Below are 72,089 nucleotides of genomic sequence, written 5' to 3'. Positions count from 1 at the left end.
AATCAAATTCCTGAAAGTGAAGTGGTCGCACCATTCCGACCGGGAAGCCACCTGGGAATGCGAGGACCATCTCCGTTCCGAATATCTGGAGTTCTTTCAGTCCTAGATCTCGGGACGAGATCCTCTCGTAGTGGTGGAGTGTTGTAACACCCCGCATGTAACTTGCCATATTTGTAACTCCGACTCTTGCCATTTCCGGCTATGTGTTATGATATTCCCTCCGTTGTCGGGTTATGTCTTTCGTTTTGTCTTTTGTCATGTCATGCATTTCATATCATGTCATCATGTGCGTTGCATTTGCATACGTGTTCGTCTCAGGCATCCGAGTATTTTCCCCGTTGTCCGTTTTCCAATCTGGCGCTCCTATCTCCTCCGGTGCACCCCTCTTGTTTCCTTTCGTGTGCGGGTGTCAAACTTTCTCGGAATGGACCGAGGCTTGTCAAGTGGCCTTAATATACCACCCGGAGACTACCAGTCAAGTTTCGTTCCATTTGGAGGTCGTTTGGTACTCCAACGGTTAACCGGGTGTAAGGGCATATTTATCCCTTAGATGTTTTGGTGATTGATGACAATGCTTTTGCAGACTAATCGTGTGCCTTGAGTGTTTTTCAGAGATTCATTCTTTTGGCACGAGACGATTTTCTCCCCTCGGAGCTCAAAGCGAAGACAGTGTAGCCCTTTCGGATTAGTTTGGTGGACTAGTTTCATAGGGATCACCGTACTATCAAGAGGGGGTCCGTTTTGGAAAGGCTAGGGCGGAATCATCACGTACACTTCCTTTGCCCCTCCCTCCGAGCCTTTCCGTTTCGATGATGGGCTTGGTTCTCCTCTCTTTGTGCCCTCTCTGGTCCCAGCGGTAGTACCGCGGGCCAGAGCGGTAGTACCGCTTGGATGCTACAAGCGGTAGTACCGCTCTGGAGCGGTAGTACCGCCCAGAGCAGTAGTACCGCTAGTAGCCCCATGTGTGTACTATCTCTGGTCCCAGCGGTAGTACCGCGGGACCGAGCGGTAGTACCGCTTGGGTGCCACAAGCGGTAGTACCGCTCTGGGCGCGGTAGTACCGCTCCAGAGCAGTAGTACCGCTAGTGGCCCCAAGCCGTAGTACCGCGGTGGTCTCGTGCTAGTACCGCCTCGATTCGAGGGCTCCTATTTCGTGTCGGGTTTTACGGTACTGGCCGCGGCTGTGGAGGGCCGTAGTACCGCTCCTGTGCGGTAGTACCGCCCTCCCTCAGCGGTAGTACCGCTGTGGGCCAAGCGGTAGTACCGCGCTTTGGAGCGGTAGTACCGCTTATGGTGGCAAGCGGTAGTACCGCTGGCACAGCGGTACTACCGCTCTCTTCGGGGCAGAAGGGGAGGGGGTAACGGTTGGTTTGTTCCCCCCACTATATAAAGGGGTCTTCTTCCCCAAAGTTGATTTACCTCTTCCCCCAAAAGCTCCATTGTTGCTTCAAGCTCCATTTTCGCCCGATCTCTCTCCCTAGCCAATCAAACTTGTTGATTTGCTCGGGATTGGTTGAGAAGGCCACGATCTACACTTCCACCAAGAGAAATTTGATTCACCCCACTTATCCCTAGCGGATCTTGTTACTCTTGGGTGTTTGAGCACCCTAGACGGTTGAGGTCACCGCGGAGCCAAAGTCCATTGTGGTGAAGCTTTGTGGTGTCGTTGGGAGCCTCCAATTAAGTTGTGGAGATTGCCCCAACCTTGTGTGTAAAGGTCCGGTCGCCGCCTTCAAGGGCACCAATAGTGGAATCACGGCATCCCGCATTGTGTGAGGGCGTGAGGAGAATACGGTGGCCCTTGTGGCTTCTTGGGGAGCATTGTGCCTCCACACCGCTCCAACGGAGACGTACTTCCCCTCAAAAGGAAGGAACTTCGGTAACACATCCTCGTCTCCACCGGCTCCACTCTTGGTTATCTCGTTCCTTTACTTTCGCTAGTTTACTTGTGCTATATCTCTTACTTGCTTGCATGCTTGTTGTCGTTGCATCATATAGGTTGCTCACTTAGTTGCATATCTAGACAACCTATTTTGATGCAAAGTTTAATTTGGTAAAGAAAAGCTAAAAATTGTTAGTTGCCTATTCACCCCCCCTCTAGTCAACTATATCGATCCTTTCAATTGGTATCAGAGCCTCGTCTCTTTGCTAAGGACTTCACCGTCCAAAGAGTATGGTTGACGTCGTAGACGGTGCGGAGGAGCACTCCGGTGAGAATCCAGTCTCGTCTACGGGATATGGGGGAACCGCGGTCTCTCGTGAGGAATTCAATGTGGCGTTGGACACATTGAAAACCTCCATGACGACCAAGGTCGAAAGCATGTTGAATAAATTCATAGAAGGGCTTAAACATACCACCGCACCGTTGAAAGTGGGTGATCCCGCTAACAAGGTGACGGATGCTACCTCCGACAAGGGGGAAGCTTCGAGCGAGAAGGCTCCTTGTTCTAGTGATAAAAATGGGACCGGCATCTTTGCTCATGTGGAACCTCCACCCGTCTATGGTGGACCGCTCCCGTCCACTCATTTGAATCATGCCGGCCCGGCCCCTAAGATTGAGAAGAATGTAGATTTTGATTCTTGGGTCTGTCGTTTTAAGCGTCATTTAAATCATGTGAACACTAACCTTTGGAGAATCATTGAAGAAGGCTTTTATCCGCATGACCGAAGTAACTTCACTCCTAGAGAAGTTGTGGATCATCAATTCAATGAGAATGCTCTCTTCATCATCCAAGAAGCCATCCCACCCGAAGATCTTCCTCATCTCCGGCCTTACACCGTGGCCAAAGATGCGTGGCTCCAAGTTGTTTCCCTTTATCGGGGAAGCGCAAGCATTCAACGCTCCAACTATGAAGTGGTGCAAGATGAAGCCGACGAGTTTGCAATGAAAGAAGATGAAGAACCTCGTGAGCTTTTTCGGAGAGTAACCAAACTCGCGGTCTCGCTCCGAGATCATGGAAGTAAGGACACGGATGACAATTGGATCAAGCGCAAGTTCCTCATGGCAATGATGCCCTACCACAAAGCCATGTCCTCCGTAATTCGTCAAAGGCCAGACTTTCACACCTTGTCCTCAAGTGAAGTGTTGGATGAGTTTGTGGCTATGAGCATCTTGGACAAGACCGCCGACAATGCGGTTCTTCGCTCTCAAAGAGTTCAGAAGCCCAACCTCGCTCTAAAGGCCAAGGTTAGTATGGAGGAAGAGGATGAAGAGGAAGAAGAGGAGGGCAACCTCGAAGATACTAAGTATACCTATCATGAACACATGGCTCTTGCTTCAAGGCAATTTTGGAGCAAGAAGAACACGAGGCCAAACTTCAACAAAAGCAACTCAAGTGGCGCAAAGGGCAAGCAACGGATGAGAACTTGCTTCAATTGTGGCAATGTGAGCCACTTTGTTGCGGAGTGCCCTTACGAGAAGAGGGAAGACAATGGTGGCAAGCTCATTAGAAAAGACAAGGCCAAGTCGTTCCCCAACAAGAGCAACTTCACCAAGAAGACTCCTCCCAAGGCGTTGGTGGTTCAAGAAGAGTACAATGAGGATGATGACGATGATGAAGATAGTGAGTCGGTTGCCATGGCCTCCGTTGCCATTGCGAAGACTCCACGGGTGTCTCTCTTCGACTCACCCAATGAGAACATCACCGCCAAGTGCCTCATGGCTAAAGCCACCAATAAGGTAACCTCCAACATCAAAACTACCATCATTAATCATCCTTCTTCGACGGATAGCATTGATGAACATGAGGGGACAAATGTGGAGGAAAATGAGTTTGAGATCTTTATGGGTAAACTCAAGGGTAAATCCAAGAAGCACTTCGTTGCTCTCTTGGAACAACTTGGTGAAGCCAATGACATGATCGAGGCTCACGAAGATACCATCTCTAAGATGGAGGGGCATAGTCGTGACTATGCCGATGAGATTTCGGATCTTTCCAATGCTCTTGACGAAGAGCGTGGTCTTCGTTTGGCTCTTGAGGAGTCATACAACGATGATCATGCTAAGTTAAAGAAAGATCTTGATCATGCTCTTGTTGTGTCTCGTGTGCTAAACTCCGAGAAGGCAAAACTTGGGGTTGATCTTGCTAGACTCAAAGAGGAGTTTGGCATTCTCGACAAGGCTCACAAAGTCTTGAAGGGTGTTCATGCTAGCCTCAAGGAGTCTCATGATCAACTCCAAGTGAAGCTAACGAAGGAGAAAGCCACCTTTCCTCATATGGTGTTAATTGATAATGCAAATGCTACTAACCCGTGTTGTGAGCATGTGCATCTTGTTGAGGAGAATGCTAAGTTGAAGGAGCAACTTGAGAAAGGCCTTGTGTCATGCATACAAGGTGAGAAGAACCTCAACGACCTTTTGAGAAACCAAAAGGAAGTTGTGGCCAAGGAGGGGATTGGGTTCACACCCAAGCCCAAGAACAAGAAGAAGAATGACAAGACCAAACGACCTCCTCCTCTCAAGCAAACTTTTGTGAAGAAGGGAGAAGGTGCTTCCAAGGAGAAGAAGAACAATGCGAAGGGTGGCGGCGTCAAGAAGAGCAATGCCACTCCTTCCAACAAAGCCGGCGACTTTAATCCTTCTTATGTGTTATGCCGTGCTAGTGATGGGCATGTTCATGCCAAATTCGTTGGTTCCCCTCATGAGTACATTGAATGGTCTATTTGGGTTCCTAAGACCCTTGTTGCTAACATCAAAGGACCCATTACAAAATGGGTACCTAAAACCAAGCATTGATCTCTTGTAGGTGTTTGCTTCCGGTGGGGGATCATGGTTGCTCGATAGTGGAGCTACAAATCATATGACCGGAAGCAAGGACTTGGTGGTGGACGTGCACAAGATTCCATCTATGCCCACCAATGTCGAGTGGGGTGATGCCTCGTCTTCTAAGGTATTGGGACTCGACAAAGTTGTCATTTGTCATGATCTCACGGTCGAGAAAGTAATGCTAGTTGAGTCCCTTGCATACAATTTACTTTCCGTTCGTCAACTTGCTATCATGGGCTTTGCCACTTTCTTTGATATTGATACCGTGGCCCTCTTGTGGAGCAAGACTCTTAAGATAGCCTTTGTTGGGCATGTCGAGAACGGTCTCTATGTGATTAACTTTTCGGAGCAACCCACTAAGACCGCGACATGCCTAATGGCTAAAGTTGACGTGGGATGGCTTTGGCATCGTCGTTTATCCCATGTCAATATGAGATCTTTGCAAAGTCTTCTCAAGGGGGACCATGTCCATGGACTAACGAACGTTAGTTTTGCCAAAGATCGTGCTTGCAGTGCTTGTATCGAAGGAAAGCTTCATGAGAAGGCTCACCCTCCCACGACTCTTATTTACTCGAAGAGGCCATTGGAGCTCCTTCATTTGGATCTCTTTGGGCCTCCATCCTTTGATAGTCTTGGGGGTAGAAAGTATTGCTTGGTAATCGTGGATGACTATTCTAGATACACGTGGGTGTATTTCTTCAAGAGGAAGAGTGAGACCCAACAAACCGTCATTGACTTTGCAAATGAAGCCCAACGTCAACACAATGCAAAGATCTTGACAATAAGAAGTGACAACGGCACCGAGTTCAAGAACTACACCTTGGATGAGTTTCTCAGTGATGAGGGGATCAAGCATCAATATTCCGCACCTTACACCCCTCAACAAAATGGTGTTGCGGAGAGGAAGAACCGGACGTTGATGGATGCGGCAAGGACCATGATGGCGGAGTTCAAGTCTCCATAAAACTTTTGGGCCGAAGCCATCAACACCGCGTGTCATGCTTCAAATCGGCTCTATCTTCGCAAAGGCTTGAACAAGACTCCATATGAGATCCTCACCGGTAACAAGCCCAACCTCAAGTACTTTCGGGTGTTCGGGTGTAAGTGTTTCATTCTCAAGAAAAGTGTTCGTTTGTCTAAATTTGAGACTAGAGCTCATGAGGGCATATTTGTTGGTTATGCTACAAACTCCCATGCTTACCGTGTTCTCAATAAGTCCACGGGACTTATTGAGGAGACGTGTAACGTGGAGTTTGATGAAAATAACGGCTCCCAAGTGGAGCAAAGTGGTACTTGTGATGTAGGTGATGAAATTCCTCCCCAAGCCATAAGAAGAATGGGTATTGGATATATCCTACCCATTGAGGAACCCCTTGTGGCCGAAGGAGAAGGACAATGCTCCACTCAAGTGGAGCCATCACCAACCCAAGACCCACACGCTTCCGAAGAACAAAGTGAAGGCCCTCAACCTCATGAACAAGATCAAGGGCAAGATCAACCTCAAGATGGTGGTGATCCACCAAATGATGCCCAAGGTCAAGTTCTTCCCCTCGAGCTAGTTCAAGATCAAGAACAAGCTCAAGACGACGCTCAAGATGATCAAGTAACCCCTCCTCACTTCACTTCCGAGGAGGAATTGGAGCGTCGTGCCGCTAAGATCGCTTCCAAGCTCACCACCAAAGGTCATCTCTTGGAGAATGTGGTTGGAAGCCTAAGAAAGGGGGTAAGCACTCGTAGACAATTAGCAAACTATTGTGAACATCATGCGTTTGTTTCTTGTGTCGAACCCCAAAAGGTTTATGAAGCGCTTGAGGACCCGGATTGGCTCAACACCATGCATGAAGAACTCAACAACTTTGAACATAATCAAGTGTGGAAGTTAGTGCCGGGCCAACCGGGAATCATAATGTCATTGGAACCAAGTGGATATTCAAGAACAAGCAAGACGCTCATGGAATCATTGTTCGCAACAAGGCTTGTTTGGTGGCACAAGGCTACTCCCAAGTCGAGGGTATCGACTACGGTGAAACCTTTGCCCCCGTTGCTCGCCTTGAATCTATTCGTTTGTTGATTGCTTATGCTTCTCATCATAATTTCACTTTGCAACAAATGGATGTGAAGAGTGCTTTTCTTAATGGTCCCATAAATGAGTTGGTATATGTCAAACAACCCCCGGGGTTCGAAGATCCCTATTTCCCCGATCATGTGTATCAACTCCACAAGGCGCTCTATGGCCTTAAGCAAGCCCCACGTGCGTGGTATGAGCATCTTACGGAGTTGTTACAAGATCGTGGATTCGAAATCGGGAAAATCGACCCCACTCTTTTTACTAAGAAGGTCAAAGGGGAGTTGTTTGTGTGCCAACTATATGTTGATGATATTATTTTTGGTTCCCCTAACAAAGCTTTCAATGAAGAATTTGCCGCTCTCATGACCTCAAAGTTCAAGATGTCTATGATGGGAGAGTTGAAGTTCTTTCTCGGATTTGAAATCAAACAAAGAAGAGAAGGAACCTTCATCAACCAAGCCAAATACACTCAAGACATGCTAAAGAGATTCAAGCTAAGTGATGTCAAGCCGGCTTCCACTCCAATGCCCACCAAGTGCCAACTTGACATTGATCCCAATGGTAAAGCGGTGGATCAAAAGGTATATCGCTCTATGATTGGATCCTTGCTTTACCTTTGTGCATCTAGACCGGATATCATGTTGAGTGTGGGAATAGGTGCACGGTTTCAAGCCGCACCTAAGGAAAGCCACTTTGTGGCGGTCAAGCGAATCTTTCGATATTTGGCTCATACCCCAAACTTTGGCCTATGGTACCCAAGAGGAGCAAACTTCAAGCTTGTAGGCTATTCGGACTCCGATTGGGCGGGAGACAAAGTGGATAGGAAGTCCACTTCCGGAGGGTGCCAATTTCTTGGTTGCTCTTTGGTAAGTTGGTCTTCTAAAAAGCAAAGTTGTGTGTCTCTCTCATCCACCGAAGCGGAGTATGTGGCGGCCGGAAGTTGTTGTCCACAACTCTTATGGATGAGGCAAACTTTAAAGGATTACGGTGTCATTTGTGACAAAGTGCCTCTTTGGTGTGACAATGAAAGTGCTATCAAGATTTCTCTCAACCCGGTGCAACACTTCAAGACAAAGCATATTGAGATTCGGTATCACTTCATCCGGGATCATATTAGGCGAGGGGAGATCGAGCTCAACTATGTCAACACTCATGATAACCTTGCAGATATTTTCACGAAGCCATTGGATGAAGCAAGATTTCGCGAGTTAAGGCATGAGCTAAATATCATTGATTCGAGCAATGTGGTTTGAACCTTTGCACACCCCTCACATTCATTGTGCTTTCTGGTCTAGGTGTAGGCATGGACGTAGGGGGAGTGTTGTTCTCTCAATGAACTTTCCCTCCCCCCACGATGCATAAACTGATCTCACTCTTTCACATTAGCCATTTTTGATGGTACTTGTGCTTCAAAGACGAGCGTTGGTCATGGGCCCAAGGATAATTCTTCGCGGTGCCATACCAAGTGACTCAAACATAGGTGGCCTCGGCCACCGCCCTCTCGTATAGAGGCATGTGTTTCTTGTTCTCTTGTTAGTGGTCTTGTTGGTCTTCTTGCCGGTGTTTTCCGTCTTTCGTTTTGCACCATATGTGTTGAGTCTGGTTTGAGTTGCGCTGGGCGGTACTACCATTGTGCATGAGCGGTACTATCGCTGGAGCGGTACTACCGCTCCAAGGAGCGGTACTACCGCTTATACGGCTAAGCGGTACTACCGCCCCTCACCACGGTACTACCGCTGAGGGGCAGGGCCAGGGGGTTAAGTCGTGGGCAGGGGTGGTTTCCTCCACCCCATACCCATTTGCTTCGTCCCCTGGTTCCTCTTCCTCTCTCTCGAGCGCCATCTCGCCGCGGGAAGGCTCCGGCGGCCCTCCGTCTCCGGACCGTTCCTCTCCATTTCCTTCGGTGGAGTCGATCCCCACCTCGTCCTCTTGCCATGGATGCCGGTATTGCCCCCGTTCCTCTTCTCTTCTTGTCTAGTTTTCAGATCTCGCGTTTTAGGGGCAATAGTAGTTGCATCTCTAGATTTTTGCCCAAATCTAGGCTTGAGTAGGTTGGAGAAGGCAACTAGACTCTTTGGATTGATGTTTGGTAGGTTTATTTTTGAATTTGGCATCCCCGGTAGTGCCGGATCTGACCACGGCAGTAGGGATCCGCCGTGCCCCGTCTCGGGCGGTACTACCGCCCATCTGGCACGGTACTACCGCTGGAGCGGTACTACCGCTTATGTGGATAAGTGGTACTACCGCTGAGCAGGCACGGTACTACCGCTGGATGCCTAGTTCCATTGTTTCCTACCACATGTTGATCCATCTTTGTTGTGTTTGTTTGGTTTTGATCGTTCCTTCTGGTTGTTTCTTGTGTCCGTGTGTTTGGTTCCAGGTGATGAACATCCTGAGCAGCAAGTCTGCCGTGTCAACCCCGGGCGTTCAACGTCGAAGTGGTACCGCTCATCTGAGACTGCAGGTGGGTCTTCCAGTGCTCCACAGCCGGCAGGGGGTGCTTCCTCAAGTACTAATCCTCCTCGCAAGAAGAATATTGCCAGCCGACCGAAGCCAAGTGGCAAGAAAGGGACTGAGATGTCTAACAAGGAATTCTGGGACAGGCGGCGGCTCAACCCCTATGAGGAAGAACAAGAACCCAATCTTGTCAACCGCCCGTTCTGGAACCGGTTTCAGTATGCCACATACTTTGATGTGATCAAGGCTAAGAAGAATCTCTTTGTCAGTGTTCACTCCATCAACACGGATGCTATGGAGAAGGATCTTGAGTACTTTGGTGATGCCCTACAGATGTGCTCTCAGTTGAACATTCTCAGGATCATGCAGTTCAACAAGGACTTTGATGCAGATTTGCTGGCATAGTTCTTTGCCACTGTTCACCTAGGAACTGACGCAGACAGGACTCTGACTTGGATGACAAATGGAAAGGTGCTAGCTGTCAAGTGGCAGGCCTTCATGGGGCTGCTTGAGGTGGAAGATCAAGGGCTCGAGACTCCAATGGGTTTTCGTCCTCACCAAAATGTCACCTCCACTCACAAGCAAGCCCTATGGCCCTACTGTACTCGGAAGGTCCACCCTGACACCAGGAAGGAAACCTATGAGTTGTCTACCTATCTGGACATCCTTCACCGCATCTTCCGCGAGACTCTCTTCCCTCGTATTGGGAATCTGGACATGGTACACTCTTACCTTGTGGACATGCTTCTCTTCTGCCAGCGTGAGAAGGACGCCAACACCGGCGAGTCTCTGGACATCTCTCATGTCATGTGGTCTGAGCTTCTGGTGGCTGTTTCTGAGCGCAAGTGGCCAATTTATGGTCCGTTCATCATGTTGCTTATTGAGAGGGCCTGGAGACGTACCTATCCTGAGGAGCAGCTGGAAACTGGAGAGTTGGTCTCTCATGAGATCAAGCGTCTGAGGAAGAAGGATAATTGGGGTAGATCTGGAGCTCCATCTTCTGCTGCTGCCATGGAGACCGAGGACGAGGCTGATGCCGGTGATGATGATGAGGAGTATTTGCCTCCTGGGACAGAGCCTTCTGCAGCAGAGCCCTCTTGGGCAAAGAAGCTCAAACGCAAGATGAAGAAGCTGTTCTGCATGGAGTCTCATGGTCAGTACATGACTCATGTGGCTGAGAAGAAGGCAAGAGGACGTCACAAGGAGCTGATGCGTCAGATGGGTGCGACAGTCACCGGCGGCTTAGAGGGTCAGATTACTGAGGAGGAGTGGATCCAGCAGCACTGTCCGTGGACCGACTCAGAGGCCGAGCAGTTTCCGGGCGAGGACGGCAGTCCCGATGATCATGCAGAGTCCTGATGTTCGAGATCCTCAGCATGCTCTCACCTGGAGCCATAGGCTAGCTCTTTGCCCCTTTTGGTGTCTCGATGCCAAAGGGGGAGAGAGTTTAGGGATTTGCGTCATTGTGTTGCGTCTGTGTCTTTGCCTTTGTGTTTTTCGTTATGTGCTACTTTGTGCTTTGCTTGGACCTTGTGCTTTGCTGGGTTTTATGTTCAGTGAGACTTTAGTTCGAGTCATATGGTGTGAGACATATGCTACCCTATCATTATCATATCTTTATCTTTGTCTCTAGTCATTTGATATCTCATGAGTTATATGCTTCATTATGTTATATATCCTGCTATCTTGTTTCTCGCTTAGGTTGTTGGTCTCTAAAATACAGGGGGTGTGTTGATCCTAGTATGTGTGTCGTGCAGTTCAAAGCACTTATCTTGATGGCACACATCTAGGGGGAGCCCGTCTATATTTTAGAGACTTGGGGTTTGCTTATGTCCTTTGTTCTTTCCCAGTTGTGCAAATCCCGTATTGTCGTCAATCCACCAAAAAGGGGGAGATTGTAAGGGCATATTTATCCCTAAGATGTTTTGGTGATTGATGACAATGCTTTTGCGGACTAATCGTGTGCGTTGGGTGTTTTTCAGAGATTCATTCTTTTGGCACGAGACGATTTTCTTCCCTCGGAGCTCAAAGCGAAGACGGTGTAGCCCTTTCGGATTAGTTTGGTGGAGTAGTTTCATAGGGATCACCGTACTATCAAGAGGGGGTCCGTTTTGGAAAGGCTAGGGCGGAATCATCACGTACACTTCCTTTGCCCCTCCCTCCGAGCCTTTCCGTTTCGATGATGGGCTTGGTTCTCCTCTCTTTGTGCCCTCTCTGGTCCCAGCGGTAGTACCGCGGGCCAGAGCGGTAGTACCGCTTGGGTGCTACAAGCGGTAGTACCGCTCTGGAGCGGTAGTACCGCCCAGAGCAGTAGTACCGCTAGTAGCCCCATGTGTGTACTATCTCTGGTCCCAGCGGTAGTACCGCGGGACCGAGCGGTAGTACCGCTTGGGTGCCACAAGCGGTAGTACCGCTCTGGGCGCGGTAGTACCGCTCCAGAGCAGTAGTACCGCTAGTGGCCCCAAGCCGTAGTACCGCGGTGGTCTCGTGCTTGTACCGCCTCGATTCGAGGGCTCCTATTTCGTGTCGGGTTTTACGGTACTGGCCGCGGCTGTGGAGGGCCATAGTACCGCTCCTGTGCGGTAGTACCGCCCTCCCTCAGCGGTAGTACCACTGTGGGCCAAGCGGTAGTACCGCGCTTTGGAGCGGTAGTACCGCTTATGGTGGCAAGCGGTAGTACCGCTGGCACAGCGGTACTACCGCTCTCTTCGGGGCAGAAGGGGAGGCGGTAACGGTTGGTTTGTTCCCCCCACTATATAAAGGGGTCTTCTTCCCCAAAGTTGATTTACCTCTTCCCCCAAAAGCTCCATTGTTGCTTCAAGCTCCATTTTCACCCGATCTCTCTCCCTAGCCAATCAAACTTGTTGATTTGCTCGGGATTGGTTGAGAAGGCCACGATCTACACTTCCACCAAGAGAAATTTGATTCCCCCCACTTATCCCTAGCGGATCTTGTTACTCTTGGGTGTTTGAGCACCCTAGACAGTTGAGGTCACCGCGGAGCCAAAGTCCATTGTGGTGAAGCTTTGTGGTGTCGTTGGGAGCCTCCAATTAAGTTGTGGAGATTGCCCCAACCTTGTGTGTAAAGGTCCGGTCGCTGCCTTCAAGGGCACCAATAGTGGAATCATGGCATCTCGCATTGTGTGAGGGCGTGAGGAGAATACGGTGGCCCTTGTGGCTTCTTGGGGAGCATTGTGCCTCCACACCGCTCCAACGGAGACGTACTTCCCCTCAAAAGGAAGGAACTTCGGTAACACATCCTCGTCTCCACCGGCTCCACTCTTGGTTATCTCGTTCCTTTACTTTCGCTAGTTTACTTGTGCTATATCTCTTACTTGCTTGCATGCTTGTTGTCGTTGCATCATATAGGTTGCTCACTTAGTTGCATATCTAGACAACCTATTTTGATGCAAAGTTTAATTTGGTAAAGAAAAGCTAAAAATTGTTAGTTGCCTATTCACCCCCCCTCTAGTCAACTATATCGATCCTTTCAATTGGTATCAGAGCCTCGTCTCTTTGCTAAGGACTTCACCGTCCAAAGAGTATGGTTGACGTCGTAGACGGTGCGGAGGAGCACTCCGGTGAGAATCCAGTCTCGTCTACGGGATATGGGGGAACCGCGGTCTCTCGTGAGGAATTCAATGTGGCGTTGGACACATTGAAAACCTCCATGACGACCAAGGTCGAAAGCATGTTGAATAAATTCTTAGAAGGGCTTAAACTTACCACCGCACCGTTGAAAGTGGGTGATCCCGCTAACAAGGTGACGGATGCTACCTCCGACAAGGGGGAAGCTTTGAGCGAGAAGGCTCCTTGTTCTAGTGATAAAAATGGGACCGACATCTTTGCTCATGTGGAACCTCCACCAGTCTATGGTGGACCGCTCCCGTCCACTCATTTGAATCATGCCGGCCCGGCCCCTAAGATTGAGAAGAATGTAGATTTTGATTCTTGGGTCTATCGTTTTAAGCGTCATTTAAATCATGTGAACACTAACCTTTGGAGAATCATTGAAGAAGGCTTTTATCCGCATGACCGAAGTAACTTCACTCCTAGAGAAGTTGTGGATCATCAATTCAATGAGAATGCTCTCTTCATCATCCAAGAAGCCATCCCACCCGAAGGTCTTCCTCATCTCCGGCCTTACACCGTGGCCAAAGATGCGTGGCTCCAAGTTGTTTCCCTTTACCGGGGAAGCGCAAGCATTCAACGCTCCAACTATGAAGTGGTGCAAGATGAAGCCGACGAGTTTGCAATGAAAGAAGATGAAGAACCTCGTGAGCTTTTTCGGAGAGTAACCAAACTCACGGTCTCGCTCCGAGATCATGGAAGTAAGGACACGGATGACAATTGGATCAATCGCAAGTTCCTCAAGGCAATGATGCCCTACCACAAAGCCATGTCCTCCGTAATTCGTCAAAGGCCGGACTTTCACACCTTGTCCTCAAGTGAAGTGTTGGATGAGTTTGTGGCTATGAGCATCTTGGACAAGACCGCCGATAATGCGGTTCTTCGCTCTCAAAGAGTTAAGAAGCCCAACCTCGCTCTAAAGGCCAAGGTTAGTATGGAGGAAGAGGATGAAGAGGAAGAAGAGGAGGGCAACCTCGAAGATACGAAGTATGCCTATCATGAACACATGGCTCTTGCTTCAAGGCAATTTTGGAGCAAGAAGAACACGAGGCCAAACTTCAACAAAAGCAACTCAAGTGGCGCAAAGGGCAAGCAACGGATGAGGACTTGCTTCAATTGTGGCAATGTGAGCCACTTTGTTGCGGAGTGCCCTTACGAGAAGAGGGAAGACAATGGTGGCAAGCTCATTAGAAAAGACAAGGCCAAGCGTTCCCCAACAAGAGCAACTTCACCAAGAAGACTCCTCCCAAGGCGTTGGTGGTTCAAGAAGAGTACAATGAGGATGATGACGATGATGAAGATAGTGAGTCGGTTGCCATGGCCTCCGTTGCCATTGCGAAGACTCCACGGGTGTCTCTCTTCGACTCACCAAATGAGAACATCACCGCCAAGTGCCTCATGGCTAAAGCCACCAATAAGGTAACCTCCAACATCAAAACTACCATCATTAATCATCCTTCTTCGACGGATAGCATTGATGAACATGAGGGGACAAATGTGGAGGAAAATGAGTTTGAGATCTTTATGGGTAAACTCAAGGGTAAATCCAAGAAGCACTTCGTTGCTCTCTTGGAACAACTTGGTGAAGCCAATGACATGATCGAGGCTCACGAAGATACCATCTCTAAGATGGAGGGGCATAGTCGTGACTATGCCGATGAGATTTCGGATCTTTCCAATGCTCTTGACGAAGAGCGTGGTCTTCGTTTGGCTCTTGAGGAGTCATACAACGATGATCATGCTAAGTTAAAGAAAGATCTTGATCATGCTCTTGTTGTGTCTCATGTGCTAAACTCCGAGAAGGCAAAACTTGGGGTTGATCTTGCTAGACTCAAAGAGGAGTCTGGCATTCTCGACAAGGCTCACAAAGTCTTGAAGGGTGTTCATGCTAGCCTCAAGGAGTCTCATGATCAACTCCAAGTGAAGCTAACAAAGGAGAAAGCCACCTTTCCTCATATGGTGTTAATTGAAAATGCAAATGCTACTAACCCGTGTTGTGAGCATGTAAATCTTGTTGAGGAGAATGCTAAGTTGAAGGAGCAACTTGAGATAGGCCTTGTGTCATGCATACAAGGTGAGTAGAACCTCTACGACCTTTTGAGAAACCAAAAGGAAGTTGTGGCCAAGGAGGGCATTGGGTTCGCACCCAAGCCCAAGAACAAGAAGAAGATTGACAAGACCAAACGACCTCCTCCTCTCAAGCAAACTTTTGTGAAGGAGGGAGAGGGTGCTTCCAAGGAGAAGAAGAACAATGCGAAGGGTGGCGGCGTCAAGAAGAGCAATGCCACTCCTTCCAACAAAGCCGGCGACTTTAATCCTTCTTATGTGTTATGCCGTGCTAGTGATGGGCATGTTTATGCCAAATTCGTTGGTTCTCCTCATGAGTACATTGAATGGTCTATTTGGGTTCCTCAGACCCTTGTTGCTAACATCAAAGGACCCATTACAAAATGGGTACCTAAAACCAAGCATTGATCTCTTGTAGGTGTTTGCTTCTGGTGGGGGACCTTAATATACCACCCGGAGACTACCGGTCAAGTTTCGTTCCATTTGGAGGTCGTTTGGTACTCCAACGGTTAACCGGGCATCCGCAATGTCCATTTGAGTGTCCAGCAAAAACCCCCTCAAAACCAGCCCAAAACCCACCAAACTCTCTTCCTTTCTCCAGGTCGTTCGATCACGATCGTGTGGGCGAAAACCGCACCTCATTTGGAGTCTCCTAGCTCCCTCTACCTATTTATATGCAAGATGACCACCCCTCGAAATCACTTCTATCTTTGCTGTGCTAGTTGTCCGCTCTATTGCCATGCTCCGCTACCTATCACTTGCTATATCATGTCACCCATTTTGCCATGTCAGCCCCTAACCATCCTTTCCTAGCAAACCGTTGTTTGGCTAAGTTACCGCTTTTGCTCAGCCCCTCTTATAGCGTTGCTAGTTGCAGGTGTAGTTGAAGTTTGTTCCTTGTTGGAACATGGATATGTTGGGATATCACAATATCTCTTATTTAATTAATGCATCTATATATATTTGGTAAAGGGTGGAAGGCTCGGCCTTATGCCAGGTGTTTTGTTCCACTCTTGCCGCCCTAGTTACTGTAAACCGGGATTATGTTCCTTGAGTTTGCGTTCCTTACGCGGTCGGGTGATTTATGGGACCCCCTTGACAGTTCGCCTTGAATAAAACTCCTCCAGCAAGGCCCAACTTTGGTTTTACCATTTGCCACCTAAGCCTTTCCCCCCGGGTTTTCGCGAGCCCGAGGGTCATCTTATTTTAACCCCCCCGGGCCAGTGCTCCTTCGAGTGTTGGTCCGAACTGAGTAGACTGCGGGGCCCCCTCCTGGAAACTCGAGGTCTGGTTTTACTCGTAGGATGTCTCATCCGGTGTGCCCTGAGAACGAGATATGTGCAGCTCCTATCGGGATTTGTCGGCACATTCGGGTGGCTTTGCTGGTCTTGTTTTACCATTGTCGAAATGTCTTGTAAACCGGGATTCCGAGACTGATCGGGTCTTTCCGGGAGAAGGTTTATCCTTCGTTGACCGTGAGAGCTTATAATGGGCTAAGTTGGGACACCCCTGCAGGGTATTATCTTTCGAAAGCCGTGCCCGCGGTTATGAGGCAGATGGGAATTTGTTAATGTCCGGTTGTAGAGAACTTGTCACTTGACCCAATTAAAATACATCAACTGCGTGTGTAGCGGTGATGGTCTCTTCTCGGCGGAGTCCGGGAAGTGAACACGGTCTGAGTTATTTATGACGTAAGCAGGTGTTCAGGATCACTTCTTGGTCATTGCTAGATGGCGACCGTTCCGTTGCTTCTCTTCTCGCTCTCATTTGCGCAAGTTAGCCACCATATATGCTTTTGCCGCTGCAGCTCCACCTTATTACACCTCCCTTTCCTATAAGCTTAAATAGTCTTGATCTCGCGGGTGTGAGATTGCTGTGTCCTCGTGACTCACAGATTCTACCAAAACAGTTGCAGGTGCCGACGATGCCAGTGCAGATGATGGGGTCGATCTCAAGTGGGAGTTCGACGAGGAACGTGGTCGTTACTATGTGTCTTTTCCTGATGATCAGTAGTGGAGCCCAGTTGGGACGATCGGGGATCTAGCATTTGGGGTTGTCTTATTTTCATCTGGATTTTGACCGTAGTCGGTCTATATGATTGTATTTTAGATGATGTATGATTTATATTCATGTATTGTGTGAAGTGGCGATTGTAAGCCAACTCTTTATCCCATTCTTGTTCATTACATGGGATTGTGTGAAGATGACCCTTCTTGCGACAAAACCACTATGCGGTTATGCCTCTAAGTCGTGCCTCGACACGTGGGAGATATAGCCGCATCGTGGGCGTTACAAGTTGGTAATCAGAGCCATCCCCGACTTAGGAGCCCCCTGCTTGATCGAATCGCTGGCGTTGTTGAGTCTAGAATAAAAATGTTTTGAGTCTTAGGATTATATATATCGGAGAGTAGGATTCTTTTTACTCCTCAGTCCCTTCGTCGCTCTGGTGAGGTCTCCTGATGTAGAAGTTTTGACTATTCTCTCCTCAAATTTCACTAATTTTTTTTAGGATCACGCAGGTATCTTGGAATCGTTCTGATGGTTTTGTGACGAGAACATTGTTCTTGGTGCCTCCTGTCATTTAGGGGTTGTGGCAGTGTCCCGGGGAGTTGAGCTCCGAGGTGTTGTCGTCACAATTTTATCGTTGCAGTTCTGGAATACCTGAGTTTCGCCGACATCGAAATCTCTTTTATGCAGTTGTTGGTGAGATCACCTTGACGCCACCCAGTACTGGGGCGGGAGTTCGGGAGTACTGCCATAACTTGTATAACAGATGTTTTTCGAAGGTTGAGGTAAACGATTTCCGAAGGTTTCTTGGTTATGTGTTGACGGATGGATACAGCTGGATCTAGGGATTGCTAGTTTGGGTGATCTATTTTGTGTCCCCTGTATCCCCTACACCAGATTGCATAACCAGAAAGTTTCGGGAGTTTATAAGTGGGAATTCAAGTAGCCTTAGGATATCTTTCCGACAGACGCATGATATGAGATTGGGGTTCGACGTCTAGTGGTCCGCCTGTATACGGTTGATTTAAAGTGGTCTCGTAGTGTCTTAAAGAGTCCATGGCTATGCCGACTCGGGGACGCTTCGTATGTCATGTGCACAGCCTTGTACATGATGGTGCTCTACGATTGAGCCCGTGTGGGCCCCACCACGAAAACTTCGGACGAAATATCTATCATATGTTTGTTCCGGCTTATTCTGCAAGCCAATACTTTGTTTTATTTTGTATTGTGGTATTCGAGTTGCTTCGAATTCATATGTTGATTACATATCTTTTCTATGTGGCTTCTCAACTTATGGAAGTGTGATGATTTACTACGGAATTCATTCGTTCATCCTCGTTCGAATGTTTATTGTGAAGACTATATGTTGCAATTTCTATCCGTTGATTCTACTTATCTATTTGTCTATCAAGATGCTAACGGATGTCACCCTCTTCAGGATGACTCCGCCAACGCGTCAGAATCCGGATCGCAATGAAGGGAGTCAAGCGAACCCTCCGCCACCACCTCCACCTCCGGAGGCATGGCAAGCTATCATGGCAGCCACCAACGCCAATGCTCAGATGATTCTGCAACTCTTGCAAGAACGTACTCAAGGGCAAGGCAATCAAGGCAATCAAGGTCAAGGCAACAATCAGTTTCACTTTGCCACTCTCAACCAGTTCCTCGCAAATCAGCCCAACTCTTTCAGCTACTGTGCCGAGGCCACGGATGCCGATGATTGGCTCATGGACATCAACAAGCATTTTGAATGTAGCAATGTCAGGCCTGAGGACTATGTCAAGTTCGCTTCTTTCCAGCTCAAGGACCAAGCTGCTGATTGGTTTCAACAATACAAAGATTCCAGAGGAGGTCGTGTGATCACTTGGATTGAATTCTGTCGGGACTTCAAAGCGCACCACATTCCACAAAGTGTTGTTGAGAGCAAGCGTGAGGAGTTCCGCAATCTCAAGCAAGGCAACATGTCTGTGTATCAATACAACATTCAGTTTCAGAAACTTGCTCGCTTCGCTAAACAAGACGTTCCTGATGAAAAGAGCATGATCTATCACTTCAGAGGTGGCCTTAAAGAGGATCTGCAGTTAGCTCTCGTTCTTGTTGAGCCTACTCAGTTTGATCAATTCTACAATATGGCACTGAAGCAAGAGGCTGCTCAGCTCAAGTGTGAGGCTTCTAAGAAAAGAGTCAGAGATGCAGTTCAGTCTTCTTCTTCCTCACTTGTGACTGCTAAGCAACAGAAGTTCTGGTTGCCTCCTCCTCCGTTTCGTCAGCCTTATCAGCAGAAGTACAAAGGTGGCCATGGTTCTTCCAACTCTTCCAACTCTGGCTATCAGAACAAGTCTCAGAATCAAGCTCCAAAGTCCAATGCTCCTTATCACCGTCCACTCTCAGAGGTGACTTGCAACAAATGTCAGCAGAAAGGTCACTATGCTAACAAGTGCTTCAACCAAAGGCGTCTTCCTCCTCCTCCTGTCAGATCTTCCAGCAATGAAGTGGTCAAGCATAATCCTAAGTCTGCTAAGGTGAACATGATGAATGCAGCTCAAGCGGAGGAATCTACTGATGTGATAATGGGTAATCTTCCTGTTAATGATATTCCTGCTAAAGTTCTTTTTGATACTGGTGCATCGCATTCTTTATTGTCATACCCATTTGCATCGAAGCACAATGTTGACACAGAGATTTTATCCAAAGTTATGCAAGTTGTTTCTCCGGGAAAGCTTTTGTCTTCTAGTTTGGTTGCTCCCGATGTTTCCATCAAGATGGGCGACTATGAATTTCAGTCTTCTCCAATTGTTCTTGGTGACTCGGATATTGATCTTATTCTCGGGATGGACTGGCTTTCTAAGCACAAGGCTCAACTTGATTGTGCTGCCAGGGAAATTCAATTGACACACTCTTCTGAGGATGTGATTATTTTTGCCGCTCATGATGAAACCATTCGGTTTTTCTCTCTCAATGGGACGGGCGAATTGAATGCCATCTCTCAAATTCCAGTCGTTTGTGAGTATCAAGATGTCTTTCCAGAAGAGCTTCCGGGTATGCCTCCGCATCGGCCAGTTGAGTTCGTTATCGAACTAGAGCCTGGCACTGAACCCGTTTGCAAGCGTCCTTACAAGCTTGGACCCAACGAGCTGAAGGAATTGAAGAAACAGCTCGATGAACAAGAACGTCTGGGTTTGATCAAACCGAGTTCTTCTCCATGGTGTTGTGGTGTTCTTTTTGTCAAGAAGAAGGATGGCACGGACCGACTTTGTGTCGACTACCGTCCATTGAACAAGAAGACAATCAAGAACAAGTATCCACTTCCCAACATCAATGAGCTATTTGAGCAACTCAAAGGGGCTAAAGTATTCTCGAAGCTTGACCTTCGTATGGGTTATCATCAGATTCGCATTCGTGAAGAAGATATTCCCAAGACAGCATTCAGAACAAGCTTTGGTTCTTATGAATATATTGTCGTGTCTTTCGGCCTTGTCAATGCTCCTCCAGTGTTCTCTCGGATGATGAATTACATCTTCAACCCCTATACCAATGAATTCGTTCTGGTGTATCTCGATGATATCTTGGTCTTCTCCAAGAATAAGCAGGATCATGCCAAACATTTGCGATTGGTGCTCGACAAGCTCAGAGAGTATCAATTCTATGCGAAGTTCTCCAAATGTGAGTTTTGGATCGATGAAGTTCTTTTCCTTGGTCACATCATCTCTGCCAAGGGCATCGCTGTTAACCCCGAGAAGGTGTCCGCAATTGTGAATTGGGAACCTCCTCAAAATGTCAAGCAGCTCCACAGTTTTCTGGGTCTTGCAAGCTATTGCCGAAGATTCGTTGAGAATTTCTCCAAGATCGCAAAGCCTCTTTCCAACCTCCTTCAGAAGCATGTGAAATATGTCTGGTCTCCTGAGTGTGACGTTGCTTTCAACACTCTCAAAGAGAAACTTGTCACAGCTCCTGTCTTGACTCCTCCTGATGAATCCAAGCCATTTGAAGTTTTCTGTGATGCTTCTCTCCAAGGTCTCGGTGATGTGTTAATGCAAGAGAAGAAAGTTGTGGCCTATACCTCTCGTCAGTTGAAGCCCAACGAGAAGAACTACCCCACTCACGATCTTGAGTTGGCGGCAGTTGTCCATGCATTAATAACGGGGAGACATCTCTTGTTGGGAAGACAAGTGGACATTTTCACCGATCACAAGAGTCTCAAGTATATCTTCACTCAGCCCAACCTCAACCTCAGGCAGACTCGATGGGTCGAAATGATCCAAGAGTACAATCCGAGTATCGAATATACTCCAGGCAAGGCAAATGTCATTGCAGATGCCTTAAGCAGGAAGGCTTATTGCAACAGCTTAATTCTCAAGCCTTTCCAACCGGATCTTTGTGAAGCTTTCCGCAAGCTGAATCTCCAAGTTGTTCCACAAGGCTTTCTTGCCAACCTCATAGTATCTCCTATTTTGGAAGATCAAATTCGTGAGGCACAACTCCTTGATGCCATGGTGAAGAAGGTGAAACGTGGTATCGACAAGGGTCTTTCCAAATACAAGTGCTATCGCATTGATGACAGAGACACTTTATTCTTCGAGGACCGGATTGTGGTTCCTAAAGGTGATCTAAGAAAAGTCATAATGAACGAGGCGCACAATTCTCTCCTGTCCATTCATCTTGGAAGTACGAAGATGTATCATGACCTCAAGCAGTCGTATTGGTGGAATCGAATGAAGCAAGAAATTGCTCAATTCGTGAATGCATGTGATGTCTGTCGAAGAGTGAAAGCAGAACACCAACGACCAGCTGGTCTCCTCCAACCTCTTGCTATCCCAGAATGGCAGTTTGATCATATCGAAATGGACTTCGTGACTGGATTTCCCAAGTCCAAGCGCGGAAATGATGCTATCTTCGTTGTCATTGACAAGCTTTCTAAAGTGGCTCATTTCCTTCCAATCAAAGAATCCATCGCAGCAGCTCAGCTGGCAGAGCTTTACACCTCCAGAATTGTCTCCTTGCACGGCATTCCACAATTGATTTCTTCTGATCGTGGAAGCATCTTCACCTCTAAGTTCTAGGACTCCTTCCAGAAGGCCATGGGCACTAACATTCGCTTCAGCACAGCTTTCCATCCTCAAACTAGTGGCCAAGTCAAGCGAGTCAATCAAATTCTTGAAGATATGCTCAGGGCTTGTGTCATTTCCTTTGGCATGAATTGGGAAGATTGTCTTCCATATGCTGAATTCTCCTACAACAACAGCTTCCAAGCGAGTTCGGGCAAGGCCCAATTCGAGATTCTCTATGGCAGAAAGTGCCATACTCCTCTCAATTGGTTAGAGACTGGTGAACGCCAACTTCTTGGCAATGACTTAATCACTAAAGCTCAAGAAATGTGTGAAGTCATCTGTGATAATCTCAAAGCCGCGCAATCGCGTCAGAAGAGTTACTATGATAGTAAGCATCATGATTTGGCTTTCGAGATCAGAGACCATGTCTACCTCCGCGTCTCTCCAATGAAAGGCACTCGTCGCTTCGGTATCAAAGGGAAGCTTGCCCCTAGATACGTGGGTCCTTTCAAGATCATTGGCAAAAGAGGCGACCTCGCCTATCAACTTGAGCTTCCTTCCAACTTCGCGAACGTGCACGGCGTGTTCCACGTGTCACAGCTCCGCAAGTGCTTCAAGACGCCTGAGCACACTATCAACTTCGAAGAGATTGACCTCCAAGAAGATTTGTCTTATCATGAGCACCCCGTTGCTATTCTTGAAGAAACTGAGCGCAAGACTCGCAACAAGTCAATCAAATTCCTGAAAGTGAAGTGGTCGCACCATTCCGACCGGGAAGCCACCTGGGAACGCGAGGACCATCTCCGTTCCGAATATCCGGAGTTCTTTCAGTCCTAGATCTCGGGACGAGATCCTCTCGTAGTGGTGGACTGTTGTAACACCCCGCATGTAACTTGCCATATTTGTAACTCCGACTCTTGCCATTTACGGCTATGTGTTATGATATTCCCTCCGTTGTCGGGTTTTGTCTTTTGTCATGTCATGCATTTCATATCATGTCATCATGTGCATTGCATTTGCATACGTGTTCGTCTCAGGCATCCGAGTATTTTCCCCGTTGTCCGTTTTCCAATCTGGCGCTCCTATCTCCTCCGGTGCACCCCTCTTGTTTCCTTTCGTGTGCGGGTGTCAAACTTTCTCAGAATGGACCGAGGCTTGTCAAGTGGCCTTAATATACCACCCGGAGACTACCGGTCAAGTTTCGTTCCATTTGGAGGTCGTTTGGTACTCCAACGGTTAACCGGGCATCCGCAATGTCCATTTGAGTGTCCAGCAAAAACCCCCTCAAAACCAGCCCAAAACCCACCAAACTCTCTTCCTTGCTCTAGGTCGTTCGATCACGATCGTGTGGGCGAAAACCGCACCTCATTTGGAGCCTCCTAGCTCCCTCTACCTATTTATATGCAAGATGACCACCCCTCGAAATCACTTCTATCTTTGCTTTGCTAGTTGTCCGCTCTATTGCCATGCTCCGCTACCTATCACTTGCTATATCATGTCACCAATTTTGCCATGTCAGCCCCTAACCATCCTTTCCTAGCAAACCGTTGTTTGGCTAAGTTACCGCTTTTGCTCAGCCCCTCTTATAGCGTTGCTAGTTGCAGGTGTAGTTGAAGTTTGTTCCATGTTGGAACATGGATATGTTGGGATATCACAATATCTCTTATTTAATTAATGCATCTATATATATTTGGTAAAGGGTGGAAGGCTCGGCCTTATGCCAGGTGTTTTGTTCCACTCTTGCCGCCCTAGTTACTGTAAACCGGGATTATGTTCCTTGAGTTTGCGTTCCTTACGCGGTCGGGTGATTTATGGGACCCCCTTGATAGTTCGCCTTGAATAAAACTCCTCTAGCAAGGCCCAACTTTGGTTTTACCATTTGCCACCTAAGCCTTTTCCCCCGGGTTTTCGCGAGCCCGAGGGTCATCTTATTTTAACCCCCCCCCCCCCGGGCCAGTGCTCCTTCGAGTGTTGGTCCGAACTTAGTAGACTGCGGGGCCCCCTCCTGGAAACTCGAGGTCTGGTTTTACTCGTAGGATATCTCATCCGGTGTGCCCTGAGAACGAGATATGTGCAGCTCCTATCGGGATTTGTCGGCACATTCGGGTGGCTTTGCTGGTCTTGTTTTAGCATTGTCGAAATGTCTTGTAAACCGGGATTCCGAGACTGATCGGGTCTTTCCGGGAGAAGGTTTATCCTTCTTTGACCGTGAGAGCTTATGATGGGCTAAGTTGGGACACCCCTGCAGGGTATTATCTTTCGAAAGCCGTGCCCGCGGTTATGAGGCAGATGGGAATTTGTTAATGTCCGGTTGTAGAGAACTTGTCACTTGACCCAATTAAAATACATCAACTGCGTGTGTAGCGGTGATGGTCTCTTCTCGGCGGAGTCCGGGAAGTGAACACGGTCTGAGTTATTTATGACGTAAGCAGGTGTTCAGGATCACTTCTTGGTCATTGCTAGATGGCGACCGTTCCGTTGCTTCTCTTCTCGCTCTCATTTGCGCAAGTTAGCCACCATATATGCTTTTGCCGCTGCAGCTCCACCTTATTACACCTCCCTTTCCTATAAGCTTAAATAGTCTTGATCTCGCGGGTGTGAGATTGCTGTGTCCTCGTGACTCACAGATTCTACCAAAACAGTTGCAGGTGCCGACGATGCCAGTGCAGATGATGGGGTCGATCTCAAGTGGGAGTTCGACGAGGAACGTGGTCGTTACTATGTGTCTTTTCCTGATGATCAGTAGTGGAGCCCAGTTGGGACGATCGGGGATCTAGCATTTGGGGTTGTCTTATTTTCATCTGGATTTTGACCGTAGTCGGTCTATATGATTGTATTTTGGATGATGTATGATTTATATTCATGTATTGTGTGAAGTGGCGATTGTAAGCCAACTCTTTATCCCATTCTTGTTCATTACATGGGATTGTGTGAAGATGACCCTTCTTGCGACAAAACCACTATGCGGTTATGCCTCTAAGTCGTGCCTCGACACGTGGGAGATATAGCCACATCGTGGGCGTTACAACAGGTCATGCAAAGGAAAGGGGTTCAACTACCGCAACATGTAACAGTTGAATTGTTGTTGTCCTAATGCAGTAAAAGAGAGCAGGAGCGAGAGAGTGGGATTGTATCAGATCGAACAAGGGGGTTTTCCTTGCCTGGCACTTCTGAAGATAGTATAGCTCTTCATCGGTGTCATCGAACTCATCGTCGGAACACGTCTATCGAGAGGGAACAACCACCGGCAACAGAGAAGGAACACAATCAATGCAATGCACAATATGATGCATGATCATGACATGTCAATATGCTGTGATTTGAGCAATGCAACTAGCAACAGGTTAAATGGAGTTGGTTTGAATCCAAGATTCAAATTCAAACTCCATATGTGGATATTCAAATGCCATTTATATGATTGGTCCTAAACAGCAGCTATAAGTTCTTCTAACATGCATGAAGATGGTACAAATGGATAGATTGGGTTTTTCTGATAATTTTTCATATATAAATTATTTCATTTGGAGTTATGGTTGACTTTCTATGATTTTCAGAAGTTTTAAACATTTTCTGGAATTTCCTGGATTATTTTTAATCTAGAAAATTGTTAACTACGTCAGCATGACGTCGGTGTGACGTCAGCAAGTCAATAGACGGTGACCAGGTCAAACTAACCAGTGGAGCCAGCATGTTAGTGTCACAACTAGTTAACCGAGTTAATTAGTGCTAAGGTAAATACTAACCTAAGTTAATTAGGGCCTGGGACCGGCTGTCAGTGAACCATGCGCTAAATAACTGCTTCATTAGTGGCTAATGATGATGCCACATCATCATCACTGGAGTCAGGCCGGCGAGGACCAAACCGACGGCGGATGACCACCATGCGCTTGACATAGTGCACCAAATCGCATGCGGTTTGTGGCATTGGGTTGCTGGTGTTGTGCTCTACCAACTCATGGTGGAGATGGACCAAGAGGTTTCCGGAATAGTCGACAGCGACGAGGTTTGGCGGTGGCCGGAGTTTGGAAAACGAGGGGAGCGACGCTACAAGGCATGGCAGGACGAGAGGCTGGGTGTTCCGGCCTTCTAGAAGCGTTCTACGCATGATGACACAATCGAACGCGAGCCTCAGTGGCTAAAATGACGGCGACATCATGGCCGGTGGCGAGGAGCTTTCGGCTCCGGTGAGAACGAGAGCTACATGGCGCAAACGAGGCGGGGAAGAGAGGGGTTCGGAGCGCGAGCTCACAGCGGTCATGTAGAGAAGCTCAGTGGGCTTGGGGAAGGGCTGGAGCGGTCTGGGCAGCGACGGCGATCTCCGGTGTCATAGGAGGAAGAAGGCGAGGTAGCCGGCGATGTAGGGTGTCCGGCGTTGCGTGGTTCATCGTAGAGGACGGGGGGCGTCGAGGCGAAGCTCTTGGGCATGTTGAGGGGACGAGGGGAAGTCGGTGGCTACGACAATGATGACGCTGCGGTCATGGTGGTCTCGGCCATGGCGGGGATCGAACGAGGAGGAGTGAGGGGGAGGCGTGGGGGACGTCTGCTCGATCCAAACGTCTCCCGCGAGTTTGTCCAGCTCGCCAGCACGGCAGGGAGGCAGGGAGGTGGCGTGGCATGCGGGCGCACACCGCGCTGTCTCGCCTCTGCCAGTGGGCAGAGGTTGATGACGACTGGCAAAGGGGAGGTGGGCTCGGCCGCCAGCGCTGGGCCAAGTGGGTGCCAGGTAAGCCACATGTAACCTCTCTCTCCCTCTCTCCTTTTATTTATGTTTTCTATTATCTGTCTGTCAGGACCCCGATTCCAAGTCACATCGATCCAGCCGGTAACACCTCATATCACTTTGCGGCCTCACGCACGGTATTCCCACGGGTGTCGCCTTACCATGGCCCGGGATCGTTTGCGCCTTTTGGCTCACATATATCATAGTGTCGCTAGCATCCATATGATAGAGAACCCGGGCCGACATGACTAGTCGTGAACCCAAAGTGGCACTAACTTACGGGGACAGGCATCCATGAGTCAACATCGAGCATGTTGGTCAGCAGCGTGCGAATCCGGGCTGTAGCACTGGGCTAACAGGACTCCGGTGAACCGGGCTGTAGCAGGCTTGGCAGGACTCCGGATGTCACCGCGTGACATTTCCCCGAAGGGACAGACACAGGAACGAAGTGAATCACATGCCGGCCAGTCAAGTGTTCCGGAGCAGTAGTGTTGGGCTAGCAGGACACCGGTGAACCGGGCTGTAGCGGACTACTATGGCTCACGGAAGCACAAGACTACATTTTCCCATAAGAGAGGCTACCAAGGATAAACAACTAGGTTGTCGGATCCCACACATACCAATCATTTCAATCACACACACAATATGCTCGATATGTGTAAATACAACATGGCATCACAACAAAACTCGACGACTCAAAGTACTTATTCATTAGGCTCCGAGGAGCGAGATATTACAAACATGGGTCTGAGGACCCAACATTCAGAGCATACAAGTCAAAGCACACGCGGAAGCTTAACATGTCTGAGTACAAACATCTACAAATGAAAAAGGCTGAGGAGTCTGACTATCTACCAGATCCTGCCGAGGGCACAAGATCGTAGCTGAGGTATCAAGCTAAATGTCGAAGTCCACGCGGAACTACTAGCGAGACTGAAGTCTCTCTGCAAAACATAAATTAAGCAAACATGACTATAAATGTACCCAGCAAGACTTACATCAGAACTAGCTACATATGCATCGGTATCAACAAAGTGGGTGGTGGGGTTTAACTGCAGCAAGCCAGCTTTGACTCAGTGGCTATCCTATACTATTACTACAAGTAACTCTTTTGAGGTGGCGCACACGAGTCCACATATTCACCATATCAATACACCACTATGGATCCGCTCCCGTCTCCCTACGAGAAGGCCATCCATAGCACTCACGCTTATCTTGCGAGTTTTAGAGTATCCACTTTCACTTGTCTATGAACTGTATAGGCAACCCAGAAGTCCTTTACCGCGGACCCGGCTATTCGAATAGATCATTTATAACACTGCAGGGGTGTACTTCTTCACACACGCTCTCGCCACTTACCACCATGTACACGTCGTGTATCTCGGCAACCTTCAAGCGGAAGCCTGGCGAGGGAGTCGGCCACGACCTGACTAACCACACAAGTCTCTAGTCCAGGTTTATCTATGCTAGCAGGCCTATACGGCCCATCTTCATCAACAAGGCATTCAAGACCCTCGCGAGGGGCCAAGCCTCGCGAGGCGAACGACGCAAGACCTCCTCAGGGGCAGCCTGTCCAGGCAGGCTCACGAGGAGCGGAGATATCAAGGCGGGGCAAACCTCGCGAGGCCCTCGTGACGTGAGCCATGAAGATCGACACCAAGCAGGCGCGAGGCGGCTGCCAGCACGCGCAGCGTCCTTGTTTCCCCTTTGGTGCTATTGAAGCAGGCGCAGGCGCGGAGTACCGAGGCATCAGGCAAAGGTTTCCATATTGGTGCAACGAGACCAAGACCAGCAGGCCAGCAGGACGGAGGTCACCATGGAGCCCAAGACGGCGTCATCGCCAGAGCCTTTTGCAGGCGAAGACCACTTTTGTCAGGATAGCTTGTACTAGCTGTCCCCTTTTCAAATTGCCTGCCGTTGTTGGCTCCCTTCCCGCTCAATATTTGGGGAGAGGACCAGGGCCTATATAAGTAGAACTAGCTACCATAGTAGGGGCGTCTCATCTTGATCTGAGCTAGCCTCAGGCCAATCCTTAGCCACACACCGAACACACCGAACACCTAAACCTCAGGAGGCTGTTCTTCCCCCTGTACTGTTCATCATCAGCCCAAGAGGCAATTCACCACCACACACTGGAGTAGGGTATTACACCACAACGGTGGCACGAACCAGTATAAATCTCATGTCTTTTCGTGTTGCAAGTTCATCGAGTTCGTCCGCGAGATCTTAGCGAGCTAGGGCGTAGATCGGAAGGAGGGAAAGGACTTTGTGTGCACCCCAGAGTTTGACCCTTAAGGGTTTTGCCGGAACCCCACATCCGACATTTGGCACGCCAGGTAGGGGTGCGCCGTAGCTTCTCTCCGGTCGATCCGCGCTTCGCCCTCATGGCGGGCACCCCGCCATCGACTCCGACGGCCAGCTTCGACGATGGGGCCAAGGGCTCCGAGCCCTGGCCCCCGCCTTGCGGCGGGTGCGGTGGCCGACCAAGTCCAGGCCAGAGATGCCGCCGTGCTACGACGGAGCGGCGGACCCGACGGATTTCCTGATAGCATACGAGGAGGCCGTCCTCGAGGCCGGGTTCGACGACAAGGTCATGGCCAACTGGCTCCCCATGGCCCTTGCCGGCGAGCCGCGCGCCTGGCTGCTCAATCTCCCTGGATCCACGGTGGCATCCTGGGAGGAACTCCGCGACCTCTTCACCGCTCGCCACGCGGTACCGGCGCACCACGTAGTGCCGGCCCTGTTGGGCGGCTCCCGAGCACCGCCTTCAGATCGCCATGTCAAGTCGTTCTTCCGCCAGATTGGTGCTGCTTCCAAGCGCCCGGGGGCTCCGCCGGGTTGGGCTGCGCTAGAGGCCGACCTCACCTTCGGCTCAGAAGACCACCCCGACTCCACCACCGGCTCGGGCATGCTCCCAATGCACTGCACGCCCACCATCTGTCACGCGGCCGTCACCAAGACCTCATCGATGGCGGCGCTGGCCTCAACGTGCTCTCCGTGGAAGCTTTCGGCCTCCTTCACGTGCTGCCCGATCGGCTCAGCCTCAGCAAGCCTTTCTCAGGGGTTGGTGGCGGCGCTGCCCACTCTCTGGGGCAGATCCGCCTCCCCGTCACCTTCGGCATGCGCGACAACTACCGCACCGAGTTTGTCAACTTCGACGTCGCCCACATCGGCCTCCCGTACAACGCCATCCTCGGGTACCCATCTCTGGCCCAGTTCATGGCAGCGACTCATCGGGCCTACAACCTCATGAAGATGCCTAGAAGCAAAGGAGTCCTCACCGTCAAGGGGGACACCAAGGAGGCCATGACGGCACTCAAGCTCGCATTCAAGACCGCAGCGACGGCGCAGCCCACCGACGCCGGGACTCCCCAGGCCAAGGAGGCCGCGCCTACCAAGAAGAAGCAGTTGTTAACCCAAGACAAGGCAGAAACCAAGCAAGTGCCGGTCGACGAGGACGGGTCCTTAGGAGCCACCTTCACCATAGGTGCCAGCCTCAATTCCATCCAAGAGGAGGCGTTGGTGAAGTTCTTGTGCGCAAACAAGGATATATTCGCGTGGGAGCCCAATCAGCTGGTGGGGGTTCCGAGAGAGGTGATTCAGCATCACTTAAGGGTGTGCCCCAACGCGCGCCCTGTCAAGCAACGGGCGAGACGGCAATCCATGGAGAAGCAAGCCTTCATCGTCCAAGAGACCCGCAAGTTGGAGGCCGCGGGTACAATTCGCGAGGTTCGATACAACACATGGCTGGTGAACCCCCTCATAGTGCCGAAGAAAGGCGGGAAGGAACGAATGTGCGTCGACTTCACCAACCTCAACAAGGCGTGCCCGCAAGACCCGTTCCCTCTCCCACGCATCGACCAGATCGTCGACTCCACCGCAGAGTGCGACTTGCTGTGCTTCTGGGATGCGTTCTCAGGGTATCACCAGATCAAGATGGCGGTGGAAGATGTAGAGAAGACACCTGCATGCCCTTCGGGATCCGTGTGGGGTGTACTGCTACACCTGACCTCGTGTGGGGTGTACTGCTACACCTGCATGCCCTTCGGGCTCCGCAACGCGGGCGCGATGTTCCAGCGGCTGATGCACATCGCCTTAGGGAGACAGCTCGGGAGAAACACAAAGGCCTACGTCGATGACATCATGGTAAAATCTCGGGAGGCGAGGACCCTGATCCAAGACCTGGAAGAAACCTTCGAGAGCCTGCGCCAGGTGAACTTGCGGCTTAACCCGGAGAAGTGTGTGTTCGGTGTCCCTTCCGGCAAATTGCTGGGATTCCTCGTGTCCCACAGAGGGATCGAGGCGAACCCAAAGAAGATCAAGGCCATTGAGGACATGAGCCCACCACAGACCCTCAGAGAAATGCAGAAGCTGGCCGGTCGCGTGACTGCGTTGGGACGCTTCTTCTCCAAGTTAGGAGAGCGCGCCTTGCCCTTCTTCAAACTGATGAAGAAGAAAGGCCCATTTGAGTGGACCCCGGAAATACCTGACTAGTCCACTGGTGATGGTGGCACCACGGCCTCTCGAGCCCCTGGTGCTCTACCTGTCCGCTACCCCGTACTCTGCCAGCGCAGCGCTGGTGGTGGTTCGGGATGAGCATCAAACCAAGGGTGCGCTACGCCAAGCTACAGCAGAAATGACGCAAGATCAGGAAGGCACCACGGTGGTCACAGTGGCGTCAACAGAAGACCAAGCTCGGCAAGACAATGCCACGGAGACCCCTGCAAGCAACTAGGCACCAGGAGTTTCACCACCTCAGGAGACGTCCGGGCCCCTGCAAGACACAAGCCTCACCAACGCGCCAGCCCTTGTCGAGCACCCGGTGTATTTTGTCAGCACGTTGTTGCGGGACGCAAGGGCGCGATATCCCATGCCTCAGAAGCTCCTGCTCGCGCTCTTGGTGGCCTCGCGCAAGCTGCGGCACTACTTCCAGGGCCACCCCATCAAGGTCATCTCAGCCTACCCGCTGGAGAGAGTGCTCAGGAGCCCGAACTCTGCTGGAAGGGTCGCTGAATGGAACATCGAGCTGCAAGCATTCCAGTTGGAGTTCAGCACTACCCGGGTCATCAAGGGAGCCGCGCTTGCTGATTTTGTGGCAGAACAGATGCCCCAGCACTTGAAGTAGGCGAAGACCGGTCCACCTCGCCGGGAAGCGAGGCGCCGGACGGCTGGGTCATGTATTTTGACGGCGCCTTCACGCATCAGGCCACGGGGGCTGGGGCGGTACTCATCTCGCCCACTCAGGACCAGCTCTACTACGCCGTGCAGCTCTGCTTTCAGCAAGGCGAGAAGGTCTCCAACAACATCGCAGAATATGAGGGCCTCATAGCTGGCCTGAAGGTCGCAACAACTTTGGGGTGAGGCGCCTTGTTGTTGGGGTCGACTCGCAGCTCCTCGTCAACTTCTCCAACAAAGTGTACGAGCCGAAGGACGAGCACATGGAGGCTTACCTCGCAGAAGTGCGTAAGATGGAAAAACAGTTCATGGGCCTGGAGGTGCAGCATGTGCCCCGGGGCACCAACAAGGAAGCCGATGACATCGCCAGAAGGGCATCCAAGCGGCAGCCCCAGGAGCCTGGCGTCTTCGAGGAGCGGCTCTTCAAGCCATCAGCGACACCAGCACTTTCAAGTAGTTCAGCCTCGGGAGGAGCTCCCACAACCACCTGCCACGGGAGCCCCAACCTGTGGCCCGAGCTCGGGAGCTCATCTGCTCTTGGCGCTCGAGCCCCAGGAGGAATGCTAGACCAAGGAATTCAAGGAGTACCTGATGCAAGGGACGCTGCCGGAGAGGGAAGAGGATGCAGAGCGTGTGGCCCGGCAAGCCACGACATTTCTAGTGACCAAGGAAAGGAGTTGCTGGTTGACATACACGGTGGGGACTGCGGACACCACTCGTCGTCACGAACTCTCGCCGGCAAGGTGTTCCGCAGTGGATTCTACTGGCCCATAGCGCTTAACGACGTAGCCGAGTTGGTGAAGTCCTTTGAAGCTTGCCAGTTCCACGCCAAGAAGATACATCAACTAGCACAGGGCCTCCAGACCATACCACTCACGTGGCCGTTCGTAGTCTACGGACTGGATATCTTGGGCCCCTTCCCACGGGCGCCAGGGCGCTACCGCTACCTGTACGTCGCCGTCGATAAGTTCACCAAGTGGGCAGAAGTGGAAGCTGTTCGCACCATCCCAGTCGGGTCCACGGTCAAGTTCATCAGGGGCATCGTGAGCCGCTTCGGAGTCCCCAACCGCATCATCACCAATAACGGTTCGCAGTTCACCAGTAACCTCTTCAAAACCTAGTGTGCTAACCTTGGAACGCAGATTTGCTACGCTTCGGAGCGCACCCCAGTAGCAATGGTCAGGCCGAACGCGCCAACGCGGAGGTCCTGAGGGGCCTCAAGACTACGACCTTCAAGAAGAAGCTCGAGGCCTGTGGCAGGGGCTGGCACGACGAGCTCTAGTTCGTGTTGTGGTCCATCCGCACCACCGCCACCAAGCCAACGGGCAAGACTCCATTCTTCCTTGTCTACGGAGCTGAAGTGGTCCTTCCTCACGAGGTCAAGCATCGCTCCACATGGGTCCTAGCGTTCGATGAAATGCAAAAGGACGCCATGCGGGGGATGGACCTCGTGCTAGGGGAGGAACGTCATCGCGAAGATGTACTGAGGGCGGCAAGGTACCAGCAAGCGCTGCGGTGATACCATTGCCGCAACATCCGCTACAAGACGCTCAAGACGGGTGACCTCGTCCTGAGGCGGGTCCTCTCAAGGGAAGGGTTGCATAAGCTTTCACCCATGTGGGAGGGCCCGTTCAAGGTCGTCCACATCTCCAGGCCTGGCGCCGTGCGCCTGGAGACCCAGGACGGGATACCCATCCAGAACACTTGGAACATCCAAGACCTCCGGAAGTTCTACCCATGAAGCAAGGCCCAGAGCCTGTGAAGAAGGCCCGGTGCCTGTGAAGAATCACTGCCCGTGACACTCTCACGTAATAATGAGTGGGGCTGTACACGCCCCAGAGTCTCAGGAGCGCCAGCCTCAGGCCCTGGGGCTCCCTCCCACGCCTAGTGGCCGCACATAGCTCCGCGCTGTTGAGAAGACTTGAAGACTAGATTAGGTGCCGGACGCGGCTTTTTCATTTGCTTTTCATAGTTAGCTCGTTTTTCCTTAATCGAAGTTTGCTTCTGGTGTTCCTTGCTGGTTCGATTCCCTCGCTTCTTACCGCATTTTCCGACTCTGGTTCGCTCATGTTCTCTCTCTTGCATACCTCGCGAGGGGGGCCAGGCAGGTGCCATCGCGAGCGTTTTTCTTCTCTCTACCTTCTTGCGAGCCACCCTCGTTCGAACCCGAAAGCTGGCGCATCTCTCCTAATCCGTGCCCCACGAGTACCGCAATGCAAAGCGCTGGGTCAAGGCTTGGGTGAATGATGAATCTCCTGGCAAACTCCCTAACGTATTTTTGCAGTTCTTGAGCAATCGCAGGCCGTGAGGTCAAGATGGACAAGGGAAAGCAAACGCCTCATGAGGAGGAGGGCGCCTCGGGTGCACCAGGCTAACTTATCTTCGCGCAAAATAGCAACACATCACTGAAACAACAATCGTAGCTTAATATGTCGGCGTTCTGGGAACGGGGGTCCCCAGACATGCCTGCCTGCGGCCCACGATGTGGCTAAGTCAGCGGGCCGTACGGCCCATCTGCATCAACAAGGCGCCCAAGACCCTCGCGAGGGTTCCAAGCCTCGCGAGGGGGACGACGCAAGACCACCTCAGGAGCGACACCTCTAGGCGGGCTCACGAGGAGCGGAGGTATCAAGGCGGGGCAAACCTCACGAGTCTCTCGTGCCGTGAGCCATGACGATTGGCACCAGGCGGGCGCCAGCACGCGCGGCGTCCTTGTTTCCTCTTTGGTGCTAAGGAAGCGGGCGCAGGCGAGGAGTACCAAGGCATCAGGCAAAGGTTGCCATATCGGTGCAACAAGACCAAGACCAGAAGGATGGCAGGACGGAGGTCATCGTGGAGCCCAAGACGGCATCACCACCAGAGCCTTTCGTAGGCGAAGACCACTTTTGTCAGGATAGCTTGTACTAGCTATCCCCCTTCGAATTTGCCCGTCGTTGTTGGCTCCCTTCCCGCTAAATATTTGGGGAGAGGACCAGGTTCTATATAAGTAGAGCTAGCCACCACAGTAGGGGAGGGTTCTGATACACAGAGGCATCTCACCCACACCAGTTCGTCAAGCCACAAGAACACCTCAACCTCAGGAGGCTGTTCTTCCCCTTGTACTGTTCATCATCAGCCCAAGAGGCAATCCACCACCACCACACTTGAGTAGGGTATTACACCACAACGGTGGCCCGAACCAGTATAAATCTCGTGTCTTTCTGTGTTGCGAGTTCGTCGAGTTCGTCCGCGAGATCTTATCGAGCTAGGGCGAGGATCGGTAGGAGGCAAAGACTTCGCGCGCACCCAGAGTTTGAACCTTAAGGGTTTGCCGGAACCCCACAACCGACATAATAGTTAATAAGTTATAGGTTTGATACACGCCCCTCCGGGCCCATGCTGGTTTCATTTCGACGCAAGAAGGAAAAGGGGAACATAACAAAAGCGGCGCTCGCCCCAGTAGCAGCCGACTGAGGCAGGACCTTGGCGACGTCCAGGCGGGCGCCAACACATGAAGCGTCCTTGTTTCCCCTTTGGTGCTAGGGAAGCAGGCGTAGGTTCAGAGTACCGAGGCATCAGACAAAGGTTGCCATATTGGTGCAACAAGACCAAGACCAGCGGGCCAGCAGGATAGAGGTCACCATGGAGCCGAAGACGGCGTCATCGCGAGAGCCTTTTGCAGGCGAAGACCACTTTTGTTTGGATAGCTTGTACTAGCTGTCCCCTTTCAAATTGCCCGCCGTTGTTGGCTCCCTTCCCGCTCAATATTTGGGGCGAGGACCAGGGCCTATATAAGTAGAACTAGCCACCACAGTAGGGGCATCTCATCTTGATCTGAGCTAGCCTCGGGCCAATCCTTAGCCACACACCGAACACAAGAACACCTCAACCTCAGGAGGCTGTTCTTCCCCCTGTACTGTTCATCATCAGCCCAAGAGGCAATCAACCACCACACACAGGAGTAGGGTATTACACCACAATGGTGGCCCGAACCAGTATAAATCTCGTGTCTTTCTGTGTTGCGAGTTCGTCGAGTACGTCCGCGAGATCTAGAGAGTTAGGGCGTGGATCGGTAGGAGGGAAAGAACTTCGAGCGCACCCCAGAGTTCGAACCTTTATGGTTTTGCTGGAACCCCACATCCGACAGACCCCCTCACCGAGCGACGCCCCGCCGGAAGCCCCAAACGTCCTCACCGAGCTCGTCTTCAACCTCCCGACGGCGAGATCGACTTCGCCGCCCCGCCAACTCCAATCCTTCCCCGAGCCCGCTTCGACGCCCTCTGCACTCCTCGTGAGCCCCTTTTCCTTTCCCCTCTTCTCTCGTGCTTGCGCTTGTCCCCTAGCTCCATTTCCCACCGTGGCCTACGCCATGGCCACAGCCGCGCAAGCTCACAACGGAGCGCGTCACCGTGCTCAGGAAGCCCCAGGAGCCTAACGCACACACTCAATGTTGGAGTAAACCACGTTAGGTGCGTGCGTGTGTGGCATGGTGGTGTGAGTTAGTTAGCCGGCGTTGTGAATGGATAACTCACCGAGTTAGTTAGCTACATCCAGGTCGTGTGGCCGTTCGTGGAGCTGCACAATCGCTGGATGACCATGCATGTAGGACTTGATTAGTTGGTTCGTGGGTTAGCCGGCCGTGCTAGTGGTGGCCGGGTTTGTGTACATGGGCAACGGAAACTTGGGTGCTACGCTGCTGTGAGACTACAAATCCACATGCACAAGTGTGTGTTTGTAAAAGAGTTTGGTGTTCTTGGAATAGCAACGGGGCTGTGTGTGCACCCGGGTGATACTCCAGTGTATTGTGCTCCTCCATCTTCCACCTTCGTTTGTCAGAGAGAGAGAGAGAGTGTGTGAGGGAGGTGCAGAGAAAGATGCAAGAGGAAGGCCACGGCAACAACAAGAGCTGGTTCATCTTGGGGTCGTTCTCCTTGCCGGTGGCGTGCCGGCAGTGGCGGAGTTCGCCGGGCGCTGCGTGATGCTCCGGGCCGTGTGTTGGTCTATGGAGGTTTGTGGCGCGGCGAGGAGGCCGCGGTGGCACGGTGGGGAGGCTGCGAAGGACCTGCGTGGTGGCGGCTTCAACGACACAGAGCGGCATGGCGACATGGAGGTGCTGCACTGCGGTCGAGGCTGCAGTGGTGCAGGGCAATAAGCCGTGGCGGTGAGCCGGGCGCGACCGGTGCGTGTTATGGGTGCGCACTGGACGCGTCGAGTGCGTCGGTACCGCGGGCGCGCGTACGAGCGTGCGGTTGACGTTGGGAGGAGGCGTATGTCACTGTTGTGCTCAAGTCCTGCTCGAGTTTGGCTACATCCTTCCGGCGTTTGTCGCTGGCGGCATCCATGGCGGACGCGGAGGTGGCACGCGGTGAGCGTCTGGTGCGGTCGGGCTCGTCGGGCGCGTCGGGTGCACGCGGGACGTGCGGGACGCACTGGTGCGGTCGGGCTGGTTGGGCGTGTCGGGTGCCACGGGATGTGCGGGGCGCAGAGGGACATTAGGCGTGTGTAGCTGGCGGAGAAGCAGCTCGGTGTATGTCGCCGGGGTCGTGACGGAGCATGGTGCGACCGGCATTAGTGCACCAGGTAGGGTCTGTGCTGGTGCGACCGGCGTCGATGTGCCGGGTCGGGTCCGTCGACTAGGTCACAGCCGTGACGATGACAATGACAGGAGCTGCAACAACTCCGGCGATGACGAGATTGTGGTTTAGGGGGAGTATGTTGGAGTAAACCATGTTAGGTGCGTGCGTGTGTGGCGTGGTTGTAACGCCCACAATGCGGCTATATGTCCCACGTGTCGAGGCACGACTTAGAGGCATAACCGCATTGTGGTTTTGTCGCTAGAAGGGTCATCTTCACACAATCCCATGTAATGAACAAGAATGGGATAAAGAGTTGGCTTACAATCGCCACTTCACACAATACATAATAAAATCAAACATCAGTCAAGATACACACATAGGTCCGACTACGGAACCAAAAGAAAGAAGAGAACCCAACTGCTAGATCCCCGATCGTCCCAACTGGGCACCACTACTGATCAATATGAAAAGAAACAACACAACGAACAAGATCTTCGTCGAGCTCCCACTTGAGCTCAGTAGCATCACCTGCACTGGTATCATCGGCACCTGCAACTGTTTGGAAGTATCTGTGAGTCACGAGGACTCAGCAATCTCACACCCGCGAGATCAAGACTATTTAAGCTTATAGGAAGGAAAGGATAGTGAGGTGGAGCTGCAGCAGGCAATAAGCATATATGGTGGCTAACATACGCAAATGAGAGCGAGAAGAGAAGCAACGGAACGGTCGTCAGCTAGTAATGATCAAGAAGTGATCCTGAACTCCTACTTACGTCAAACTTAACCCAAAAACCGTGTTCACTTCCCGGACTTCGCCGAAAAGAGACCATCACGGCTACACACGCGGTTGATGCGTTTTAATTAAGGTCAAGTGTCAAGTTCTCTACAACCGGATATTAACAAATTCCCATCTGCCACATAACCGCGGGCACGGCTTTCGAAAGATAATACCCTGCAGGGGTGTCCCAACTTAGCCCATTATAAGCTCTCACGGTCAACGAAGGATAAACCTTCTCCCGGGAAGACCCGATCAGTCTCGGAATCCCGGTTTACAAGACATTTCGAGAATGGTAAAACAAGACCAGCAAAGCCACCCGAATGTGCCGACAAATCCCGATAGGAGCTGCACATATCTCGTTCTCAGGGCACACCGGATTGTCCAAGCTTCCGGTAGGCCAGCCCAGAGTTGCCCCTGGTGGCCACCGGCGACTGACAGGTTGGGCCAACACTAAGAGGAGCGCTGGCCCGGGGGTTTAAAATAAAGATGAACCTTTAGTCTACAGAACCCAAGGGAAAAAGGCTTAGGTAGGCAAATGGTAAAACCAAGGTTGGGCCTTGCTGGAGGAGTTTTATTCAAAGCGAACTGTCAAGGGGGTCCCATAAATCACCCAACCGCGTAAGGAACGCAAAATCAAGGAACATAACACCGGTATGACGGAAACTAGGGCGGCAAGGGTGGAACAAAACACCAGGCATAAGGCCGAGCCTTCCACCCTTTACCAAGTATATAGATGCATTAATTAAATAAGAGATATTGTGATATCCCAACATAAACATAATCCAACATGGAGCAATCTTCAACTTCACCTGCAACTAGCAACGCTATAAGAGGGGCTGAGCAAAAGCGGTAACATAGCCAAACAACGGTTTGCTTGGAAGGGTGACAAAGGTTAGAGGTGGTTTCATGGCAATTTGGGAGGCATGATATAGCAAGTGGTAGCTAACGCGGCATAGCAAAAGAGCGAACAACTAGCAAGCAAAGATAGAAGTGATTTCGAGGGTATGGTCATCTTGCCTGAGATCCCGCTAGGAAGAAGAACGAGTCCATGAAGAAGACAGGCGGACGTAGTCGAACAAATCCTCACAACTCCGGAACGAAACCGAAGCTAACGGGAGAAGCAAACCGGGAAGAAACAAACACCATAGTAAACAAACACCACATACACATGGCATGATGCACAAACAAGTATGATGCATGTCCAGTTTAATGAGGCATGGCATGGCAAAGTGCAACAAACAACACTACAAATTAAGTGGAGCTCAATATGCAACGAGTTGCATATTGACGAAACACCACATCAATTATTTAGTTCTCTCTCATTTATGTACCCAACAATATTAAATGTTGATTAACATGGCAAGAGGTGATACATAAGTAAACTACACATTTTAGGCAATTTAAATGAGGCCGGAACAACAAACAACAATTTCCGGAAAACCTCATGTCCATAATTTAGATTTGGTACCGTTCTGCCATAAACGCAATTTTAATGTTGTTAAATAGCAAAATGAAGTGCACCATGTTAAACTAGGCATTTTTCTACCCCATTTACATATAAAGTTTATTAAAATCCGAGCTACGGTTATTTAGTTATGAAATAAATCATTTTAACAAATTATTCGAGCAAAAATTAATCAAACAACATTTTAAACAATTTTAACATGGGTGAGAGTGTTATACAATTAAACTAGATGAAATTCTAGAAATTTTTCATATATAAATTATTTACAAAAGATGCACGGTTAATTAATTATTAATGCATGAACATCAAGGGTTTTTCTGCAATACTGTAAATCCTCAGATAATAGCTAAATTCGCAGATCCTGAAAAAAAACCATCACATGGGCCGAATCCGGCTGGCCCGCTAGGAGCGTGGGCACTGGAGGCTCACCCAGCGGGCCTTAGCCCATCTGCAGAGGAAGCCGGCTTGAAGATGCTGGGCCACGGCGCGGGGCGCGGCCAGGAGGGCGCGGGTCAACGCGAGCGGACGCGGGACGAATGACCGGCTCGTTCTAGAGGAAGCAGAGCAGCGGCTGCCGGTGGCGCTTGAGGGCTTGCCGCGGCGGGACTCGGCCGGAGCACGGCGGGATCCCGGCAAGGGCGTTGGAGATGGCCAGATCCAGGCAAGTTCGGGTTGGGGAGGCGTCGACACCTTGGTTCGAGGAGGAAGCGAGGCGCAAGCCTCGAATGATGATGGCAGCGACAGGAACTCCGGCAGGCAAGGGCGCGACTTGGGGAGGCGCAGAGGGAGGTCCGGCGAAGCAGGGATAGAGGCGCGCGAACCTGAAGCAGCCCGGGCCGAGGATGACAAGCTTGAACGGCAGCGCCATGGTTGGTCCTCTGTGAAGCAATGAGGGAGAGAGAGGTTAGAGACGAACGAGGGAGAGGGAAACAGGAGGAGGGCGCGGACGGGGACTGCCTGGCTTCGGCGAGGGGCAACGGGTGGCGATGGAGCTCGGGCGTGAGCTCCTGCTCGAGGAAGACGACGGGGAGGAAGCAGCCTCGGGCAGTGAGGAGGACCGACGGGAGTCGCGGCTCCCCGTCCGGCACTGGGACGAGACGAAGGAGGTCGGCGGCGGCTGGAGAGGCAGCACGGGCGCTGGAGGCGTGGACGAATGGCTGGGTGTCTTGATTCACGAACGAGGAGGTTGGAGGATCGAGGGAAGTAGGCTGTGGAAAGGTTGCGAGTGGATCGGGGACGATCCCGAGGAAGAGAGGTGAGTGCGGCGGCGGCAGGGAGAAATCCCCTGGATTTTAGGGTTGGGTCAAATAAATAGCTAGGTGGACTAGCTTAAGGCAAAACAGGCCCTCCGATCAAAATTGAACGGTCGAGAAAAAGGCTGTGGAGAGTCCAACAAAGGAAACAGTGATGTTTTGTAGATGTTTGGGGATGATCCGAATCCAACGGTGACAACAACCCGGGTCGGGTTCGGGGAGGTTCCGGACGCGCAAGAGGGGTCTATGCACTGCGCAAGGAGGGGTTCGGTGGTTGTGCAGAGAGGGTCAAACGGTCAGACAAGAGAGAATCGAAAATCCGGTTAGACTCAGAATGGTCAACGAACGCAAGGGGGGACGCGGCAACTACGAGCGGATGCAAGTTTTATGAAAACAAATGCGGATGATGCAATGATGAATGCAATAAAAAAATAAATAACAGAGCTGACTTGCCAACCAAGGAAGGCAATCAGAGCGTCGGTCTCGGGGCGTTACAACACTCCACCACTACAAGAGGATCTCGTCCCGAGATCTAGGATGGCACCGGAGAGAGACGGAAGAGAAAGAGGTAAAACAAATTGCTTCTTGACAAACGAGTGAAACCAAAGAACCTTGGAAGTTGAACAATTTCGAGAAAATAATACAACGAAGAGGAACAAAGTTGAAAACACTCTGTTAGAAAAGATTAACAAGGAGCATTGCGAGAACCTTTGTAGGTTGAAGAATAAGAAACGAGAGCTTAACGGATCAAAAGGAATATGAAAGCACACCGGTAGAAAAGAGAGACAAGGAACACCATGTGAACCTTGAGGTTAATTGACATGATAGATATTTAAACCACTCCGGTAAAAACAAGATAGGGAAGGAATAAGAATGATATAATTTGGGCAGCACTCCGACTGTAAATGGAAGGAATTGAACATGATCTTGACAAGATGAGAGGATACTCGATGAAATTAACAACACATTGCCTCCGGTACTAACGAAAGAATGGCACAAGGGGTAAGAAAGATTTCAGACAGCACTCCGGTTGAAGAAGGAGACAAAACTTGATAAGATGAGAGAACTCGAATGAAAACACGACACTCCGGCTAAACGGATAAGAAAGGAAAAATTACATGATCTTGACAAAACAAGATGATTGGTCGAAGAGAGCAACATCAGAATGCCTCCAGGACGGACGAATAGAAGATAGATCGTCAGAATAAGATAACGGAGAAGAAAGTGACAACTTCTGCCACAAATGATCTTGGAAAACACCCTTCCAAGAAGGTTATAACGAAGTAGTTGGAAAATCAACAACGAAAACAATAAGCTTGTAGTGGGCTTATGTAAACATCTCAACATTATGAGGTAACAAATGGCCAATAAGGGAAGCCATTGGTTTGAGTGAGAGCACCAAGGCGATGAAAAACTTCTTTCACCAAGAGGATAGGAGAAAACTTGGATCATTGATAAACACCACAGATAGCTACATTCCTTAGGGAAGGCTATAGGTGAAATATAACCCAATACAACTCCAACAAAAAAAATTGATTGGACGAAAAGATCTCTTGAACGAAGAGAAAATGATGGATTTAATTATCTCATTCCTGACAACTTGTGAGTCATGCAACATGAAGGAAATAATCAAGAATGACATAACACCACCTCAAAAGATAAGAGAGAAAGAATTGCACTGCAGAATGCAAGATGAAGAATGCTTGAACTCCTCAAAACAAAACATGTGTTGAACACCATGTTTATTTTAGAGTATAGCTTGGCGGATCATAACTTCAAGAGAAATCTTGAAGAACAATTGAAAAAATGAAAGGAATCCTTGACGAACCACCATGTAGAGCCTCCATGAAGAACTCCGGTAATAAGAGAATGATCAAACGAAATGGAAAGTTGAAAAGAACTCCGGGAGAAGCCTTGCAATGATTTAGATGGAGCTTTGAAATGATATAATTGAAATAACTTGGATCTCCTGAAAGAAAAGGTGAACAACTTTGAACCAAAAATTTGATAACATGAACGAACTCCGCAAGAAAGAATCAATCACTTGGATGAAACAAGAATAAGAATTACATTATGCTTATCCTTCACCAATTCAGATTGATGACAAGCAATGGATTTTTGCATACTACTTATTCTCGTAGAAAGGATTAAGATAGATATAGCGCAAACTTGAGAAGGTCTTGATGGAACCACCGGTGGGATTTGGAAACAACGAATGAATCTATATGATAACGAAGGAAGAGAACTCTTGAACGAACCACCCTAAGAATTGAAAACAATTGAAGAAAAGAGGACGAAACATCATAAGAATTAAAGAGCGCGCGAAAATACTCAAGGGAATTTGATACACGAGAACGAAGAGATCGTGAACTGATTAGAGGATACTTGGACGATGCACCAGAATAATATGGAGATGAGCGAAGTGACATCACTTTAGAATAATTGGAGAACGAAGCTGAAATCTTAGAACGAAGAAATCTTCTGAAAAGATGGCCTTTGGATGATCAAGAAACGAAAACAACTCATGAAATGCTCCGGATGGGTATGAAAAGAAATGCGCGATTGGAAACAATTATGAGAGGATGGCATAAGCTAGAACTATGAATCTTCAAGAGAACGGACCAAGATTTAGGAGAAATTCTTCTTCGGTCTTCAAATGTTGAGAATGATGACGAGAAACACCACCATGAATTTATGAGGCACTCCAGAACCATGAAGAATAGAAAGGTTGAATCAACAATGAAAAGAATTTGAAAGATCTTGGAGAAGAAATATGACTGATGGTAACTCATTCTTACGTCAAACTTTGCAATGAATTTGAGAGTAACTCCGGAAAAATTAGAAGAGTCAGGTAAGATCCTGGAAGAAGACCTGTGGGTTAGGGCCCACTCAAATGAAACACCATTGAAATGATTACTTGAAAAGGAGATTGCACCGGTTGAATTAAATGGCTTGAATGAGATAACAACCTCAAAATAGTTAGAATTGATGTGGAGTGGAAACACGAATCTTCAGAGATATCTTCAGCACTCCGGAACAAATGAATGGCGAGAAGTGGATGATTAAGAGGTACACCGGCATGAGAAAGCATTTGAAACGAGGACAAGAATATGATCAACACTGAAAGCTTGAACTGAATTCACCGGAGAAGAAAAAGAACGAAGAATAATAAACTTGAAGAACAACTTCATGAGAACCACCGGGTAAGCACATTGATTGAAAAGAATGAAGGGGCTTCACATGAATAAAATGGATACTTGGTTAAGACATCTGCTTCCTTGAAGGAAAAGGGTGGGAGGGCGGGAAAACAAAGACAATTTGGGACGGATGAAACAAACAACATTGGGAAAACTGAGAGGTGATCTTGTGAATGTTGAAAAAGATCGGATCCACTTGAAGAGAAGCACACCGTTTGGGAAGGAATTAACATGGCAACCTCGATGAACAAGAAGGATTAGCACTCCCATAGAAATATGAGAACACCGCTTAGAATAAGGTATGGATTCAACATTTGACTTCGAAGCAACTCGAATACCACAAATAAAAACAAAACAAAGGATTGGCTCGCAGAATAAGCCGGAACAAACATATGATAGAGATTCCGTCCGAAGTTTTCGTGGTGGGGCCCACACGGGCTCGATCGTACAGCACCATCATGTACAAGGCAGTCCACATGACATATGAAGCGTCCCCGAGTCGGCATAGCCAAGGACTCTATAAGACACTACGAGACCACTGTAAAACCAACCGTGTACAGGCGGACCACTAGACGTCGAACCCCAATCTCATATCATGCATCTGTTGGAAAGGTATCCTAAGAGCTACTTGAATTCCCACTTATAAACTCCCGAAACTTTCTGGTTATGCAATCTGGTGTTGGGGATACAGGGGACACAAAATATATCACCCAAACTAACAATACCTAGATCCAGCTGTATCCATCCGTCAACACATAACCAAGAAAACTCCGGAAATCGTTTACCTCAACCTTCGAAAAGCATCTGTTACACGAGTTATGGCAATACTCCCGAACTCCCACCCCAGTACTGGGTGGCGTCAAGGTGATCTCACCAACAATTGCATAAAAGATATTTCGATGTCGGCGAAACTTAGGTATTCCAGTACTGCAACGATAAAATTGTGACGACAACACCTCGGAGCTCAACTCCCCGGGACACTGCCACAACCCCTAAATGTCAGGAGGCACCAAGAACAATGTTCTCGTCACAAAACCATCAGAACGATTCTAAGATACCCGCGTGATCCTAAAAAAAAATTAGTGAAATTTGACGAGAGAAGAGTCAAAACTTCTACGTCAGGAGACCTCACCAGAGCGACGAAGGGACTGAGGAGTAAAAAGAATCCTACTCTCCGATATATATATTCCTAAGACTCAAAACATTTTTGTTCTAGACTCAACAACGCCAGCGATTCGATCAAGCAGGGGGCTCCTAAGTCGGGGATGGCTCTGATTACCAACTTGTAACGCCCACAATGCGGCTATATCTCCCACGTGTCGAGGCATGACTTAGAGGCATAACCGCATTGTGGTTTTGTCGCAAGAAGGGTCATCTTCACACAATCCCATGTAATGAACAAGAATGGGATAAAGAGTTGGCTTACAATCGCCACTTCACACAATACATAATAAAATCAAACATCAGTCAAGATACACACATAGGTCCGACTACGGAACCAAAAGAAAGAAGACAACCCAACTGCTAGATCCCCGATCGTCCCAACTGGGCACCACTACTGATCAATATGAAAAGAAACAACACAACAAACAAGATCTTCGTCGAGCTCCCACTTGAGCTCAGTAGCGTCACCTGCACTGGTATCATCGTCACCTGCAACTGTTTGGAAGTATCTGTGAGTCACGAGGACTCAGCAATCTCACACCCGCGAGATCAAGACTATTTAAGCTTATAGGAAGGAAAGGATAGTGAGGTGGAGCTGCAGCAGGCAATAAGCATATATGGTGGCTAACATACGCAAATGAGAGCGAGAAGAGAAGCAACAGAACGGTCGTCAGCTAGTAATGATCAAGAAGTGATCCTGAATTCCTACTTACGTCAAACTTAACCCAAAAACCGTGTTCACTTCCCGGACTCCGCCGAAAAGAGACCATCACGGCTACACACGCGGTTGATGCGTTTTAATTAAGGTCAAGTGTCAAGTTCTCTACAACCGGATAATAACAAATTCCCATCTACCACATAACCGCGGGCACGGCTTTCAAAAGATAATACCCTGCAGGGGTGTCCCAACTTAGCCCATTATAAGCTCTCACGGTCAACGAAGGATAAACCTTCTCCCGGGAAGACCCGATCAGTCTCGGAATCCCGGTTTACAAGACATTTCGACAATGGTAAAACAAGACCAGCAAAGCCACCCGAATGTGCCGACAAATCCCGATAGGAGCTGCACATATCTCGTTCTCAGGGCACATCGGATTGTCCAAGCTTCTGGTAGGCCAGCCCAGAGTTGCCCCTGGTGGCCACCAGCGACAGACAGGTTGGGCCAACACTTAGAGGAGCACTAGCCCGCGGGTTTAAAATAAAGATGACCCTTGAGTCTGCAGAACCCAAGGGAAAAAGGCTTAGGTAGGCAAATGGTAAAACCAAGGTTGGGCCTTGCTGGAGGAGTTTTATTCAAAGCGAACTGTCAAGGGGGTCCCATAAATCACCCAACCGCGTAAGGAACGCAAAATCAAGGAACATAACACCGGTATGACGGAAACTAGGGCGGCAAAGGTGGAACAAAACACCAGGCATAAGGCCGAGCCTTCCACCCTTTACCAAGTATATAGATGCATTAATTAAATAAGAGATAATGTGATATCCCAACATAAACATAATCCAACATGGAGCAATCTTCAACTTCACCTGCAACTAGCAATGCTATAAGAGGGGCTGAGCAAAAGCGGTAACATAGCCAAACAACGGTTTGCTAGGAAGGGTGACAAAGGTTAGAGGTGGTTTCATGGCAATTTGGGAGGCATGATATAGCAAGTGGTAGGTAACGCGGCATAGCAAAAGAGAGAACAACTAGCAAGCAAAGATAGAAGTGAATTAGAGGGTATGGTCATCTTGCCTGAGATCCCGCTAGGAAGAAGAACGAGTCCATGAAGAAGACAGGCGGACGTAGTCGAACAAATCCTCACAACTCCGGAACGAAACCGAAGCTAACGGGAGAAGCAAACCGGGAAGAAACAAACACCATAGTAAACAAACACCAAATACACATGGCATGATGCACAAACAAACACTACCAATTTAGTGGAGCTCAATATGCAACGAGTTGCATATTGACGAAACACCACATCAATTATTTAGTTCTCTCTCATTTATGTACCCAACAATATTAAATGTTGATTAACATGGCAAGAGGTGAGACATAAGTAAACTACACATTTTAGGCAATTTAAATGAGGCCGGAACAACAAACAACAATTTCCGGAAAAACGTCATGTCCATAATTTAGATTTGGTACTGTTCTTCCATAAACGCAATTTTAATGTTGTTAAACAGCAAAATGAAGTGCACCATGTTAAACTAGGCATTTTTCTACCCCATTTACATATAAAGTTTATTAAAATCCGAGCTACGGTTATTTAGTTATGAAATAAATCATTTTAACAAATTATTCGAGCAAACATTAATCAAACAACATTTTAAACAATTTTAACATGGGTGAGAGTGGCATATAATTAAACTAGATGAAATTCTAGACATTTTTCATATATAAATTATTTACAAAAGATGCACGGTTAATTAATTATTAATGCATGGACATCAAGGGTTTTTGTGCAATACTGTAAATCCTCGGATAATAGCTAAATTCGCAGATCCCGAAAAAAAAACATCACATGGGCCGAATCCGGCTGGCCCGATAGGAGCGTGGGCACTGGAGGCTCACCCAGCGGGCCTTAGCCCATCTGCAGAGGAAGCCGGCTTGAAGAAGCTGGGCCACGGCGCGGGGCGCGGCCAGGAGGGCGCGGGTCAACGCGAGCGGACGCGGGACGAGTGACTGGCTCATTCTAGAGGAAGCAGAGGAGCGGCTGCCGGTGGCGCTTCAGGGCTTGCCGCGGCGGGACTTGGCCGGAGCATGGCGAGATCCGGGCAAGGGCGTTGGAGATGGCCAGATCCGGGCCAGTTCGGGTCGGGGAGGCGTCGACACCTTGGTTCGAGGAGGAAGCGAGGCGCAAGCCTCGAACGACGATGGCGGCGACAGGAACTCCGACAGGCAAGGGCGCGACTTGGGGAGGCGCAGAGGGAGGTCCGGCGAAGCAGGGATAGAGGCGCGCGGACCTGAAGCAGCCCAGGCCGAGGACGACGAGCTTGAACGGCAGCGCCATGGTTGGTCCTCTGTGAAGCAATGAGGGAGAGAGAGGTTAGAGACGAACGAGGGAGAGGGAAACAGGAGGAGGGCGCGGACGGGGACTGCCTGGCTTCGGCGAGGGGCAACAGGTGGCGATGGAGCTAGGGCGTGAGCTCCTGCTCGAGGAAGACGACGGGGAGGCAGCAGCTTCGGGCAGTGAGGAGGACCGACGGGAGTCGCGGCTCCCCGTCCGGCGCTGGGACGAGACGAAGGAGGTCGGCGGCGGCTGGAGAGGCAGCACGGGCGCTGGAGGTGTGGACGAACGGCTGGGTGTCTTGATTCACGAACGAGGAGGTTGGAGGATCGAGGGGAGTAGGCTGTGGAAAGGCTGCGAGTGGATCGGGGACGATCCCGAGGAAGAGAGGTGAGTGCGGCGGCGGCAGGGACAAATCCCCTGGATTTTAGGGTTGGGTCAAATAAATAGCTAGGTGGACTAGCTTAAGGCAAAACAGGCCCTCCGATCAAAATTGAACGGTCGAGAAAAAGGCTGTGGAGAGTCCAGCAAAGAAAACGGTGATGTTTTGTAGATGTTTGGGGATGATCCGAATCCAACGGTGACAACAACCCGGGTCGGGTTCGGGGAGGTTCCGGACGCGCGAGAGGGGTCTATGCACTGCGCAAGGAGGGGTTCGGTGGTTGTGCAGAGAGGGTCAAACGGTCAGACAAGAGAGAATCGAAAATCCGGTTAGACTCAGAATGGTCAACGAACGCAAGGGGGGACGCGACAACTACGAGCGGATGCAAGTTTTATGAAAACAAATGCGGATGATGCAATGATGAATGCAATAAAAAAAAATAACAGAGCTGACTCGCCAACCAAGGAAGGCAATCGGAGCGTCGGTCTCGGGGCGTTACAGTGGTGGTGTGAGTTAGTTAGCCGGCGTTGTGAATGGATAACTCACCGAGTTAGTTAGCTACAGCTAGGTCGTGTGGCCGTTCGTGGAGCTGCACAATCGCTGGATGACCATGCATGTAGGACTTGATTAGTTGGTTCATGGGTGAGCCGGCCGTGCTAGTGGTGGCCGGCTCTTGCGTACGTGGGCAACGAAAACTTGGGTGCTACGCTGCTATGAGACTACAAATCCACAGGCACAAGTGTGTGTTTGTAAGAGAGTTTGGTGCTCTTGGAATAGTAACGGGGCTGTGTGTGCAGCCGGGTGAAACTCCAGTGTATTTTGCTCCTGCATCTTCCACCTTCGTTTGTCAGAGAGAGAGAGAGAGAGCGTGAGAGAGGTGCAGAGAAAGAGTGCAAGAGGAAGGCCACGGCAACAACAGTCAACCACCCTCCCGTGCACCGTAGCACCAACCCCGACCTCGCCCGAACTCCGGCCACTGCCGCGAGCTTTGTTCCGGCGAGCTCAGGCCGTCTCAGCCCGTCCCGATCGCACAGAAAGCCACGGGGCACTCCCAGTTCCGCGTGGATGGTCTCGATCCATTTGGTCGCCGGAGCGGCGATTTCGGCGCCCTCCGCCGCGCCTGGCGTCGCCGGCGATTAGCCGCCGGCCTAACCCCGGTATAATTACCTCTAATGACGCCATTAGCTAATCTTGTTTCAATGACGGATGGGCCCCACGCCTAATTAACCCCGGCTTTATTTCTTTTTAGATTAGCTTATGACCCAGCAGGACCCACGCGTCAGTTTTGACTATGCTGACGTGGCCGTTGACCAGGCCCACCTGTCTGTGACACCAACCAGCCCTAAGTCTCTGACCAGTGGACCCCACTCGTCAGGTTTGACTCTGGGCGACCCAGTTGACCTGCGGATGCAGTAGTGACACAGTGCTGACATCATTAATAATTTTCTGGATTAGAAATAATCCAGGAAATTCCAGAAATAGTTAAAACTTCTAAAAACCATAGAAAATAATCTATAACTCCAAAGGAAATACATTATATATGAAAAATGATCAGAAAGATCTAATCTATCTATCTGTACTGGTTTCATGCATGTTTAAACAACTTAACCTTGCTGTTTAGATCAAAACATGATAATGCACTATTTGAATTCATAATTTGAGTTTGAAGTTGAAACTTTGGTTCAAAATAACTCAAACCCCTCTGTTTGTAGTTGCATTAGCCCAACACACTCATTTTGCCATGTCATGATCATGCATCACATTGTTGCAATGCACTGATTGTGTTTCTTCTCTGTTGTCGGTATTTGTTCCCCCTCAGTAGATGTGGTTCCGATGATGAGATCGATGACACCGATGAAGAACTATACTATCTTCAGAAGTGCTAGGCAAGCAAAACCAACTTGTTCATTCCGATACAATCCCAATCTCTCGCTCCTGCACTCTTTTATTGCATTAGGACAACAACGATTCATCTGTTACATGCTGCGGTAGATGAACCCCTTTTCCTCTGCATGACCAGTCATTGCCACAGTAAATAGATGAAACCCACTAGCATGAGTAGGAGTTGTTTGAGCCCTGGTGTGCCTACTCATTCATGCTTGTTTGTTCATGCCTGCTATTGCTTAGAGTTGTGTCAGGTCTGATTCATCGGGGATGAATTGGAAAGTTGTGAACATGTCCTACTGTTGAGAGCTAAGTGTGTGAACACGATTTGGTAAAGGTAGCGGTGAAAGGCCATGTAGGAGTACATGGTGGGTTGTCTCATTGAAACCATCCTCGGGAACTGAGTTCTGTGTTTGTGATCCATGAACAGCTACTACCACACATTGGGATCCTTAATTGACTCTCTCGACTTATTAACCGCCCTGGTCCTCTGTCCAGGAGTTGCAAGTAGTTTTTGGTGTTTGTATTATGCTGGAGGCCGTGCGTAGCGCTGGCCCGAGGGGTGGGCTGTGATGCGGTAGGCACGTGGCCCGGTGTACCGAGTCGCCCGTTTGGTGACCCAGGAACCCTACACACATCGTTCGGGGCCGTATGTGGAAACCTTGGCCAGACTCTCTGCGGATGGAAAATGAATAGGTGATAAACCTGGACTAGGGACTTGTGTGGTTAGTCAGGTCATGGCCGACACCCTCGTCAGGCTTCCGCTTGAAGGTTGCCAAGACACATGACGTGTACATGGCGGTAAGTGGCGAGAGCGTGTGTGAAGAAGTACACCCCTGCAGGGTTATAAATGATCTATTCGAATGGCCGCGTCCGCGGTAAAGGACCTTTGGGTTGCCTGTACAGTTCATAGACAGGTGAAAATGGATACTCTAAAATGCAGAAGATAAGCGTGGGTGCTATGGATGGCATTCTCGTAGGGAGACGGGAGCGGATCCATAGTGGAGTATTGATATGGTGAATATGTGGACTTGTGTGCGCCACCTCAAAAAAGTTACTTGTAGTCGTAGTTTAGGATAGCCACCGAGTCAAAGCTGGCTTGCTGCAGTTTTACTCCACCACCCCTTTGTTGATACAGATGCATATGTAGTTAGTTCTGATGTAAGTCTTGCTGGGTACATTTGTACTCACATTTTCTTAATTTATGATTTTGCAGAGAGACTTTAGTCTCGCTAGTAGTTCCGCGTGGACTTCGACGTTTAGCCTGTAACCTCAGCTACGAGCTTATACCTTGGGAGGGTGTTGTAGATAGTCAGGCTTCTCAGCCCTTTTCATTTGTAGTTGTTTGTACTCAGACATGTTGTGCTTCCGTTGCCTGTATGCTTTGTATGCTGGGTCATCAGACCCATGTTTGTAATATCTGGCTCCTCGGAGCCTAAGGAATAAATAATTTGAGTTGTAGAGTTTTGTGGTGATGCCATGTTGTATTTGCACATATCGAGCTTATTGTGTGTATGTTATTGAAATGCTTGGTATGTGTGGGATCCGACAACCTAGTTGTTTATTCTTGGTAGCCTCTCTTATGGGGAAATGTCTCCTAGTGCTTCCACTGAGCCATGGTAGCTTGCTACTGCTCCGGAACACTTAGGATGACCGGCATGTGTCCTTCTTCGTTCATGTGTCTGTCCCTTCTAGGAAATGTCACGCGGTGTCTACCGGAGTCTTGTTAGCCTGCTATGGTGCGGATTCTCCGGAGTCCTTTTAGCCCAGCTGCTACAGCCCGGATTCACTTGTTGATGACAGACACGTTCGTTGCTGGGTCATGTATGCATGTCCCTGTAAGTTTGTGCCACTTTGGATTCATGACTAGTCATGTCGGCCTGGGTTCTCTGTCATATGGATGCTAGCGACACAATCATATACGTGAGCCAAAAGGCGCAAACGGTCCCGGGCCAGGTAAGGTGGCACCCATGGGAATACCGTGCGTGAGGCCGCAAAGTGATATGATGTGTTACATGCTAGATCGGTGTGACTTAGGATCGGGGTCCTGACACTCTTCTTCACGTTTTCCTATCTGTTGCGTCCTTTCCTAACAGTGGCTTTGTAGGATCCTCTCGGCTTCAGTGGCGAGATCTCCTGCGAAGCGGCCGCCTCCGGTTCTCGATTCTCCCCTGGCCCTGAGTTCACCCCGACGGTCTGCTGCGCGCGGCGGAGGGCCTTGATACTTCGTTCCTGTCGTCGCTCCTTCGCGGTCTGCCCTGGGCAGCGGTAGGCATGCCGAGGGCTCCTCCACTGATCGTCACCGGTGGTTGGGCGATGCGAGCCTTGGCTTCGTCTTCGAGTGGCGAGGTCGCGCCACCTGGGGCCCCTGCCATGGTCCGGAGGGTGGTGAGGAAGGTGCCAGCCCCCGGCTCCCCGCCAGGGGTAGGCAGGTCGTCTCGGGCTTCCCCAGGAATCTCCGGTGTGAAGGGCGGGCTTGGTTGTGAGCTGGAATCCGCGCGTGGGCGTGGCGTTGTACGTCATGAGCTCTTCCAAAAGGCAATGGGCACACTGAGCTGGCTCGGAGAAGAATTAGTCGACTTTGATGCCCGCCTCGAGGCGGAGGACCTTTGGCTGGCGAATGAGTGGCATCAATTGAAGGTAGCCATCAACCTCGGGCGTCTTCAGTATGAACACGCCAATGCGAAGGCCTAGGCTGCCGGCGTTCTGGGAACGGTGGTCCCCAGACTTGCCTGCCTGCGGCCCACGGCGTGGCTATGCTAGCAGGCCGAACGTCCCATCTTCATCGTCAAGGCATTCAAGACCGTCGCGAGGGGCCAAGCATGGCGGGGCGGACAATGCAAGACCTCCTCAGGAGCGGCCACACTCGGCAGGCTCACGAGGAGTGGAGATATCAAGGCGGGACAAACCTCGCAAGGCTCTCTTGACGTGGGCCATGGCGATCGACACCAGGCGGGCGCCAAGCGGGCACCAGCGCGTGAAGTGTCCTTGTTTCCCCTTTGGTGCTAAGGAGGCAGGCACAGGCGCGGAGTACCGAGGCATCAAGCAAAGGTTTCCATATCGGTGCAACGAGACCGAAGACCAGCGGGGCGGCAAGACGGAGGTCACCATGGAGCCCAAGACGACGTCACCACCAGAGCCTTTTGCAGGCGAAGACCACTTTTGTCAAACTAGCTTGTACTAGCTGTCCCCTTTCAAATTGCCCGCCGTTGTTGGCTCCCTTCCCGCTCAATATTTGGGGAGAGGACCAGGGCCTATATAAGTAGAACTAGCCACCACAGTAGAAGGAAGCCTGAGCTGACGGGATCTCAGCTGGTCAGATCTAGAGCCAATCCCTAGCCACACACCAAACACAAGAACTCCCCAACCTCAGGAGGCAGTTCTTCCCCTTATACTGTTCATCATCAGCCCTAGAGGCAATCCACCACCACCACACTGGAGTAGGGTATTACACCACATCGGTGGGCTGAACCAGTATAAATCTCATGTCTTTCTGTGTTGCGAGTTCGTCGAGTTCGTCCGCGAGATCTAGAGAGCTAGGGCGTGGATCGGTACGAGGGAAAGAACTTCGCGCGCACCCTAGAGTTCGAACCTTAAGAGTTTTGCCGGAACCCGTGATCCGACATTTGGCGCGCCAGGTAGGGGTGCGCCGTAGCTTCCCTTCCGTCGATCGGCCCTCAGTCGCTCCGTCGTCTCCATGGCGTACGCTCGCCGCGCTCGAGCTGAGCGCCGGGCTACCCTCACCGCCCGCATTGCTCAGATGGCTCCCGTCGGCGGGCCACCTCGTTGTTCTCCATCTCCTGCCGCCAACGCCGCCATCGGCCCGGCAGGGAACAAGCAGCAAGCGTCCTCGCTGCACTCATCGGTGCGGCAGGACGGCCGCACCGCCACTCCATCGGTGACCCCGGCCGGTTCCTCGTCCCATGCATGTCGCGCTCCCATGGACGCGGGGGCCGCGCTCCTCATGGCGAACGAGCTCCTATGCTACCGCCCGGTCGATGATCTCTACGAGGACTGGCTCGACCACATCGCCGAGCTCGTCCGCGCCGCAGGGGGCTCCCCGGCACCGTCCCTCTCTCTGCCTCACCCTCCGCCAGCCACGTGCGACGTGGCTCATGGAGCGCCTCCACCACCTCTGCCCCAAGACGGTGCCGTGGCGCCAAGGCGCGCGGCCCCATGGCGGGACCCACCACGCCCGGTGCCCGCGCCCGAAGAGAGCAGCTGCCAAGAAATTCCTCGGCCACGAGAAGCTGCACCTGCGCTCCCCACGCCGCCTCGCCATAATCGCGCGCTGCCTGCGGTGGTGGCACGCGGACCTCATCAAGATCAAGCTCCACCTCCGAGACGGGCCCCGGCAACCACGGCCGGCTGCCGCGCCTTCACCCCCGAGCTGCGTAGCGTCACCTGGCCGGGCAAGTTCAAGCCAAATCTGCCCCCTCGCTACGACGGCACCCCCGACCCCGCGGAGTTCCTGCAGCTCTATGAGCTGAGCATCGAAGCAGCCAACGGCGATGAGAAAGTCATGGCGAACTGGTTTCCCATGGCTCTCAAGGATGGCGCCCGCTCTTGGCTCCTGAACCTGCCACCGGGCTCGATCTCCTCCTGGGACGAGATGCGCGAGCGCTTCGTCGCCAACTTCCAGGGCACCCGTGACCGCCCGCCGGCCGCGGGCGACCTGCGCCGCATCAAGCAACAACCAGGGGAGACTCTCCAGAAGTACATCCAGTGCTTCAACAACACTCGTCTCAAGATCCCCTGGGTCACAGACGAGGCCATCATCTCCGCGTTCTCCGATGGCGTCCGCAACGTCAAGATGAAGGAGGAGCTAGCTATCCATGAGGAGTTGTGCACGTCTCAGGAGCTGTTCAACCTAGCGAGCAAGTGCGCAAGAGCTGAGGAGGGCCGCCTCTCCCTCCTCGAGCTGCCAGCTGCGGGCGCAGAGGAGAAGAAGGCCAAGGCCAAGGACGTGAAGCGCAAGGAAGCAGCTATGCTCGCAGCAGAGCCAGACACCAAGGAAGGCAGAAATCAGCCCGAGTCATCCAAGAACAGACGGCCGTTCTGCGCCTTCCACAACCTGAACACCCACAACACCAGTGACTGTCAAGAGCTCGGAGCCATTTGCGAACGACGCTTTTGTCGACGCCCCGAATGCAGCGACCGGGGCTACGGCCGAGGAAGAGGGCGTGGTGGCGGACGCTGGGACGACAGCGGCCCGTGCCAGGAGTGGCGCGACCGGCCTCGTGAGGACCGCTGGCAGGATCATCGTTGCGAGGGCACCTGGAGAGACCAGCCACGTGAGGATCGCCCTCAGGGCAACGCCGGTCTTCCCCCGCTGCCGCCACCGCCAAGAAGGAACGACGACCACCATCAAGACGAGGGGGCTGGGGGCTTCCAGGAGCTGCGCGCTATCGCCTGCATCTTGGGCGGAGCCCAGGCCCCAGCCTCGCAGCGTATCTTCAAGCAGTTTGCTCATGAAGTGAATGCAGTCCTCCCCAAGCTCGAGGCCACACGCCCACTCAGATGGTCCTAGTGCCCCATCATGTTCTACTCAACAGATCAACTCAAGTGCGCGGCTACCGCTGGCGCCCTCCCGATACTGTGCTCCCCAGTCATCAGCAATGTGCAAGTTACCAAGACCCTCATCGACGGCGGCGCAGGGCTCAACGTCCTGTCCGTCGAAACATTCGGTAACCTCCGAGTCCCATATGACCAGCTTCAGCATACCAAGCCTTTCTCAGGAGTGGCCGATGGTTCCACCATGCTGATAGGGCAGGTCCGCCTCCCTGTCACCTTCGGAGAACACAAGAATTACCGCACCGAGCTCATCGACTTCGATGTCACGCACATCCGTCTACCATACAACGCCATCCTCGGGTATCCTGCCCTAGCCAAGTTCATGGCCGTCACCCACCACGGCTACAACGTCCTCAAGATGCCGGGAAGCGGCGGAATCATTACGGTCCCATGTGAAGAGAGAGATGTGGTGTGTTCCCTCAAGCGCGCCTTCCAAGCTGTAGCAATTGACGACCCCGACAGCAAGGGCGAGGGTCCTCCAGAGGCCATCCCCAAGAAGAAGCAGTTGCGCCGTGCCGGACCTCGGGAGGGTGGCGTCGCGGCTGGAACCTCGTCAGGATCATCGCCCGTTCCAGGGGCGCCTCCCTCCATTGCATAGGAAGGCGCGCCCAGCGCCCTCCTCGGGTAGGGCTCGGGGGCTTTCTTCTGGAAGGCCTCAGACCTTGCCCGCATCACGATGTAGGCACTTGGGCACCACTTGGAGGCGTGCTTCGCGACACGTTCCTCAGGAGGGCACATGGCAAGGATAACCCACCGTTCAGGAGTTCATCACCAAGACCACCCAGGAATTGTAAGACGCAAGGGCCATGCGCGGCGACCGCCGCTCGCGAAGCGCGGCTCCCCATCTAGGCGAGGATGCCGGGCTGCACGTCTGCATCGACGTTCCAGGGCTCAACAGGGCCGCTTCTCAGGAGCTCTTCTGGCTTTCGTGCGTGGGACGCTGCGAGGCACTGCCGCACAGCTACGTTCGCATGCCTATCGGCCTGCCAAGCGTGTCGTCAGCCTATCAGCGCAACCTGCGACGTGTCCTGGCGGCTCAGGAGGCCAGGCACCACGCCGTCCTGGCGGAGATGGAGACGGTCCTTCAGGAACCGCCCGAGCCCCGAGAGCCTCCTGAGGCTTAGGGCCCCGGTGGCTCGTGAGGAGCTACCCCTTCGTTGCACGCCTTCAGCTGCACCAACTCTCCTTCGTCGACAGAACAGGTGACATTTTCCAAGTTCATTTAGCTGGAAGCGCCCCTTGGGCTGCATTATTCCCAGGGCGCGTGGGTCCGTCCCTGTGGCGTGTATCCTCTTCTTATGTCTTTAGCTTACCTTGCTGGGGGCGCCCCTCGGGCTGCATTATCCCCAAGCCGCTCGGGCCTGACCCAGTGGCACGTATCTCCCATGCATTTTCTTAAGTCTGCTGCTCTCGTGTTCAATTCATCTATGATTACCAGCTGCTCGATTGCCGCTTGCCATGGGTCCGTCCCTGCCATGTCGACAAACCTGAGCGGTCGAGCTCTGGCTCGCGGCACGCACCGCGCACGCCACCTGACCAGGCCCTCAGTGCCTTCATTTCCTCGCGGAGCAGCCAGTGGTAGGCTAGCAACCATAATGGCAAAACCGTGTTTCTCCTTGTGATGGATCGCAGGGATCTCCTGAAGAGGATAGCAGGCGGCACCACGAGCTTCCTTTCCTCTCGTACAATCCGCTTGTGCGTTAAAAGGGGGGATCCTGAGCATCGCGACTCAGGAGCTCTTACTGGCTCTCCAGCCCTCACCCCCTGGCCTTGACCATGGCATCGCGACCGGGAATACCAGCGGCGGCTGAGCTCGCTCGAGGGCCGGGACCTGAGGATGTAGAGCACTAAGAAGAAGACGGGAAGAGGGAGACTTGTATGGGCCTAACCTAGCTACGCTGCGGGTGTCTGCGCGGAGGTCTGGCGCATCGCGAAGAATCGGCCCCGAACTACCGAGATAAGTCTTGCGCTCAGATTGGCTAATCGTTGGAACCTAAGGGTCACGCTCGTCGCAGCCCTGTCACGGCCACGTCGCCTCCCTTTCTTATCTTGCCATAGCTGCTTGAGAGCTAAAGGGGACCTCCTGAGCATCGCGCCTCAGGGGCTCTTACTGGACCTCGGGCCGCTCACCTCCTGGCCTTGACCACGGCACGTGACCTGGCATACCAGCGATGGCTACAGCCTGCCTGGGGACCGGGACCTGTCAGCGTAGAGCAATAAGCTATCGCGAGGTTGGAAAGGGGAGACCGAGCCTTAACAGGACATGCATTTCGCAGATTTTCATAATAAGGCATTACAGATCCTTACACGCCCCCGCGGGGCATTTCTTGATTCCTCGCAGGGAACAAAAGACAAGAACCTAGTAGAATCCTATCTACACGCTCCCGCAACTGACGCCATCATCAACAGTGGGCCAGGGGAGGCCGCCGCCAACCTCATCCAGATCAGCGACGGCGGCGACCAGACGTTGCAGCCCTGCTCCAAGCACGGCGAGAGCTCGGGGGCACGTAGCTGTCGTCGCTCGTCTCTAGAGTCTCGTAGAGCTCAGGAGAGCCACTGGACTCCCAAGAGTCACTGCTGCTGGAGCAGCCGCGAGCGGGGCGCGCCTCACCTTGGCGCTCCCCTTCGGGGTAGCACTCCAAGCGGCGACCCTCCGCGTCGAAGACCTTGAAGAATAGCGTGGGCGCCGTCGTACTCAAAGTGGATCACGAGGGCGCCCTCCGTGCGGCAAACCCACGCGACCTCGCCCCAGCCACGGGTCATGAAGATCTTGCCAGTAGAGACTGCTTCAACCTCTGCTCTAGTCGCCGGAGCATCGCAGTCGGCATGCTGCAACCAGAGCTCGAGAGGCCCCCTCGGCGGCATCACATCGGAGAAGAAGCGCGGGAAACGGATCCAGGAACTTGGGGGCATCGCCGCCCACAGCACGAGCTCGCATGAGGAGTCCGCGGCATGGACTCTAGGAGCGACGACCCTCGTCGCCATAGCGCGTCCACCTTGGTCGCGGTGCGCGCACCGACGCTCATTGCTCCTTCCTCCCGAGCCCCCAGCTTGGGCGTACAAGGGCCGCGGGTACCCAGGAGGAGGCCGCTCGTACCAAGGCCTCGTCACCACCTGCAACGCCGCGGCATCAAGGCGGTGAACTGACCTCCTCTTTGGCGGAAGCAGCGCCCGCACGCCAGGGGGAATCTTTCCCTTCTCGTCAGCTGAGAATCTCCGGATCGGCGCCATTGAAGTTGTTGCTAGAAGTGGAGCAGAGGAGGAAGAAGCAAGCGAGCAAGGAAGAGATGGGCGACGGGGGCTCTGCCCCCCTCCCCATTTATAGCGGAAGAAGGCCAACCGGCACCTCCCACGATCATAGGTAAGCGGAGACTTGTCAAGTCGAGCAGTTGCATGTCGCGGGGACTTGTCAAGTCGAGCAGTTGCCGAGGCAGCGTGGGGAAGCGGAGACGCCCACGTCCAATCAACCACCACGCGTCAATCGAGGCCGCTGGATTTTGGGACCTGCGGCGCTCCACGCTTGACCTTTGGCTTCGCCTCAAAGCTAAGCCCGAGCGCGCCTTGGGCCCGGGGGCTACTATCGGTGTTCTGGGAATGGGGGTCCCCAGACTTGCCTGCCTGCGGCCCACCGAATGGCTATGCTAGCAGGCCGAACGGCCCATCTTCATCGACAAGGCATTCAAGACCCTCGCGAGGGGCCAAGCCTCGCGGGGCGGACGATGCAAGACCTCCTCAGGAGCAGCCACGCTCGGCAGGCTCATGAGGAGCGGAGATATCAAGGCGGGACAAACCTCACGAGGCTCTCATGACATGGGCCATGTCGATCGACACTAGGTGGGCGCCAGGCGGGCTCCAGCGCGCGCAGTGTCCTTGTTTGCCCTTTGGTGCTAAGGAGGCAGGCGCAGGCGCGCAGTACCGAGGCATCAAGCAAAGGTTTCCATATCGGTGCAACGAGACCGAAGACCAGCAGGACAGCAAGACGGAGGTCACCATGGAGCCCAAGACAGAGTCACCACCAGAGCCTTTTGCAGGTGAAGACCACTTTTGTCAGGATAGCTTGTACTAGCTGTCCCCTTTCAAATTGCCCGCCGTTGTTGGCTCCTTTCCCGCTCAATATTTGGGGAGAGGACCAGGGCCTATATAAGTAGAACTAGCCACCATAGTAGAAGCAAGCCTGAGCTGACGGGATCTCAGCTAGTCAGATCTAGAGCCAATCCCTAGCCACACAACAAACACAAGAACTCCCCAACCTCAGGAGGCAGTTCTTCCCCTTGTACTGTTCATCATCAGCCCTAGAGGCAATCCACCACTACCACAATGGAGTAGGGTATTACACCACATCGGTGGCCCGAACCAGTATAAATCTCGTGTCTTTCTGTGTTGTGAGTTCGTCCGCGAGATCTAGAGAGCTAGGGCGTGGATCGGTAGGAGGGAAAGTACTTCGCGCGCACCCCAGAGTTCGAACCTTATGGGTTTTGCCGGAACCCGTGATCTGATAGAGGTGTCCCTTGCGACATCACGCGAGGCCTATGCTCGGGCCCTGGAAGAGGCCAGGGCAGCTGACCATCACCGCCAGGCTGCCGAGGAGCGCGAATGAGGACTCCTGGCCTCGCACACCACCCTCGAGCACCGGATCGAGGCGCGCAAGGCCGTCTCAACATCACTGCGGGGAGCACCTTCCGAAGAAGAGGAGATCCAGAAGCGCGAGGAGGCGTTGATGTTGGAGGCGCTGGAGCGCAGCCTCGAGCTCGAGTGGCTGGAGACGAGGGAGCACCAGGTGGCCCTGGCTGAGGATGATGTCCCCGTGCGCGAAGCCAAGATCCAGGAGGAGGTTGACTGGAGCGTGGCGAAGGCTCGTGCAGATCTTGCTGAGGAGTACAACCTGAAGCTGAAGTTCCTGGAGGCCGAAGCGAGGTTAGGACCGCCGCCCTCAGGTCAAGGTTGAACGAGACGGAGCAGTGCAAGAGGGCCGCTGCGGCGGCCCGGACATCTGCCCAGGCTGACCCGCGCTAACTTGCTCTCGCTCCAGCAGCAGATTGACGATGCCGCATCCCTCGCGAAGCAGAACAGGGAGGAGGCGTGTCGTTAGCAGACGCTGCAGCGCGAGCATGCCCCCATGCTTCAAGCCCTCAGGGTGAAAGCCAAACGAGCCCTGAGCATCATCTGTGAGGAGAGCGTCCCTCATCCCCACGTGGAAGATTATGCCAGCCACCTTCGCTTCTTTACCGAAGTCGTGACGCGCCTGGAAGATTAGGCTGCGAGGGCCCGCAAGCTTGTCGAGGAGAGGAGCCGGGGCCTCCTTGGGTGCGCATTCTCACGCGTCTTCAGTCATCTTCAGAACCTCGACCCCCACTTTGACTTTGATGCCACCATAGCGCCGGTGCCCGGGGCTATCCGGGACAACCTGTCGCACCGGGTGGACAATCATGAGGAAGCCTTGGTCAGGGCATTCGCCACCGAGGATGACACGGTGGTGGTCATGGCGGACGAAGACGGCGTGGATGATGACGATGAGGACAATGCCAGTGACAGCGCAAGCAGCGCTTATGAGAGCGACCAGGGCGATGCTGGGGGCAGCACGTCCAGTTGAGCCCGCATTCCTTAGCGCGAACCTGCAAGCAAAGACTTGGATACGGCCTCGTAGGGCGTGAGAGCATTTTGGAGGGGGAGTCCCTCGTATATGTGAATTTATGTTCTGTCTTTTAAGAAAGGCCTGGAATGCGCTTTTGCGAGATTCTGAGCCTCGGAGCAGGGTTGTCGCTGAGAATTATCTTGATCCTAGCAGGCCCTGAACGGGTTCCGGGGTTGTTGACATGCCTTCCTCCTGAGGCGAGCCCAGTGAAGCTCGCGACGCTCTAGGCCTCCTGAGGAGCCAGCGGGTCCGTCCGAGAGGGCCACGCCAGGAGCGTCCAGTGGACAGCGGCAGGATGCACATGCGGCAATGCTCCGGCACGTGCACTCTTGCCCCGAGGGAGTCCTATCCAGGATGCTTAGACGCGCCCAACACGGCCTGCCGACCAGCCCCCGAGCCGCGGGGCACTCGTAAGAGGGGGGTCAGAGGCACGAGCCTTAAAAACAAAGCATGCGGCCAGAACGCAATAAAACCGGCTGAAAACCAGAGAAAAACTCCCTCCAATTTTAAATAACACAGAAGAACTTCAAATCCCGATTTGAAAGGAAGAAGGCGAACAAGTTACAGATAAAGGGGGCAAAGGAAAACAGCCGTGTTCGGCACCAAGCTAGTCTTCTTGTCTTCTCACCAGCGCGGAGCTAAGTGCTTTCACTCGATGTGAGCATAGCCATATGGGGACAGTGTCGACGGGCAGCGGGGAGCATGGTGCTTCCACTTGGACGTGGGCGGGAGCCCCCGAGGCCGAGGGGCGGCACACTGCAGACTCCGGGGCGTGTACATCCCCACTCATTATCACGTGAGAGTGTCACGAGGGGAGACCTTCACAGGCATGAGCCTTGCTTCATATCGCCTGACGAGGGCCCCGCCTTGCGCCTCCCCCGACCATCATTGGGTCGTCCGGAAACTAGGACGAGTCCAAGGGGCAAGGGGGACGCCAGAGGCGCCCTCGGCGACCACGGGCCCTCTGCCGGGGGGGAAACGACCCGCCGCCACCTCCCCCGGCAAAGGACCTACCTCCGCGCGACGCCTTGGTCCGCAGGGCGCGAGGGGGGCCCCTCGTCCGGGCCTCGCATGTGCAGCTCCCAGCGTCCCAGTCCTGCCGGGGGCGGGGGCGCCACGCCGGGTTCACCGACCGCTGCCGCGGCCTGGTTCACCTGCGGTCCATGGTTAGCGTAAGCATGTCCCTGGGGCATTGGCCGGACCCTGTGGTTGTTGTCGTCGAAGAGTTTGACAAAGCTTCCAGGCAGCTCATGGAAAGCCCCGACCTCCAACGAATCTCCTGCCCAGCTCGGCTCGAGGAACGAGCTAGGGTCTTCCTCAGGCGTGTATTCTAGGTCTATAATGCGGGGTACTGTCGGTGTCCTGAGAACGGGGGTCCCCAGAATCGCCTGCCTGCGGCCCACGGCGTGGCTCCACCAGCGGTCCCGTACGGCCCATCTTCACCAGCAAACACTCAAGACCCTTGCGAGGGGTCGAGCCTCGCAAGGCGGACGACGCAAGACCTCCTCGGGGGCGGCCACACCAGGCTGGCTCGCGAGGGGTGGAGAGATCAAGGCGAGGGGTACCTATCGAGGTTCCTGTGACGTAAGCCATGACGATCGGGGCGAGGCGGGCGCCAGCTCTCACAGTGCCCTCATTTCCTCTTTGGTGTTAAAGAGGCAAGCGCAGGCGAGGAGTCCCGAAGCATCAGGCAAAGGTTGCCATATCGGTGCAACGAGACCAAGACCAGCAGGACGACATGATGGAGGTCACCATGGAGCCCAAGACAGCGTCACCACCAGAGCCTTTGGCAGGCGAAGACCAACTTTAGTCAGGATAACTTGTACTAGATGTCTCCCTTCGAATTTGGCCGTTGTGGCATCCCTTCCCGCTCAATATTTGGGAAGAGGACCAGGACCTCTATAAATAGGACTAGCCACCATCGTAGCAAGGGACAGATCATTCAGATCATCCCCATCCACACAAGCTCACCAAGCACAAGAGCACCGCTCCTCAAGAGGCTGTTCTTCTGATTGTACTAGTTCATTCTCAGCCCAAGAGGAAATCCACCACACCACACTGGAGTAGGGTATTACACCACATCGGTGGCCCGAACCAGTATGAACCTTGTGTCTCTTCTTCTGTGGGCTCGACGAGCTCAGCCTTGAGATCGTGGTGAGGGTGAGAGCTAGAGGGAGGAGAGACCTTCGTGCGCACCGCAGTGTTCGAACCTCAAGGGTTTTGCCGGAACCCAAAATCCGACATTTGTCACGCCAGGTAGGGGTGCGCCGAACCCTCTCTTCCATCAGCAGACTCGCCAGTACTCTACAGCGTCGATGACCGGCGACCTGAGGGCCAACGCCGACCACTGGGCGGCCTGCCCAGCCCGGGCGGCGTTGACCACCCAAGAAGACCTCAACCCCGCGCCTCGGGCGGCACGCGCGCCGCCAAACACTGCAGGGCGCGGGCGGCGCGGCCCGGCGCCGTCCACCCTTACCCCGCGGCGTGTGCGGGCCACTGCAAGGTCCTCAAGCTACGCCGCGGTGATGGCGCCGCACACCCGGCGGGAACAAGCGAACATGAGGGCCGCACCCACGGTGGCACGGGAGCTGTTCTGGTGCCGACTGATGGAGAACGGCCGAGATGCATTGCTGGAGCGCGTCGCCGAGCTATTGGACGCTGTAGACAGGGGAACACTGCCTTTCTACTCCTCGCTCACGCCTCAGGCTGCGGCCGGGTCGCATGGCGGGCATCGCCGCGCCCGCGTGCCCCCCGGCGCGCCAGGAGGTTTCGTCGACATGGGCGCGGCCAGCGGCTTCGGACGCTCAATCGCACCCGTGCCACCTCCGATGGGCGTAGGCACGAGCGTTGCCACCCACGGCCCTGGCAGCATGCCGCCCTACCATACTCAGGGCGGCGCACTAGGCTGGACGACATGGAGCGCGGGGCACTTTGGCGAGGTTTTCGGGGCGATGGCCTCGGAGGCCTACGTACCCCGCATGATGGACCAGGAGTACATAGCAGAAGATGACCATGGCTCGTTCCTCGAGCCAGGCTGGGAAGAGGAGGCGCTAGAAGCTGAGGCCTTCGAGGAGCCACCAGGGAGCCTCGTCAACCATGCCGGCGACAACAGCTACAGCGTAACACTAATCTCTCAGGAGCAGGCTTATGCTAACCATGGGTCGCAAGTGGATCAGGTCACAACGGTGGACGACGGCCCTAGCACGGCAGCCCCCCTTCCACCAGGGGGAGCACACTGGGGGCTGCAAGGACGGAGCCGGGAGCAAGGCCCCTCCTCGCATCCCGCAGAGCAGGGCGTCGCCCGGAGGTAGGCCCTCTGCCGGGGAGGCGCTGGTGAGCCTTCCCCCCGGCAGAGGACCCGTGGTCGCCGAGGGCGCCGCTAGCATCCCCTTTGCCCCTTGAGATCTTCCTAGTTTCCGAACGCCCCAACGGTGGTCAAGGGCGGCGCAAGGCGGGCCCCTCGTCTGGCGATATGAAGCAAGGCTCGCGCCTGTGAAGGTCTTCGCTCGTGACACTCTCACGTAATAATGATTGGGGTTGTACATGCCCCGGAGTCTCCGGAGAGCCGCCCCCAGGCCTCGGGGGCTCCCGCCCATGCCCTAGTGGAGGCGCCATGCTCTGCGCTGGTGGAAGACCAGAAGACTAGACTAGGCGCCGGACGCGGCCATTTGCTTTTAACCTCTTTTCTGTAGCCCTGTTTTCTGGCTTGGGTTTAAGTTTGAAATTGAATTTTCATTGGTATGCGCGGGGGGTGTCTTTTCTCGTTCATGCGATTTCTTGCGATCTGGTTCCTTGCCTTGATTCGGAGTTCGCACCTGCTGCCTCCCCCTCGCGAGCGGGGGCTGGGCGCGGCGCACACACGCTACACGCACATCCTACCATGGATGGCGCTTGCTTCTCGCGTGGCCCTCTCGGACGGATCGGCAGGCTCCTCAGAAGCTAACGACCTCACGAGCCGGTTCGGAACTTGTCCTGACTAAGGTAAATAACAGCAGCAAGCTCGCGGCGGGACTCGCGGGCTCATGAAAACACATCTCCAGCTTGGCCTAAGGAACAGAAGCAGTAGCCCCCCTCCCAAAATGCTCTTACAACTTCCAGGGCCGTGCCTGAGCTTTCGCATGCAGGGTCAACGACAAGGAAGCACGGGCTCAATCGGACATGTCGCTCACTGCGTCCTCCGGGTCGCCCTCAGACGTGTCGTTGGCGTCGCTGTCGTCATCGCTGGCATCACCGTCACCATTTTCGGTGCCGCCCTCACCATCGTCGACCACGTCACCTTCATCCGCCGCGACCACCACCACGTCGTCCTCGAAGGTGAAGGCCCTGACTAGAGCATCCACATTGTCTTCCACCTAGCGCGCCAGGTCGCCCCGGGTGGCCTCGGGTATAGGGGCAATGGCGGCGTCAAAATCGAAGTCGGGGTAGATGTTCTGGAGGTGGCTAAAGATGCGGGAGAACGCGCGCCCGAGCAGGCCATGACTCCTCTCTTCAACAAGCTTGCGAGCCCTCTCGGATCGGTTCTCCACGCGTGTCACCACATCGGTGAAAAAGTGGAGGTGACTGGCATAATCGTTCGCGTAGGGATGAGGGGCATTTTCATCGCAGATGGTGCCCAGCGCCGCGTTGGCTCTTATCCTGAGGCCTTGGAGCATGGGGGCGTGCACGTGCTCCAGCGTCTGCCACTGAAGCACTTCCTCCCTGCTCTGCTACGCGAAGGACTCGGCGCTGGCGACCCGCTGCTGAAGAGAAAGCATCTCGGCACGGGTGGAGGCTAGCTCAGCCTGTACTGAGACCAGGGCGGCTGCGGCGGCTTTCTCGCGCTGTTCCACCTCAGCCACCCCTGATATGATGGCAGTAGTCCTGCCCACAGCTTCGGCTTCCACGAGCTTCAGCTTCAGGTTGTATCTGCCAACAAGATCCGCGCGAGCCTCGGCCACCCAGCGGTCGACCTCCTCCTGGGCCTTGGCCTTGTGCACATCGACAGCATGCTCTGCATGGGCGACCTGACGCTGCCTCGTCTCCAGCCACTCGAGCTCGAGGCCGCGCTCTGTGGCCTCCAGCAACAGTGCTTCCTCGCGCCTCGAGATCTCCTCCTCGTCAGACGGTGCACCCTTCATCGACGCCAAGGCGGCTCTGCGCGCCTCTACCTGCTGCTCCAAGGAGGCGTTCAAGGCCTGGAGCTCCCCCCTGCGCTCATCCGCAACCGCGCGGCGACTGTTTGCCTCCCTGGCCTCCTCCAAGGCTCGGGCGCTGGACTCGTGTGAGGTTGCCAGGGATGCCTCGGCCTTCGCATTGGCATCCTCATGCTGAAGGCACCCAAGGTTGATAGCCACCTTCAGTTGATACCACTCCTTCACTAGCCGAAGACCCTCGGCTTCAAGGCGCGCTTCTACATCCACGAGTTCTCCACCGAGCCGCCTCATCGTGCCCATTGCCTCCTGAAAGAGCTCGTGGCGGACGACACTCCGCTCGTGCGCAAACTTAAGCACGCGACCCGGTCCATCCTCCACAGCGGGGGTTGCCGGCGGGATCCAAAGCGGCTCACCCCCTTTCAGCAGGGGGCTGGTGGCTGGCACCTCCCGGGTCACCGACCAGGCTTCGGCAGGGGCCCGAATGGGTTGAGGCTCGTTGCTCGAAGAGGAAGCCAGGATCGAAGCCATCCAGCCATTGTCCATAACCAAAGGAGGAGCCCTTGGCACGCTTGCCACACCCCAGGCAAGGCCACGAACGAGAGACGGCAAAGGCGCGGGCTCGAGGTGCCAGGCTGGCGAGTTTGCCTCTCTGGCCGACCTCGCGCTAGGGACGGCATGCTGGCTTGGGGCGCTCAAGGCTAGCGGAGGAGTCGAGGCAGGAGGAGGTTGCTTCTCAGGAGACTTCGCAGCCATAGAAGGAGGGACCCTGAGGAGCCACTATCAGGAGGGGAAGCAGCACTTTAGAAATTACAAAGATAAGGTACTTACTCATCTATGGCGATGTACTTCCTCTACTTCAACGGCCGGAAGGCATCACTGCTGCAACTTGGAGACCCCTTCCTCTTGTGGAGCTCATCGAAGTCCAGAAGGAGTCGGCCGAAGCGTTGGATGCGGCAACCGGTGTAGGGTGCGGCTGGTGAGGCGCCCGAGGAGACGACCTCGGGAGTGCTAGGCTGAGGGGAGCCCTCGGGCTCCGCCTCATGATGACCTGCTGAGACCTTGGAGGCTTCAGCTTCAGGAGCAACGGATTGTGTCGCCCCCTCAGCTATCACCCTAAGGCAAGAGTCATGGGCTCCCGGGCATGGCACCTCAGGAGCCTCGAGCGGGGTCGACGCCTCAGCACCCGCGCCTCCGGCCTCCAGCGGGCTCGCCCCCTGCATCCACTCTTGGGGCAAGTTCGGCGCCGGCGGCAAGGAGGGGGACCACGGAGACGGGGTTCTCGCGAGGCCCTTCAAGGCCGACGGGACGCAACCCCCATTCATCTAAGGGGGGCATCTGCCCCGTGAACTCCACCCTGTTTGAGCAGCAGTACAAAAGACAGTCGTCCTGCAGCATATCGGCTGGCGAGGGGTCGCCCGTCAGGACCTCGAGCACTGTTCTTCGTGACTCGGGCGGAAGCCCCGACTCCTGAAGCCTCATGCGATCCTGGCCGCCGGACAGGGCCCACATCGGCTGGGAGTGGCGCTGGAGTGGGGCGACGCGGCGTCGGAGGAACTCCTTCATCACCCTAGGCGCAGTCACGCCGAGATCCTTCAGCCTCCTCAACCGGAGCCGGATGAAGGCAAGGCGGGGGCCCGCGAGCTTCTCGCGGCCCTAGCCGGAGCTGGGGACGGCGGGCGCCGACGGAGGCGAGAGCAGGGGGCTGAGCACTCCGACATCCACATACAACCACCATGTCCGAAACCCGCTCGCAGACGGTGGGAGTTCAAAGTCAATCCCCGAGCCGGCCGTCGCCGCCACAGCCTGGAAGCTCAGGCACCCCGAGCACTGCCGGGGGTCGGTCAGGTGTAGCGAGAAGAAATGGCGCAGGAGGGCCACGGAGGGGGCAATGCCCACCATGGCCTCGCAGACAAAGGCAAAGACGGCAAGAAGGGCGGCTGATTGGGGATCTAGGTGCAACATATGGATCTGGTAATGGGAAAGCACGGCGTTGAAGAAGGCGGAGAAGGGAGGAACCAGGTCGGCCCACAGGGCATCAATGAAGCATTGGGCCTCGGTGGCTGTCCTGTCGACAGAAGCTTGGGACGCAGGCCAGGACACCGTCCCTCCCCATTCGTTGAAGCTGGTGGCGAGCGCCGGGCGGACCTTGTCCATGGCATCCTGGTTGAGCACCAGCGATCGACCGACGGCGGGCTCAACGGCCAGAGGTGGTCTGGCTGAGGACAGGGGCTTCTTCACCTTCTCCATTCGGTTCAGCGCCATGGCGATGAAGAGGGTTGAGCTCGGGTCAGATTGGGAGAAGAAGCTGAATTTTGAGGAAGCGGAGGAGTTGGGGGAGTGCGTCGCCAGCAATGGGGAAATAACTGTGTAGGACGCCGTGACGGCCTAGCCAGGCGGATATCAAGGCTGCATGGGGAAGCGGGGCCGCCCACGTCCAATCAATCGCCACGCGTCGACCAAGGCCGCAGGCTATGGGGCCCACGGTGCTCTGCACTTGCCCCTTGGCTTCGCCTCGAAGCCAAGTCCGAGTGTGCCTTGGGCCCGGGGGCTACTGTTGGCATCCCGGGAACGGGGATCCCCGGACTTGCCTGCCTGCGGCCCACGGCATGGCTCCACCAGCGGCCCCGTACGGCCCATCTTCACCCGCAAACACTCAAGTCCCTCGCGAGGGACCGAGCCTCGCGAGGCGGATGACGCAAGACCTCCTCGGGGGCGGCCTCACCAGGCTGTCTCGCGAGGGGCGGAGAGATCAAGGCAAGGGGTACCTCGCGAGGTTCCTGTGACGTAAGCCATGATGACCGGGGCCAGGCGGGCGCCAGTGCGCACAGTGCCCTCGTTTCCTCTTTGGTGTTAAAAAGGCAAGCGCAGGCGAGGAGTCCCGAGGCATCAGGCAAAGGTTGCCATATCGGTGCAATGAGACAAAGACCAGCAGGACGGCAGGACGGACGTCACCATGGAGCCCAAGACGGCATCACCACCAGAGCCTTTGGCAGGCGAAGACCACCTTTAGTCAGGATAACTTGTACTAGATGTCTCCCTTCGAATTTCGCCGTCGTGGCATCCCTTCCCGCTCAATATTTGGGAAGAGGACCAGGGCCTCTATAAATAGGACTAGCCACCATCGTAGCAAGGGACGGATCATTCAGATCATCCCCATCCATACAAGCTCACCAAGCACTAGAGCACCTCTCCTCAGGAGGCTGTTCTTCCGATTATACTAGTTCATTCGCAGCCCAAGAGGCAATCCACCACACCACAATGGAGTAGGGTATTACACCACATCGGTGGCCCGAACCAGTATAAACCTTGTGTCTCTTGTTGTGTGGGCTCGACGCGCTGAGCCTTGAGATCACGGTGAGGGTGAGAGCTAGAGGGAGGAGAGATCTTCGTGCACGCCCAAGTCTTCGAACCTCAAGGCTTTTGCCAGAACCCGAAATCCGACAGGCACGTAGGCATTAGGGGCGGCTGCCCCGGAGCCTTCGCCTGGGTGCCCCACACATTGGATTTCCGAGCCCTGCACCTGCTCCAGGCGGTCGCAGGGTGACGCTCCAGCGCAGCCCCTCAGGGGGCCGCTAAGGCCTGTCCCCTCCGGTGGCACCGCGGTTGCGGTGAAAGGAGCTGCGGCGAGGGCCGTGTTGTTGCGGTTGAATGTTTCAGGCGCCCCGTGGTGCGCGCGGGCGCGCTGGGGCCTGGCATGCGCCTCTGCCACTGTCAGCGTCCTGGGAACGGGGGTCCACAGACTTGCCTGCCTGCGGCCCACGGCGTGGCTCCACCAGCGGCCCTGTACGGCCCATCTTCACGAGAAAGCACTCAAGACCCTTGCGAGGGGCCAAGCCTCGTGAGGCGGACGATGCAAGACCTCCTCGGGGGCGGCCTCACCAGGCTGGCTCGCGAGGGGCAGAGAGATCAAGGCAAGGGGCACCTCGTGAGGTTCCTGTGATGCAAGTCAAGACGACTGGAGCCAGGCGGGCGCCAGCACGCGCAGCGTCCTCGTTTCCTCTTTGGTGCTAAAGAGGCAACCACAGGCGAGGAGTCCCGAGGCATCAGGCAAAGGTTTCCATATGAGTGCAACGAGACCAAGACCAGCAGGACGGCAGGAACAGGTCACCGTGGAGCCCAAGACGGCGTCACCACCAGAGCCTTTGGCAGGCGAAGACCACCTTTAGTCAGGATAACTTGTACTAGTTGTCCCCCTTCGAATTTGGCCATTGTGGCATCCCTTCCCACTCAATATTTGGGAAGAGGACCAGGGCTTCTATAAATAGGAATAGCCACCATCATAGCACGGGACGGATCATTCAGATCACCCTCAACCACACAAGCTCACCAAACACAAGAGCACCTCTCCTTAGGAGGTTCTTCTTCCCTTGTAACTGTTCATCCTCAGCCCGAGTGGCAATCCACCACACCACACTGGAGTAGGGTTTTACACCACATCGGTGGCCCGAACCAGTATAAACCTTGTGTCTCTTGTTCTGTGGGCTCGACGCGCTGAGCCTTGAGATCACGGTGAGGGTAAGAGCTAGAGGGAGGAGAGATCTTCGTGCGCACCCCAGTGTTCGAACCTCAAGGGTTTTGCCGGAACCCGAAATCCGACATTTGGCGCGCCAGGTAGGGGTGCGCCAAAGCTTTTCTCCCGTCGATCCATGCTCTGCGACCGCAGCGCCTTGCCCCATGGCCGGCGTTGCTCTTCCGGCTACGATGGCGGATACCCATGGCGGGGCCAAGGGGCTCGGAGCCTTTGCCCCCGCCTTGCGGCGGGTGCGGTGGCCTCCCAAGTTCAAGCCGGAGATGCCGCCGCGTTATGACGGTGCGACGGACCCGTCGGCCTTCCTGCTAGCGTATGAAGAGGCCGTCCTGAAGGTTGGGGGCGACGACAAGGTCATGGCCAACTGGCTCCCCATGGCCCTCGCTGGTGCACCACGCTCCTGGTTGCTCGACCTCCCAGGATCCACTGTGGCATCTTGGGAGGAGCTACGCAGCCTCTTCGCTGTGCGCTTCGCGGCGCAGGTGCCCCTCGCTGTCGCGGGCCTCCTTGGCGGCTCGCAAGCGCCGCCCTCAGACCATCACACCAAGCCGTTCTTTCGTTGGATCAGCGCCGCCTCCGCACGGCAGGGGGCTCCCCCGGGTTGTGCGGTGCA

Source organism: Triticum aestivum, chromosome 6D (assembly GCF_018294505.1).
Source record: "Triticum aestivum cultivar Chinese Spring chromosome 6D, IWGSC CS RefSeq v2.1, whole genome shotgun sequence".
NCBI classification, from domain to species: Eukaryota; Viridiplantae; Streptophyta; class Magnoliopsida; order Poales; family Poaceae; genus Triticum; species Triticum aestivum.
Note: the sequence above shows the minus strand (reverse complement) of the source record.